Source organism: Spea bombifrons, chromosome 13, assembly GCF_027358695.1.
Source record: "Spea bombifrons isolate aSpeBom1 chromosome 13, aSpeBom1.2.pri, whole genome shotgun sequence".
NCBI classification, from domain to species: domain Eukaryota; kingdom Metazoa; phylum Chordata; class Amphibia; order Anura; family Pelobatidae; genus Spea; species Spea bombifrons.
In genome coordinates, this window is record NC_071099.1 from 21232404 (window position 1) to 21302174 (window position 69771).

At 45.7% G+C, this 69771-nt stretch overlaps 6 protein-coding genes across 8 annotated transcripts in view; 4 read left to right on the forward strand and 2 right to left on the reverse strand.

The window, feature by feature from the left end:
• The first annotated feature begins 5498 nt into the window (after positions 1–5498).
• GSG1L2 (GSG1 like 2) lies at positions 5499–18412 on the forward strand. The gene is made up of 5 exons (XM_053453346.1): positions 5499–5902; positions 11826–11873; positions 16073–16225; positions 16704–16815; positions 18045–18412. Exons 1-5 carry the CDS (start codon positions 5599–5601, stop codon positions 18334–18336), a joined length of 909 nt encoding a protein of 302 aa, XP_053309321.1. The 5' UTR covers positions 5499–5598; the 3' UTR covers positions 18337–18412.
• A 648-nt stretch (positions 18413–19060) lies between these two features.
• On the reverse strand, positions 19061–23628 carry DHRS7C (dehydrogenase/reductase 7C). Of its 2 annotated transcripts, none has more exons than XM_053453552.1 (7): positions 23561–23628; positions 22972–23131; positions 22590–22702; positions 21989–22199; positions 21558–21650; positions 20821–20976; positions 19061–19320 (listed from the first exon to the last, which is right to left on the reverse strand). In XM_053453552.1, the coding sequence occupies exons 2-7, from the start codon at positions 23123–23125 to the stop codon at positions 19112–19114; spliced, it is 936 nt and encodes a 311-aa protein (XP_053309527.1). In that variant the 5' UTR covers positions 23126–23131; positions 23561–23628; the 3' UTR covers positions 19061–19111. The 2 variants fall into 2 exon arrangements, with proteins under 2 accessions (XP_053309527.1, XP_053309526.1); XM_053453551.1 differs by having other exon boundaries at positions 22972–23128; positions 23561–23616.
• A 4511-nt stretch (positions 23629–28139) lies between these two features.
• LOC128471317 (serine/threonine-protein kinase SBK1-like) lies at positions 28140–30460 on the forward strand. The gene is made up of 3 exons (XM_053453232.1): positions 28140–28314; positions 28812–29014; positions 29239–30460. Exons 1-3 carry the CDS (start codon positions 28143–28145, stop codon positions 29992–29994), a joined length of 1131 nt encoding a protein of 376 aa, XP_053309207.1. The 5' UTR covers positions 28140–28142; the 3' UTR covers positions 29995–30460.
• A 4658-nt stretch (positions 30461–35118) lies between these two features.
• On the forward strand, positions 35119–55673 carry ABCC3 (ATP binding cassette subfamily C member 3). The gene is made up of 31 exons (XM_053453507.1): positions 35119–35478; positions 40293–40469; positions 40776–40901; positions 41556–41693; positions 41918–42043; positions 42201–42262; positions 42594–42722; positions 43580–43798; positions 43978–44155; positions 44597–44758; positions 44897–44989; positions 45107–45310; positions 45713–45859; positions 46070–46157; positions 46449–46515; positions 47158–47284; positions 47360–47536; positions 47857–48024; positions 48911–49094; positions 49201–49303; positions 49566–49716; positions 49884–50091; positions 50341–50651; positions 51091–51290; positions 51982–52108; positions 52486–52587; positions 52957–53103; positions 53810–53968; positions 54200–54366; positions 54857–55051; positions 55343–55673. Exons 1-31 carry the CDS (start codon positions 35425–35427, stop codon positions 55449–55451), a joined length of 4605 nt encoding a protein of 1534 aa, XP_053309482.1. The 5' UTR covers positions 35119–35424; the 3' UTR covers positions 55452–55673.
• A 1904-nt stretch (positions 55674–57577) lies between these two features.
• WFIKKN2 (WAP, follistatin/kazal, immunoglobulin, kunitz and netrin domain containing 2) lies at positions 57578–68539 on the reverse strand. The gene is made up of 13 exons (XM_053452797.1): positions 68375–68539; positions 67374–67440; positions 67184–67223; positions 66945–67089; positions 66736–66810; positions 66468–66572; positions 66219–66380; positions 65854–66119; positions 64458–64621; positions 64150–64304; positions 64057–64085; positions 60072–60282; positions 57578–59116 (listed from the first exon to the last, which is right to left on the reverse strand). Exons 1-13 carry the CDS (start codon positions 68471–68473, stop codon positions 57611–57613), a joined length of 3024 nt encoding a protein of 1007 aa, XP_053308772.1. The 5' UTR covers positions 68474–68539; the 3' UTR covers positions 57578–57610.
• Positions 68540–69444: 905 nt separating this feature from the next.
• The window catches only part of ANKRD40 (ankyrin repeat domain 40), a 4154-nt gene continuing 3827 nt past the window's right edge, over positions 69445–69771 (forward strand). The window contains exons 1-2 of one of the 2 annotated variants that reach the window (XM_053453819.1): positions 69449–69532; positions 69750–69771. The exon at positions 69750–69771 is cut by the window's right edge and continues 210 nt beyond it. The gene's annotated coding sequence lies outside the window, so the exon portion shown is untranslated. The other variant, XM_053453818.1, reaches the window with a different exon arrangement.

Genomic DNA, 69771 nt, shown 5'->3' on the forward strand with positions numbered 1-69771 from the left:
AACCCGTTAATCTCCCAAAAAAAGGTTCCCTTTCAGAATAAAATAAATGTAAAAAGTCACAATTACGACGACCTCTGTCGCGTTGACACAAAATGCAGAAACATCTAAGATGAGGGCAGATTAGAATCTTTTGACCCATTTTAATATGAGCTAATCCAGCGCACGTCACAAATACAGATCATCGGATTCTCGCAGCTCGTTCCTTGCGGTCCTCTTTTCTAGTTTTTTATAAATGTCACAGATATTCTAGAAGGGCCTGTTGGCCTGGGACATGGTGTCTGTCGCCCGCTTTGAGGAAGAATGGAATCTGCGCAGTGAAATGGTAACAGACAGATGTTTCCAGCTCTTTATGAGCCAGAAATTGATCTAAACCGGGGATTTATGAGCACACTCTGGCCTTCGCGTACTCCCATGCCTTGCTCTCTTAATTGCTCTCTAAGAATTTGGACGTGTTAACTACCGGCCATAAACTTGTGCATTAAATGGCCTTATTTTGTAAACGTATAATGAATAAAATCCCTGCTCTTTGGAATGGAGCATATATAGATATATATATATATATACGCGAATAAATACGCTCCGTCTTCACGATTATTAGTGATTAGTGGAAACTGACATCGACGCGTAACAAGAATGGGAAGGCTAAGGGCTCTCGGGCATCGTCTTTATTATTGTGGATTGTAAAGGAAATTAGTTAGTGGTAACTGTTTCTTACCCTGAAGAACTACCCTCGGTTTCCCCTGTGAGACCTCTTTCATGACACCAGGCTGGTTCCCAACGTAGACGAAGGTCCGCTTCTATTATCAAACCAAGGACTGGCCATCCCAACCATGTCCTTCTAGAACCTGGTGGAAGATCCGTGGGAACATAAGGGGGGGGGCATAGGCCAGTAACAAAAAAGTGAAATTTCTCCTTGTTGAAGCTACAAGAGGAACCTCACAAATTCTTTTCAGCGTTATCTCCCATGGTGACAAAGACCCTATGAAAGCAGAGAAGAGACGGTCAGTTTCCATCATCATCCTCAAGCTTCCACCAGGCAGAAAGTACACTCCACCATTTTTCACCCTGTTCTACTGAACATCCCTAGGAGGAAGACCTACGTCTCCCAAGAGCTGGTGGACTCCTTCCAAATCTCCGCCACTAAGCATGGAGCCTTCTGCAGGAACCACCTTGTGTCCTTCGCGGTTGGGGTCCCGTTGATGGCGTTTTCTCCCATGTCTGTTAGCTTTTTCGCCAGCAGCCTAGACCCTGTAAACTCTCCTGGTTGGTCATCTCTCAATAACCAAACATCGCTCTGGAAAAACACAATATATCAAAATAAGGCAAGAAATATTGGCACCAACTTTAATTTTAATGAATCTGCCATGAAACTTGTAGTAAATTTTATGGCGTAGGACATTACGTTTAACAGCCGGAGCGTGGATAGATTTGAAATATTTGGCGTTTTATTCAATGTCCGTCCTCTCTTACTCTTCTCTGCGGGGAAGGTGATTGAGCGATGAAGGGCTTGAGCGTTTAGAGCAATGGACTGGACGATCAATATATCTGACTACGCGTCAATACTTAATATAGTCTCTCTCCTTTGGGCGTTTTGGGGTCTGCGCACCATTTAGTGGTCCCGTTGGATTCATTTATCACACATTATAAAGTTGGTTGACCTTCTGCCTTCTCTTTGAATCGAGGAACCCCGTAAGAAGACTCCCATTTCTTGTCATCCCTTCTATTCCTCCACATTCACTTCTTTTTCTGAATAAGTGGAAATCATAATTCTCTCCTTCTTTAGTAAAATGGATTCCTGGAAAACCAAATTTCAGCCCATTCAGGGAAGACACAATCTTGCACGCAACGTTTATATTAAGCAACAAGAACATAAACACATTCTGATTAATTCTAGGAGTGCGCAAAATTGTACTATTCAGAGACTATTTATTTTTCAGTATCTGGAAAGTTTAGGTAGATGCCGCTAAGATAATGTTTTTTCGTGAGACGTGACCGGTTCCTGCTGGGATTCACACGTAAGAAAAAAAAATCTCAGCTCCTCAGGGGTGGAGCCATCGCAGGACTATACCACTGATCGGGGGGCATCCTATGCTCCTTTCCCATATTAATTCTTACAATGAACTGAAAGATTGTCTGCAGTTTTATTGTGTTTGTCAGGGACATGCAGATCTTTAATAGGATGACATTTCGGTGATACTTCTTATGCCGTGCCCTGACTTTCACCTCTCTTCGGGGACATCATCACCTATTGTCGTTTATTTCATTGTTTGTCCGTTTTCTGTACTGTCAGCAACTGGAAAAAAACTATTTTTGATTAGGGAAATAAAGAGTTGCTGCTGACAAAGGATGTTTGAAACGTGAATATTAAATCCTCCGTTTCTCAGCATGAATACGGAGTCGAGGGGGAGTCGCGGCTCTGCGCTATTATTAATCCAGCGTATTTTTATTGGCTAAAATAAAGTATTTTATTGGCTTTAATGAAACTTTATGGCAGCTGTAGTCAGACAGATAAAAAAAAGTGTTATTACAGAGTAATTGGTTGAGATTAATAGAGTTCCTTATTTCAGTTTAATTACTATTTTGCGGCATTTTGTATTTTTTTTCTGGTAACGGTCTTCTAAATGTCTTGGTGGGCTTCGGGGGCTCAGCCCGGGCAGCGTGGAAACCCTCTGTCGGAAAACATTTGTTGGGGCCGTTCTTCCGGTCACCTGTTTAACACCGAAATACTGATATTTCGTTAGAAGCGTTAAACCTGGATACCTGCCCTTCCTGCCGTATTCCAGCCACGCGCGAGACGCTGCCCTTGTATATCACGTGTGGATTCCGTGTACGGTACCATGTTGTTAATTTGTCCGCGTCTTGTCTGGGATAAACGATCAATAGTCCTGATACAGCGGAAAGAGGGGGCTCGCGATCTCACCACCCAACGCGCCGTGAGGAATACGACGTAATCAGAAAAGGAGACCGCTTCGCTTTTAGCGGTAACGCGGACCTCGTTCCTTCATAATCATGGAAATTCTCGCATATTCAGATTTACGGAGTCATTAAAGGTCTTCGTTACTGAAACGTAACAATGTAACAATCTCTCATACCTCCTTTCCTCTAACCTTTTATTTGTCTCCGTGACGAACGGTTCCCTGAGAGCTCTTTATATTCATCTGAAACTTTTACATTATAAACCACGGCCCCCATCACCGGCGGTCGCTGTCACCGGCAGTCGCTGTTATCGGCGGTCGCTGTCACCGGCGGTCGGGGGGGGGGCGTTGTGTTTTTGGACGCGCTGGAATAGCATTCATCGATAGAAATGAAGTGTGACGAATGACGTGAATAAATACACCAGCGCAACAGACCCCAACGGGGGCAATTGATGTATTCATTAAACCCATGACCTGTGGTTCGCTCGCCCGCCTGTCTCGGAGGAAGCGTCTCCAATTACTTGTCCTCCGGCATCCGAGCCGCCTGTCTCTTTATTAACTGTCGGTGGGTCGCGAGCGGCCGGCAGTCTCGATTTATTAAAGTTGTACGAGCGGATTTCTGACTCAATCACCTCTCTGCGGACAAACAGGATTAAACGGGAGCGGATTAGGGGGTCGAATAGATTGAATAAAGCGGGGGGGTCGCACCGAATCTGCAGAGACTACCTGGGAAAACGTAGCCGTCTCTTCCGGAGAGCCGGTCGGCTGTTTGGAGAGCGGGAACTGGGAGCGTTATTGGACGCGATGTCTCCAAGTTGTCCCCAAATAAGCCGGCTCTTCTCCTCCAAACTGTCCCAAGCAGCACGTTCCCTGATCCTCCACGCAGTCTACAAACTCTCCGCGTCTCTTCTCCGAGAGGACGAGCGAGTGCTAAGAGAGCAGCAATCAACAGGAACGTTTCAAAGGGCAAATTGGGATAATCCGGGCTGATTGGCAAACGCCTCCGAGAAACGCGCCGTCCGCTAAAACATTCTGATTTCCAACAACTCGACAAACAAGCGACAAACAATCACCGGGGTTCTGGGCGAAAACAAGATGGTGGATTGGAGCAATCAGCAGAACTTTGCGTTGGTTGAGTGGCCCAGATTACATACAAACACAGACTCTTCCGGCGGATCGGCCCCCATTCGGCCCCCGTCTAGTCTTTCTGTTCTTCCTTCTGTAAAGACTCAAACCTTAATCAGTCGTTGGTCTCGTCTTAGATTCAGGAGCCGTATGTCTATCACATGCATGTTTAATACCCTCACTGTATTACCCGCTACCACTTCTGCTGGGAGGCTGCTCCACTTATCTACCACCCTCTCAGCAAAGTAAAACTTCCTTCCATTCCATCTCAGCCTCTGACCCCCCGTTCTAAATTATAGTCTTTTGTTAAAAATGTCTCTTCTTTTCTGATAAACGTCTTTACGCCCCTTTTGTGGGTCTCGGGCGGCTGCGCTTAGTGAATAGGAATCAAGCTGCGATTTCTTGACTATCTCTCATATCTTCCATCTTTCTGTCGCTCGGGGTTAATACGGAAATACTTTAATTATTTAGGGCTGAAGGAGGGCTCGTGGCCCCTGCATGGTGGTGATAAAAATAATGCCGCCCCCTCCGGCTGAGAGTAGTGCGGGCACCAGGCTCGTGGGGCTAATTGGGGGATTAGCGGATCCTCGGCGAGGGATTTGCATCATAAAGTCCCCGCTTCCTTTTTATGTCGTGAATGGAGGTCGGAGTCTGAATTTTAAACAATGAAACATCTGGCCTAATAGACATGATTGGCGGGCGCAGCGCGTCCCCCTAATGCTCGCTCGTGCCGGGACGTGTTACGGTGACGGGACGCAGCCCACATGTGACGGTTATGCCTATATGGTAATAAATGGGCTGGTTTAACTCCTTCCGCCCCCAGCTCGCTGAGCGGAGAGCAGCTGTAAAGACCTGCCTTTAAATCACTTTTTATATATATATATTTTTTTTTTTTACCAATTTTGTGTCTTTTTAAAGCACGTCTTTAATATCCGGTTTCATTTCTTGCTCAGGGGCTGTTATAGTGGTCCTACCACCTCAACTGGGAGGTTTCTTCATGCATCATTTTATTTGTTGGGGGGGGAATCTTCCCTTTCTTTTAATTTTTGAAAGCAGAAAAGGGCAAAACGTTAAAAAAAATAAAAAAAAAAATATGTGTATAAATTATTGTGCATTGGGTGTTTAAAAAAAAATAAAAGTGAGATTTAGGATATTTGAAGGAAAATCCATTTTTTCTTGCGTTGTAAATGTTTGGAAATATTCAGTATGTTGAATTAAGTGGATAATTATCCCGTTTCTCTGCCGCCCCGATCCATCAGCCTCCCCCTCCGGTGAGATCCTGTGATATTTGGATGCGGTAATTGCCCCTCTCGCCCCCCCCTCCGCCGTCCCTGAATGAATGGGAGCTTCTCCTTCCATCGTGACATTTCAGCAGACGCGTCCTTCCAGTCTCCCGGCCGTTATCTCTTTGACAGCTTTTTGCTCATTGGCGCTGTTCAGCACGGACTTCCCATTGGGTGCCGGGAAATGAAGGGTCCCTGAAGGAGAGGGGAGGCAGGTGCCGGGGGTATTTGCGTCCCGTTCTAAAGCTCCGGCAGATCGTATCGGAGCCGGGGGAATGGACAGACGGCGGAGAGCGACGGTGGCTCTCACACTCAATTTCCTCTCCCTCCTCTTCTCCATCACCGCCTTTAGCAGCAGCTACTGGTGCGAGGGAATCCGAAAAGTTCCCAAACCCTTCTGCACGGGGAAAGCCGGAGAGAAGCCGGCGTTCTGCATCCGCTTCAACAACACCGGCTCCAACGGCAGCAGCAGCAGCAACGCCGTCCAGTATACGTGGGAAACGGGCGACGATAAATTCATCGAGCGGCATTTTCACGCCGGAATCTGGTACTCGTGCGAGGAGAACATCAGCGGAGACGGTGAGTGGGAATCGGATGCGTCGGGGGGGTTGGGGGGGAATAAAGACCCTTTTCTGGTCCCCTTCTGCATCGTTTCTTAGAAGCCCACGAATGCCGGTCTGAGACCCGAAGCGTTGGTTATTGATACATAATATCTGTCCAATTCTAATCATCGGAATGATTTATCTGCTCTCGATGACACCGATATTTTTATTTTATTTATTATTATTTTATTTATTATTATTATTTTATTTTATTTGAATTTGTTTTCCCGTTTTCTGTGTGTTTATAAGTTTAGGCGCCCTGCGGGCTCCAGGTAGAGCTATTATACGGTTAAAGGGTCCGTTCGGAGACATCCAGACAAGCGTCGCCACCAACAGAAAAACGTACTCGTCATAGAGGAGAGTGAATGGGAAATCGGGTTTCTTACTGGTCACAGGTGGACGGGGACTGGAAATTTTCAGCCACGACGCAGGGACTTGGTTGCCGATGAATGGCCGTAAAACTGAGACTTTTGGTGCAAAAATAAAGCACCAAAAAATAAACGAGGAGAAAATGTAATTCTGTACGAAGCGGGCATTGTTTTAATGATACTCTGAGCCTTTAACCCTTTGGTGCAACACATTAAATCGGCGTCGGACTGGTAGAAACGGTATGCTTTTTTTAACCCATGGAGTGCTGATTCCCGCGGATCAGTTTTGTCCCTGGCGTTAATCTCAGCAAACTGAGCGTGAAAGTGGATTTGCTGAGAGCGAGCGTTTTACGCTCTCTAATTCCATTAAAGCGACGCGTTGAGACCCGAGTGCTTTCCTGGGATTAAGCTGAGTTAGTTAATATTTTGAAAATGACGCTGGGCTTTGGCATGCCTGGCGACCGGAGGGTTAACTCAACTCTTGGCGCTTTGGTGCCATCCCACTGATCCAGTTGGCATATACATATCTATTTAATGTTGTGCCAGCACTTATGGTGGCCGGATGGATAGAAAGGAAAGGAATTGGAAACCATAAGTTATTAAAATTCCCGTCGCCCCTGGGGGGGGGTCGTTACACAGCCCCTTCATTAAATATGTCACTGTTACATTGTATGTTATGATTAGGTGCCCACATATTCCATAGTGCTGTACAACGGCCGCAGATATATACATGATAAATCACCACCATGTTTACACTCAGTCAATACTTTATGATAATAAAATGCGTTCCGAAAACATGAAATAATCAGACGTTTGGAGATCTTCAGGTTTCTTTTAAAAAGAGGAAAATGCCTGTTGAATAAATGATGCGAAAGCCGAGTCTGAGCTCCTCGCGTGTTTTCGTTAAGTAGCTGATAATAGTTGGAGGGGCTCTCACAGGCAGGACCGCCCGGGGGGTTTAAAAGAATCCGCATCATCCGATGAGGACAGCCAGACCGAGCCCGCTGGTCTTCTGTAGAACCCGTGGGCCACCAAATTCTGAAAGTTGAACTTAAAGTAACTTGGTTAATGTGATATTATCCCCGCGGGTACTCGATCACATTGTGGGGTTGGGTGTCTCGGGTTCCCATGGTGCAGCGCATGGTAGGACAGGTATCTTCTAACCATTGACGGCTCCTCTGTCTGTGTTGTTCCACCTTGGCTGTGGTTGAGTTGTTATAAGATCGTCAGACTGTTACTATAGGGGTTACTTTGTTTCTTTGGCCGGGAGTGGGGGGCTGGAGCTGGACCCCCCACCATAAGGCTGTAGAGTTGGACGATACGATGTTACGCGTTTCTCCGTCTTCAAGTTCTTACTGAAAGGCCTCAGGGAAATTAATAAGTTGGCGCTTTTCATTTTCTGATCGTTTTTCCTGCTTAAACATGGGAATAATGGAGCTTTTATGTGCCTTTGCGTCTCGGTTTCATAGAATTCATAGCGCGGGCCGTCGGAGCGTCCCACCGTCTAGCAAAGGATGATAGACTTCGCTCTTGAAGAATTAGGGCACTTGGGAAATTCACCGGAAACCCCTGGAGCTGGTCATTGTATTCTTGTCTTTTAGGTTCTGTTTAGTGAGAAGACGCAGCATGATCCCTCACTGAAATCTACCTTTTCCAAAGGAGGAAAATCTATATATTGTTTGTTCGCCACGAAGCAGAACGATGGAATTGGGTCCAGCAGAATAATGTAATTAAGCGCGGCGTAGCTCTCGTCTGATGCGTAGTGGCCGCAGCACAGAATATTAAAGCCACAGAACAGTGAAATAAGAAAAAAGTATTGATTTTTTTTAGAGTAATAAAAGAAAAATGCAATAAAAAGCACTTTTCCATAAACTCATGGATTTTGTCACTTTTTCAGTTGCTCATAAATCTGTCTGCGACGGACTCCGCCATGGTGTTAACCGTTCAGCAGCTCCGGGGGTAGAGAAGGTACCTGATCAGGAATGGAGTTGGTGAAGTAGGTCCATCCACCCTTCCTCCCGCTCACCTTCTTCCTGTTCCTTGGGTTTAGGACTTGAGTTTTGGATTCTATAACCAAGTGTCTGCTCGGTCCTCACCCGGTCAGACATCTGAATGGACTTGTTAAAGGCGACAGCTTTAGTTTTCTCCTGTTCCTGAACCCCATGTGCTGGTGTCATCGGTCGGTCTTATAGCGCATGTTTAATGTCCCTGCCTGTTGAGGTCACATGGAAGGGGCTGACCTCGCATTGTCTTCTGTTTTATGGAAAATGATCTCGTTACATCGTGTTCCTTCTAGTGACAAGCAATGAATCTCACAGCAAAGTTTTAGCGTTTTATGGGATGTCAAATAAAGTGACACGGAACGGATATTCTGTCCTATAAAATGCGGGAAATCACCTTGTCGTTTTCTTCATTCAGTTTGTCAAACGTATCAACCTCTTTATCGTAATCACAGGAACTATAATGAACTGCCACGGATGACGTGTTTACCAAAAATGAATCATTCATGCGCCTAAAGTATCGAGTTACGGCACAGAAAACAATCGAGTTCTGCGCTCTGTGAAAATGGTATTTATTTCGCCAAACGTTTCGATCCTACTGGGATCTTTAGTAAAGCATCGAGTTATGGCTTCCAGGATATAAAGCCCTGACCTCGCCGTAATACCAATAAAACATGTGTTGTATGTATAAGCTGTGAAAGTTACAGCTCTACCCGGAAGAACAAATGGATCGTAATCCTAGAGCGTGAGGTTTGTAGAGTGATTTTGTATTCCTTATCCTTAACAGAGTCTCCGCAAGCAGTTTATGGGCTTCGTTAGTGCTGACAAACCTTTAAAAGTGGAAACCCATTTGGCTAATCTATAGAATCATTGGACTTCTTTTGTGGGCTTCTAGATGAACAGTGATTTAGACTGAATCGGGTGTTATAATTTCTTGTAAAGAAGATATTGATACGTTCCCCGTTATGATGATGTGGCCTGCGTCCGTTCGATATGTGAGTGAGTAATGGCAGCCTGGATGGGCCACTCATTGAGGTGCACTAAGGGGGGGGCAGCTTCAGGGTGTTTGGGGTGGACCCAGGCATCCAAAATACAACGTTCTTAAATGTGACCTTAAGTTTACAGATAACCCTGACACACCGAGCTCCTTGAGTAACAAACATCGGGAAGAAAGAGAGGACATTATTTTTTCCCCTACCTTCATGCTCTGTTGTGTTTGTTTGTCAGTTGCTTAGACAAGGTACCTCTAATTGTAAATTAAATAGATTAGACATAATTATGGCTGCGGTGTAGATCTCTCCAGCTTGGTAATTAAAATAATTAAACTCAGACATCCCTCCTTGTCTCCACTCATTATTTCTCCCTCCTTCCGCTCCTTGTGGGTCTCATTAACCGGATCTTGATTGAAGCTCCTTTGGAGCAGGAATCTTGTTTTCCGGTTTTATTCGTATATATATTGTTATATATATTGTTATATTCATATATTTTTATATATTCTGTTGGAAGGGCGATGGCTCTGGACCCACCGTGTGATCTGATCTTAGTTAAAGGAGAGAGCGAGGAGCGGACCGGCGGGGTTAATGCACCTGTAGGCTTCGTGTGAACTTCATGGTTGGGAAGACCGGTTTTGATGCAAATTGCTTCTTTGTCTATAAATTTCTGCTCAAAATGCAAATTGGGGATGTAGATGAGAAGAAGCCTCGCGTGCGTTTCAGAAAGCTATGAACGTGCGCATCCTTGAAACGGCCATAAATATGACTAAAATAAACAGGGAGAGAGAGAGAGGGAGAGGGAGAGAGAGAGAGGGAGAGAGAGAGAGAGAAGGGGGGGGAGAGAGAGAGGGAGAGAGAAGGGGGAGAGAGAGAGGGAGAGAGAAGGGGGGGAGAGAGAGAGAGAGGGAGAGAGGTCGGTCGGTTGGGTAAAGCACAGGTTTCTGGAGCAGATGGTGGCACGCGGTGAAACCACAGGAGATACGGCGTGTCGGAAACACCGCTCGCTGCGCCTTCTGCTCTTTGTAAATTAAATAAAGTGAGTCAGGCTCAGCGTATTCGTGCACGGAAGGGGTCGCTGTTTAGGATGAGCGCTTGCCTTGACCTGGACTAGCCCCGCATGGCCATCTTTTGACATCAGCACAGTTAGCACTTTACAGCTGCTGTAAAACGCCCTGCCATACGCAGCCCCCATACGGCCTCTGCCAGTCCTGCCGTAAAGCGGAGCTCCCAGTCCAGTCATTAGGGTTGTCAGGATCTCCTCGCATGAGCGCGGCTGATGTTTTTGAATCTGATCAGCACCTTCGTATGGAGACGCTCTAATGTGTGCCTGAAAAATCACAGGGTGTCACAAACATGGCTGCCGGGTCGTCTGCGTTTCACAATCCACTCCGGTATGTCATAGAATTCATACACGCCATTGGCACATACAGTGTTGTAGGGCTGGGTGTGTGCGCATGAATGTAACGCCCAGCGAGCCATATTGGGAATCCATAGGATCCCATTGTACAACGCTGTGGAATATGATGGAGCAATATCAAACAATAATAATAATCTGGCACCGGCAATATTCAGGTAACTATAACTTTCCATCACAATGTGTGCATGCATGCGTGTGTGTGTACATGTATGTGTGTGTGTGTGTGTACGTGTATGTACATGTATGTGTGTGTGTGTACATGTATGTGTGTGTGTGTATATGTACATGTATGTGTGTGTGTATGTATGTGTGTGTGTACATGTATGTGTGTGTGTGTGTGTACATGTATGCGTGTATCATATATATATATCACACTTTCTTCAGGGTGACGAGTTCCTCATTCTTTTTAAATATTCATTCATCTACATTCATAGAAGCGGAGTAACGAGGGGCCCCGGGCCCCGGCTCTCTGTTACTTTATGTCAATTGCGCATCAAGTAGCAAGTGCATCTCCTGAGGGTACCTCGCTATCCCTGACCGAGGGCCCCCCGTTATGATGTCATCAATTACCTCAAATTCCAAATAATAATTTGCTTAAAAAATATAATCCACTGAAAGCACAAATAATTTTATGAGATGAATCTATGTGTAACAGCGCAGTTTAGGTAAAAGTGCTGCCGGCCGGCGGTACAGCAGTATATATATATCTATATATATGGTAAAATAAATACAAGTTTCATTAAAAATAGTGTTTTTTTGCGTATGCATGACCATGCGCCGTGTTTGCTGATGAGATCTGCAATATCCTCCTGAGAATGAAGCGACCTTTGGAAATCGTGCCCCGGAGGGTCTATTTGCCCAGAGAATCGTGGGACTGGCAGTAATATCAGGGGAATTGTTATATGAAACGCGGGGCTTTGTTAAATAAAGACTGTAAAGGGCTTCATTACAGGGGGGGGTATTTAATGCAAAGTATTTGCTATTCTATCGGGAAAAAGGCTTGCGGGCGCGCGGCGTTATCCTTGTGTGCAGATACCATGCCACCCAAATTTATATTTTATTGTAATGCATATTTTATACAAAAAGATCGTTTCTGCATTTCTAACGTAATTGTGTTTTTCAGGCGAAAAGTGTCGGAGTTTTATCGCGCTGACGCCCCCCGCGGATCGAGGTAAATCATTCTGTTTTGAATTTTATCGCTGGATACGGTTTGGGGTGAAATTCATTGTATTTCTTAGTTATATTTGCTTCCTGCTTGTGTAACCCTTAAGCTGCTGAATGGAAATATTTGCTGATAACTGGCTTTTTAGATAAACTTGGGTTTATTCGGTGGTTGTTTACAAAGTCCAGGTTTTAGTATTAAGCTCATAAAAAATGATCTGGATCTGGCTTGAGTTTAGCTCGGTATTTTCTCTGGATTCCGTCCCAGCTGACTTTATTAAAAGGAGTCAACCCGAGAAGTTCTACCAAACACGGCCCAGGGGCCGTTAGTACTGGTTACATTACCCACCAACCAGCTTGAAGTGGCTGGTGTTCCCACCCACGAAAAGAGTGAGCAATGGTCAGGTTTTTACCCTAAAATGATCCCACCTCGTGACATCTCCATGTTTTGGATGCCGACATGTAAAGATAAAGCCACGTTTACCGCTTTGCGGAGCCGGGTCACCGCTCGTTTCACGCCCTCGCTGGTGGTTTTGGCAAAGGCTTCACAAAAACAAAGTTAGAATCAAAATCCAGGTCTATTACAAGGTGAATTTATCCCCGTACAATAATTTATTAAACAAATCCCGTACAATAATTTATTAAACAAATCCCCGTACAATAATATAATAAACAAATCTCCGTACAATAATATATTAAACAAATCCCGTACAATAATTTATTAAACAAATCCCCGTATAATAATATATTAAACAAATCCCCGTACAATAATATAATAAAAAAATCTCCGTACAATAATATATTAAACAAATAAGGAGGAGCCGGGTGCCCCCCCCCCGGGATTCATAGACCAACCAAGCCTTCTCCCGGATCCAGCGCAGAGCGGTAGCTGAAACATTCTATCCGAAGATACAAAATTTGATGAAAGAATTAAAAATGTGGGAATCTCATGGTTAATTTCAATCTCCAACAAGGAATAAATGCGTTTATGAGAGCCGCCTTGCCTGTCGGGCGCTGCGTGTGCACGCGGGCTGCTGAAACGCGTTCCGTGTAAATGATTTATCCTTTTATTATTGGCGGTTTACGTTCGCCGAGCTCCAGCTGAAATACCATACAGGGATGAGTCAAGCTCCCGGGATATGTCTGTTTAATAGAAAGGATTAAGGAGACATAGCTTAGCGGGGTAACATATCATTTCAGTACCATGGTACAGATTCGCTCATCACAGCAGCCTGGATCTCATCAGCGGCCAAAATTAGGGCCAATCGGTGGGGTGTTTTTATTATTGAGAAAGAGGACGGTTACTGTAGGTTTCTTTGTAACATTTTGTATCTGGGATGCACTAACAGCCAAATCAATACCCCCCCTGCCCCCCCCCGGTGCAGTAAGATTTCTGTACGGGTTTTCTCTCTGTAAATAAAACCAAGCGGGAGTGGAAAATTTCCATCGCGGGGAGATCGACCCTCCGCGAATACTCAGACTGCAAGGAACGGAAAGAGGATAAAAGGCACACAAAGGGTTAAATGGAAATGTAGCCCTATATTGATAGACAGCAAATAGCATAATCACGGCTCGTAGGTCTCTCGCTGGAACATCCATCTTTCTGTGTATTAGTTTTTGCCGGCCTTGGGAGCGCGACGAGCCCTCGGAGGTAACGGAAAGCGCCCGTGTGATTCGTCTTCATTGACAGATCGCGCGGCCATTTCTATCGCGGATCCATCCAACTATTCATCTTATTCTGGAAATAAATAAGGCGCCTTATGAGCCTCCACCTCGGCTAAAACCAGATACTTTCATACAATGCTTCCAGAAGAGAACTCCTCGGTCTCCTTGACAGTCGTCTCTGATGACCTTCAACCTCAAAACCTCAATGTTTGGAGACCTCGCTCGTCGCTCGTCACACAAGGTTGGCCGGTTTGCGAGGGAAGTGTGGAGCTTTAGCCGCTACTTTATGGTGGGTCATGAAACACGGCTCGGTTGGCCTGGGGGGGTCCCATGTCTCCTCTATGTAGTGTATAGATTGTGAAACGTTGACTTATTTGGCCTGTGTTCTAATTCCAACTTTTCACCAAGAGTTTGATTTGGACCTTGATTAAGATTGACCTCAAACGTTGGTCCTGGAAGAGCTCCTGACCCCGACGTCAGACCGACGCTTACCTTTATTTTTTATGCATTTTAACAATCAATGGATAATCCTTCTGATTATGCCAAGTTTGGTAAAGAGCTGTCCGGCACAGTTGGTTATTCTGATTTTTGATGGTGACCAAAAAAAAAAAGACCCAGGGAAAAAAATGAATTCCTTCTTCTTGCCGCTGCACAAAATCCCCGAATTATCTTTGAAACAAGGGAAGGAAGGCGAGAATGGCTGCGCAGAGCCCATGTAGAATAACCCGTTCACCTGACAGGCCTGTAAGCGATGACGGGCAGATCGATAAGAGGTAAAAGGTCTGATCGATGCCTTCCCTTTCCATAATCGCATGGAGATTGGCCCTCGCCGCCGGATCAGCGATGGAATGAATGCCATTAGAGCTCGCTCGGCTACGATTAACGTTCCAGAACGTCTGGACGTTCTAGATCACGGCGAACAATCTAATGTTCAAACTATAGAGCGGCGCTCAGCAACGCCAAGCTTATCCTGAATCTCATCTGGTATTTCGGGGTTTAAACCCAAGGGCAGTTATTTTATTACCTGCTACTGGGATTTTACCCCATCGTAAAACCTAAACTCTGAAACTCTCACCAAGGTTACAATGTAACGTCAACTCAATTCTCCCGAGCGTTCCTTATTCCCTAAACCCGATGGAGACGTTTATTGTGGGTTACGGCTTAACGGCACTAACCTCGGAGCCCGATTTACGTCATACATGCCCCGATTATTTACACATTTTTTATTAATAAAAGGCTTTATAGAGATCAAAAAAATGAAGTCTGGGAAGATGTTGTTGAGAAGGACAACCGAGGGCAGGACCGGCCTGGAATATTGCGGTATCTCAAGATATATTGAGGAACACAAACGTTCTGCCAGACTCCGAGCCAAGCTCAATTCTTTATTTTTAAAAAAAAATCAGCTAATTTATCCAATGTATTTTCTCCGAGCCGGAGCCCCATATTTAATATATCTTCCATAAATGAAAATAAGAGCGTTGGAAATGATAAATGAACAGATCAGCGCCTTGGCACGCGGGGCGCCCGGACTGATAAAACGATACTCTGTTACTATTAATAAATGTGTCGGGTTGGTTCGCCACCTAATGGCTGTAAAAAAAAAAAAAAAAAAAAAAATCCATTATTGCATCGCTATTATAGGCAAAAAACTATTTGTCCAACTAGCCCCAGAATCACTTTTTATATTATAACCCTGATAGCCTTAAACAGCGGTGGATTTGGGTTGTAGACCTTTGGCGGTTTGGGAAGCTCCATGCTCTACAGGGTTATCAGAACCGTATTGTCTGGGGCATGGAATACCCCGTGTTCATTGGCTGTTTCAGGCTGGGTTGCCGTGGGGATGTCTTTTACCAAGCGTGTTCTTGGTGTGGTGGCTGGTTGCAGTTGTTTAGTTTATTTTGTATCCATTAGCATCGGGAAGCAGGGGTGGACAGTTTCATGGCTCTTCGTGTCTCACTCTTAACACTTTATTACATGGAAACGCTGAGAGCGTTCTATTTCCAATAAATGAATTAGTAATCCCATCTAGCTTCCCACGTTGCGCAAGAATCACAGAAATTTATGGGAAAAAAGCCTGGAGAAAAACGATCCGGTGCAAACCGTCCTCATGTATGTCGGAGAGCCAGGATTCTGGGGGGGCGACGGCATTGATTGCTCTGAGAGGCCTTTTTCTAAATGACGAATGCATTGTGATTGAATGTGCACCTTGGCTATTCACTAAAATGGAATTGGTGGCCCCTCAGGCATCCATGTTGAGTAACAGAAAGCCATTTAGAACCACACAACATTAGCGGAACCGTCCAAGAACCTGATCGTAATAACTTCTTGTGCCCGGCCTTTTACCCAACTTGGGTCAGCTTGATGGCGCCGTGGCAGGTGGGATTTAGCGCAGCAGTAGACCGGCTTTGGCGCACAAAGGGTTTGCAGATAATGGCTTCCGAGATCCCATCCAGCCAAATCAGATTTTCATGTCATGATATTGATGAATCCCTGATCCGCTCGTATAAATCATATCCCACTTTGTAGAGCCGTCTGTCTCCGCAGGTGTCCTATGGCTGTCTATCGTAGCCGAGGTGCTGTATATCACTTTGTTGCTGACCGGCGTAAGCCTCATGTCGGTGGAAGTCTGCTACTACACATCGGTCATTGATGGGTTAAAGCTGAATGCGTTTGCAGCTATTTTCACCGTGTTATCAGGTAAAGCATTCCGTTCCTATACATGATACCGCGTCAATGTACGTAAACGGGTAAAACTGCTAAAAACATGTCCTGGTTTAGGTTCTTTAATCATCTTGAGCTAAATGGAACCGATTATCCAACCCGGGCGTGGGAGAGACAGATCCCTTTCTCTGCATATCATATATCATATAATGCATGTAATCTACATCAGAGGGCATCGGTCACGCAACCACTGTATATAGAGGCATGCCCAGCCTCAGCTGGTGAAGGGTTAACCCGTAAGTCATGCCGTTTCTTGTCCTGGTAACAGTGCTGCCACCTCCAGGTCACAGAGGGAATGACACCGTACTATTGTATGATTATTGTGTGATTATTGTATGATTATTGTGTGATTATTGTGTGATTATTGTATGATTATTGTATAATTATTGTGTGATTACTGTGAACACGTGAATAATGCGTGTTAAGCATGTCCCTGTGCTTTACCTTGGGACAGGTCTGCTTGGCATGGTCGCACACATGATGTACACCACCGTATTCCAAATGACGGTCAATCTCGGTCCGGAAGACTGGAGACCTCAGAACTGGGACTACGGCTGGTCTTACTGGTAGGTGTTCCTGCATGTTCTAAGCCAACGCGTGAAGGTGCCGTTCCACTGACAGCAATAACTGCACTCTATTAGGTTTAGCAAGTACATTTCCACATTTCCACACATGTCTTTAGAATAGCCTATCAGAGCCTACATTTGTGTCACATGACCATTAAAGTGTTCCCAGTAAAAATAAATGGATACTAAGAATTATTTTTAAGAATGGTTTGGGGATTCAGCTGAACTCCGTACGATATTCCTAATGCTGCGTTTAGTCTGAAAAGGGCTACATTTAGCAGAGTAACCAATAGTTGACGGGAGGCAGCTTTGCTTCTCACATGACGTTGTCTCACATGAAGGGTCTCGGTTATTGGTTAGTAGCCTGAGAAGGGGCACAATGTTTGTGGCCGGCGGGTGGCTTATACACAAAATCTGTGGCAAGTAATTGTTTGGTTTAAAGGAAAGGTCATGTGAGTTTTACACGAAATATCAGCTGTAGCTGAGCAGAAAACGTTACCTGAGAAAGAACCGGATGATGGAAGTCACCGGAACGTCAACGGTAGAAGCAGGTTTCTAATTTCAGAAAGCCATCACCCATGCCTACTTGCCCCAATACCCAGCTCGGCATGGCTTAGTTGCCACCTAATATTCTGTTTGCCCGCCCCGGTGGATCATTCAATCATTCCCAACATTCAGGTAACATTAACAATGCTGTATCGAGAAGACGGATAACCCGCTTTCCTGCCCCAGAATGGGAATGAGGATCTTCCTGGCGGTTGTAACGTTTGCAGCACAGTCCGTGAAATCCTTCATCGGCAAACACAAGAGGGGAGCTTTTTTCCCATAAGAAGTCTTTTGAACCCGCAGAGCGACGGAGATGAAAACATCGGCTTCCGACTCATCAGAAAACCCAGCAAGTGCCCGACGTTCGGCGATAACCCGCGCTCGGCGCTCTTTATAGCTACCCCACCGTACAGCGCTACAGAATACGATAGCGCTATATAAAGCCATAAAGAATAATAACCTGGTTATCATCATTGAGTGAATTTCAAAACAAGCGTGGAATTCCTACCAAGCTCGCTGGACCCCGGTAGGTCGCGGTAGCCTAAATACTTAACCCCCGGTGGGAATTTGGTTTAAATGTAGATGATTTTAGGATCAAACTCAGACGCTTCACGAATATTTTTGTCTCCTTTTAGATCCTATTCCTTTTTTTATGTGTTTTATGTATCATCTCCTCCCCGCAGCCTGGCGTGGGGCTCGTTCACCTGCTGCATGGCCGCGTCGGTGACCACGATCAACAGATACACCAAGACCATTTTAGAATTCAAGCAAAGGAAACGGAACCTGGAGAGAAGTTTACAGAACAAACAAAAAGTTTCCGATCAAGACGTTTCGCAGCCGGTGTGGGACGTTTATATCAACGCCGTTCAGAGTAACCGAGAAGGCTTCGTGGATTTAGCCGTCACCGGACAAACGCCATCGCCGTACGGCAACGCCAACAGCTTTCCATACACGCAGCGCGACGAATACTGCTAGGGTCTTTCATTTATATGATTTTATTCTGCGAATTATATACATTTTTTAAATAAATTCTGATAAAAGGCATTGCTGTGCAGCTTGTGTTCTTTCCAACATTCGGCAAACCCTATAAAAAGATACAACACGGTGCTTCGTACAGCAGGGAGACCTCTAACCGCGGGCAGTCAGCCGGTTACATCAACTGCAACTCCCAGGATCCCGGATAATGGGGATTGCAGTTCATCGTTCTACGCCTTGTTTCAGTACTGAGAACGCTTTGTTACGATGTAACGATGACAATAACAGATTAACTGAACGTTACTTTGTTTCCATAACTTATATATTTACTGAATCCACAGGCGGACGGACTGTACCACTGTGAAAACTGTGACCCCCCCCGCATGCACCTAATTACCACCAGCACCCCTATCATCCCAGCACCGCACGCAGTCACCTGATTGGACTATATAGTGGGGCCGGCACTGCACATTGGGTTGGATTATATATATATATATTATAAAAATCTATATATGTAGAGACTATATAAATATATATATATATGATACAAATTGTTTAGGGGTTTACTGTTTGGGAAATGGGCGTTATAATTCAGATTCAGCATACAGCGGGTGTGAGATATAAAGAGGGTTCGTTTTTAGATTTTTCTAGTATATTTTTATGAATTATAGTATATATATATATATATTTTTATTATTAAGGGCCGGTGTTATCTCCCGTCTATATATATATTCTATTTCTTTCTATTTAAACATATATATAGTGAGCTGGCCATTCACTTCTCCTCCTCCACAAAGTGTCTTTCTTTCACTCCGGTGGCGACCACCGCGAAAAACAGCTCGGGGAGGAAGGTCCGGACGTAAAGGGCCGCCTTGGCGATGGGATTTGCCATGAAGACCTCCTGCTTCCTCCTGCTCACCGTGCGCAGGACCTCCTCGGCCACCTCCACCGGGTGCACGCCGTACGACAGCTTTCTGAAAAAGACTTTGAAAGAGAGAGAGAATTATTACGTTTCCTTTCACATCCAGATCTTCAGTACACGTCCGACTTTAACATAGAAACAAAGGATTTCAGACCCGGCGGCCCCCGTCTAGTCGCCCGTTACTCCCGCTGTAAAGACAGGAGAAAGTCAAGGAAAAGTTGGAATTGGCGGTCAGGATGTGCGCAGTCACCATGATGTCATAGGCGGTCACATGACCTGACTGTCGCAAATAAAGACTAGAAATATTTGCAGGAAATATATTTTTTTCTCATGCTACTTTCTCCAGTTTCTGAGATCCCCGCGGCTTTCCGCATTTCCCGTGCCGCTGATCGGTCTTAACAATAAAGCTCAGAGCTTGGAATTGGGAAGGTCTCAGCAGGACCTCCGAAGTCTCCCAAGCCTTTCTGATTTCGTCCACGCCGGCCCCTAAGCGCATCCTCAATGCAAGAAGCGTGAACGGCGAGCCGGTAATCGGATAACAGACCAAAGCATTACGCAAAAATACCTTCCTTTCCAAACAAGCTCGGCGCTCTGCCGCCTCGTTAATCAGGGCACCGGTGCCAGGGACCGGCCACAAACACCGGCCAGGACCGTGCGTCACGAGCCTCTGTGCCCACGAGATCCGCCGACAGCTCGGCCGACGCAAAGCTTTGTTCTGGGGTCGGAGAACGTCTCGTCCGTTTACGCATTCCCTTCAGATCTCACCATTCCTGCGGCTTTACTCAGCTCGGCTCGCGTAGAAAGCAAGCGCGTCTCGGAAGATTTAGAGCCCGACTCTGCCACGCGGGTTAATGAAACGTCTGGAACGGCGGAGGCCGCGGGTGACGTACGAGCCGAGTCCAGCCATAATATACAAAGTAAATACAGAGCGCCCGACGTCAGCCGGCGGCTTCTATTCTGGGTTTATGGCACTCAGGACCGGCTCTGCTCTTATTTTACTGGTTACAGTTACTCCATCGCTAAATGGGGGCTTAGTCTGGACCATGAACCCCCCATACTTCGAACAGACGCATATATAAAACAATAAATAATAATAATAAACGTCAATCCAAGCGCAGCCGAGTCCTTCTAGCTGAGTGGACAGATATGAGTAAAGGATGATGAGAGTTGTAGTGTAACTTCTGACGGAAAGAAAGATACGTAACACCAGTTTAGAACGGATAATATGCAGACTTCAAAGCCACGGGACAAAAAAATATTCATGACTGGATAAGCTGATTGTGAAGAACCCTAATCATAGAAACATAGAATCTGCCCCATCCGGCCCCCGTCTAGTCGCCGACTAAAGATTCAAACCTTAACCAGTCGTCTGTCTCGTCTTAGATTCAGGAGCCGTATGTCTAATACCCTCACTGTATTACCCTCTACCACCTCTGCTGGGAGGCTGTTCCACTCATCTACCACCCTCTCTGTGAGGTAAAAACTTCCTTACATTCCATCTAAACCATATCTCCAGCCAGACGCAGAGAAGAGGTTCTGGACTCGTGACGGAGAAGACTTACATTTCCAGATGGAGGCCTCCCAGTTTCCAGGCTGGGGTTGGTCGTGGTAGGAGCGGATAAACGTGGGACTCACGGTGCTCACAAAAACATCAAACTCCTCCACTTCCGCGCGGAGACAGTCGAAAAAGCCCTGGATGGCGTGTTTAGAAGCTGCATCTAGCGAGAGAAGCAGACAGATACAATGTTACAAAGGGGGGGCACAGGAAAGGATCATAGCGGACCCTTCATTGATGATTCAAAGCCTTTAATAAATGGTGCTAGATGACGATCACCCCCCCCCCCCCGATTCTGGCCTCCTGCCCCGCCAGACGGCGCTTTATTAATTCCTATACATAACGGACCCACCTTCATTCATAACACCGCCAGACCCCGCTGCATGTTGAGTGGAGTTTCCTTTACGGTAATTTCACGGCGGATTAGACGGCGGATTAGACGGCGGGTTAGACGGCGGGGCATAACATCTCCGCCTGGGTATTTATTCAAGCAAAGCATCTCCTAGAAACAATGTATCCTTTGGAAGAGGCGTGGGGAGCCGTGGGCTAATTCAGAAATATCCACTAGGTGGCAGCATTGGACAGCATCAGTCCTTCTCACGACATCCAGTAAGAAGGGTTAATTTAGGGCCGTTTAAATACCACAAATTAACCCGATAAAAGGAAACATTTCGTTTTGCTTGAGTTCTATGCTCCATATTGTTACATTGTTAGAAGGAAATTCCCAAAACCGCTGTTACTCACATGCAGCGCGAAACGGGACGCCCAGCTTCCCCTGGATGGTGTTCACCAGAACAATCTGACCGGTTCTCCGGGAAACCATGTGGGGCAAAATCGCTGCGAAAAGAATTCTGAATTCAGAGTCAAGTTTACAAATCCCATCACTGCACGACCGAGACGGACAACAAAATGTGCAGGACTCTAACTCCCAGTATCCATGAACATACATAAGAGAGACACTACGCAGCTATTTTTAGTGAAGCAGTAATCCCACCCAATCCTCTTTCCCGCCCCCGAGGTTCTCAGTTTGACCCTGGTGCTGCTGAAAGAAAAGTACTTCATGGAAGGCCTGGGCTTCAGCAAACGTATCTGTCACGGCGTCCCAAAAATCCTCATTTAGGGGCAGCGAAACCTAAATTCTGTGGCAGTTATTTATAAAACGGAATGCCGAATACCTTTTATTAAGGTTATAGGACCAAAATAATTTGCGTCCATGATCCTCTTGTCCAGTTCCAACGTGACGCTGTGAGCCGGCCCTTTAATTTTCATGCTGGCGTTGTTGATGAGCACATCCACGCATCCGTAACAATCCAGAATCTCCTTCCCTACGGCCTGAATGTTGCTCATGTCACCAATATCCAGAAACACAAGTTTGGGTGTAAACGTCTAGAAAAGAGAAAAGATCAGTCTACAAAATTATACATCCAAACCGAAAACTCAGTGGGAAGTGAACCTTATTTTATTGTTCTATGCAGGTGAGCAGCGATGAATATTCCGCACACTTCATATAAATGTACGTTCATTTATTAGTGGAATATCATTTCTCGGGGGGGCCGGGTTGATTTTCTCATCTTATATTTAATTTAGGGACCCTGGCATTTGCATGTGGTCACTTCCTAGGACTGTAGGATTCCCTGGCTTCTCTGCTCCTCTGGGGTGGGGCTAAATGCTGTTGTGGGGCATGGCTAGTATTAAGACACACCCACTTGCTGTTCAGCACCTCTATATAACTGTTACTTTAGACACTTTCATACAGAAGCATAAACGTGTACTTACCACGCTGGGGTCTGCCACACTGATTAAAGCGTCGTGTAAAGCTTCCAGCTTCTCCCAGGTCCTGCCGCACAGAACCAGCCGGGCCCCAGCCGCATGGAACACCCGGGAGCACTCTGAGGAGACGAGGCGCATGCGCTAATCAGATGGCTGCATTCAAACCGAGCCAGCAGAGGGAGCCAGACTCCAGATTTTCTAGGACGATAATGATCCCCGCTCCCTGCCAATTGGTTTATATAGCTCCATCATATTCAGTGGCGCTGTACAACTGCATTGCAATAAGTAGTGGAATATCTGGATCTTAATACCCCAGCAGCATATACAATCTAAAGGATTTACTGTAAAGCAGGGGGGGCACAGAGGGCTCTGGGGTAGGAGATTTTACCTTTTCCAAGTCCTGAAACCGCGTCCGTGATCACGACCACTTTATTCTTCACGGCCGATCGGGACATCAGCCTCACCACTTCCCGGTAAATGAATACGATGCCGCTGATTCCCAGGATCAGCAGGGGGAAGAGCAGGAACGTTAGGAACCCCATGGCCTCCTCGCTAAGAAAGAACAAAAACGGGCGTAAAAGCAGAGGAATTGGTAAAATGTCTCCAATCTCCCTTCCCAACTGTTTCGTGGGGCATGAGGGGCAAAGGGTCACGTAACGTCCCGACAATCGCTCAAACCTCTCAAATATATAAACATGGCGTTTCCGTTCTTCAGTTGAAACAAACAGTTTTTTTTTTTGAGTCATTATGTAAAAGGGAGCGTTGAGGTTTTACGTTTTTATAACGGCCGATCTCAGAGTTTCCAACCAAAGCCCCGTTTCTTTCTACATCTTCTCTGCCTCCATTACTGACCCCCCCCCAGCAGATTACGGCGCACACGGCTGGCAGGGAAGAGGTTAAACACGCAAGATTTTTGCACGGTATTTAAACCCAGAGAGAGCGTCCCGTGGATCACAAGCCAATAAAGCGCGACTTACTTTGCGGAGATCTCGGTGATCTGCGGCGAGCGGAGAGTCCTTGAGGGTCTCCTCGGAAGCCGCCAGCTCTGCCCGCTTAGGTCAGGAGGGATATAAATAGAGCTCAGCTGTGTGGGGTAAATATAGATCCCCCCCCCCGGAGGATCCGGACACCTGACCCGCCGCGCGATCCACTTTCACACAGCAACTTTCTGTGGTCTTTGTCTGTCCCAAACCCCACTGGGGAGAGGCGTCCGCGCATGGACAGCGCGTTTATCTATTATAACCGGCGCGACCGGCTGGAAATTAAATGATTTTATGGAACCAGGACCGGGGTTACGTTTCGGAATCTTCTAGACAACCCACCAAACATACGTAATATTTAAGGACTTGAACGAGCCACGTGGGGCCTGCGACGCGTCCCCGGCCTTAAATTCTGGGTTTTCAACGCATTTTATTAAAATTCTCATGCGCAAGCACGCACACACACACACACAAACACACATGCACACACAAACACACACACACACACACACAAACACACATGCACACACAAACACACACACACAAACACACACACACACAAACACGCACACACACACACACAAACACGCTTACTATAACCCAGCGGTATAAATGCAGGGGTGCAAGGGTCTAGTCTAGGGCACTCCAAGTATGACATCATTTTATGACATCAAACATGGAAGTTTTACAAACTAAACATCGGCACAAAAAAAAGGGCATTATCAGAAACCGTAATAATTCACTTTTGCATTCGGAGATCCGAAAGGTCCTTAAACTGACATAGAAACCCAGACCGGCAAATGCCCCCCCAACACCCCCCCAGTCCCCCCCCCCTCTAGTCTGCCCATTTTTTCTGTTGTAAAGACTCAAACCTTCATTACCCGGCGCATGAACCCCCCCCCCCCCCGTGTCGGTGACAGATCGGCAGCCGCCAGGCGTCCAGCGAACGAATCATTTCCGATTCATTTCCGATTCATTTCTGATTCATTTCTGATTCTGATCGGCCTGAAGCGGAAACGCGTTTTATGGAAAATGACACATTTTGGGGGGGGGCTCATACAGCAGGTTTTTGCTGATGAACTCGGAGCGTTCGGCACAAAACGCCCACTCGGCACAAAAATAGCCGCGCGAGGAACGCCTGCGCTCTGAACAAACCGTACCCCGCGCCGCGTGCATTCACATCCGGAAACAACAGCCCCGGCCTCCGATATTTCATAGAAAAACACCCAAAATACAAAAAAGAACGTTTGACGACGTTTGATGTCAGGAAGGTTACAATTACAGGAAAGAGAACAGAATGAAGACAAAAACTGCGTCCATCCCATCGGAGCCCCCAATAGTCAGAGTGAAAGAATTATTCAATTTAAAAGTAACAGTAATACATTGTAAGAGGTAGATAAGTGGAACAGCCTCCCAGCAGAGGTGGTAGAGGGTAATACAGTGAGGGTATTAAACATGCATGGGATAGACATACGGCTCCTGAACCTAAGACGAGACCAACGACTGATTAAGGTTTGAGTCTTTACAGCAGGAGAAACGGGCGACTAGACGGGGGCCGCCGGGGGCCGATCTGCCGGCAGGGTCTGGGTTTCTATTTTTCTGGTGAGGCAGATTTACGAGTTGTGCCCCGGACCCAACGCCATTATTTCTGCAGCTCCACGCAATTAACGAAACCACATTATGTTGTCAGCACTGATTGCGGGGTTGTTATGGAAACCGGCGGTCTGCGGCTCGTGCCGGCAGCGATGAGTCCTGAGATACAGAGACAGACAAAGAAAAGGAGAGAGACAGAGAGACAGCGAGAGGATTATATACACGTGTGTATCCGTGTAAGTGTATGTGTGCGTGTGTGTGTATGGATGCATGTATGTATGGATGTATGCGTGTAAGTGTATGTGTGTGTGTATGTGTGTGTGTGTGCGTGTACGTATGTATGTATGTATGTGTGTGTGCATCAGGCATAGCCATGGTATATTATAGCCATACGTAATACATACGATACATATGTTGGTTTTATAAAGGGTTGGGGGGGGGATATCATTGATTATCACGTAACATATAATTTATATATCTATCACTGAGCAGAGCGCCGGGGGGGGCGGGGGTATCCCGGATTCCTGCCGTGGCCCTCGCGGACCGCTGTGTCCGACACCCCTGCATTACAGCGCACGGCGCATACAATGTATCTCTCCGTATGTTCTGCACACAGCACGGCGCTCCCACCGGCTGCTGCCGTCACGTCAGGGGGGGGGAGGACCGATCGCTGCCGAGCCCCGACTCCCCGTCACATCTGCTGCAGACACTGCGGGACGACAACACAATGTCACTGGCAGCCGGCCGGGGCGGACAAAGGCAGCGCAGGCATCCTTAACCCTCCCCGCCTCTCCTTATCACAGACGCAGGACCCGGGCGATCGCTCCCCGGCGTGAAGGTAAGCGGAGCGCTGCGAAATATATACATTTTACAGAAATATAGAAACCGCTGCCGGGGGGGGGATTAATCCGGGAACGCACAATTTCCAATAATTCCATCATCTGCTCTCCCAAATAATTATCATTCAAATGCGGGCGACGTTCTGCGCGGAACGCCCTCCGCTGCCCAATTCCCGGCATTTAAATGTTTTATTCCGGATGAGAAATGAATGAGAAACGGGAATTTCTGGATTGCTTTTTGTTTATTTTATTTATTATATTTTTTTGTATATTTTTCTTACGTTGCGATATTTCTAAAAACAGCAAAAAGAAAAAAAAAGGGCAGAAGGTTTTTTTTGCCAAAATGTTAAATGATGGAAAGATGGCGAGAAGATGGAAGGAAATTGTAGAAAGTGCCGGATAGAGGATAAAGTCGCCTGCGTGGGGTACGGGGGGGGCTCCGGAGCAGAAGCTGCAGCGTTTCAGGTTTTTACTGCAGATTTTTATTAAATAGTTTTTTTAGATGCCGAGTGTTTGTGCCCCGCAGCCTTAAACTGCCGTTTATTTATAAATATTCCACGCCGGGGGTCCTCGCAGCCGGGGGGCTGATACACAGCAGATAAAGGCCTCTTTGCCCCCTCTGTGCCGCGCAGGAATGCACCATGCGATAAAAGATTCAGATCCCCGGCGCATGCCGGTCCTGCCGTATACCACCTCGGGGGGGAAGCCGCTTAATATACAATCCTTCATGCTTATTAAATACGGCGGATTCTACCCGCGCTGGAGGGGTTCATTTTTATTAAAAATAGAGGCTGAGATGGAATGGAAGGATTATTTACTTTACTGAGAGGGTAGTAGATAAGTGGCGCAGCCTCCCAGCAGAGGTGGTAGAGGGTAATACAGTGTGGGGATTAAACATGCGTGGGATAGACATACGGCTCCTGAATCTAAGACGAGACCAACGACTGATTAAGGTTTGAGTCGTTACAGCAGGAGAGGCGGGTGACTATCCGGGGGCCGCCGGGGGCCGATCTGCCGGCAGCTTCTGTGTTTGTAAATGGCTTTATGTTCCTTCGAGAGACGAGATCTCAGTCGTCGGCTGTGACAGCGGGGTCCTGGGGTCTGGGAATTACCCCCCAGCTGCACCGATGCAGAGTCAAGAACAGAAAAAAACAATTTGATCAGAATCATAAGATGGGTTTTTGGTGTAAATTTGAATTTCTGGAATTTAAAAATAACAGCAAAGCCGTCTGGCTGCAGCCCGGAAACGTCTGATTTCCACCCAAAACACCCGAGTACAAGAAACGCCAAGGAGTTCTGGGTGCGATAATTCCTGTAAAATGATAAAAATACCATATTTATCCCTTTAAATGATAAAATATTATATTTATTCCTACAAATGATATATTTATTAATAAAAGCATGATAAGAATAAAGCCGTTATGGAGACGATTATTTCCATATTTATTCATATAATTATTTAATGATAAAATACTAAAATTACTCAAATAAATATAAAAAAAGCAGTTTTGGTTAGAAAATCATTATTTCTATAATTTCTAATTAACTGCTTCGCAATAAATCTCTTTTACGGCGGAATCTCCCCAGATCTCCAAGTCCAGAACTGGGGTGAAATAAATGGATATTATTACAAAAATAAACAAAAACAAAGCCACATTGTCCAATAAATCCTAGTGCGGGGTTTCCCTTTGGTGAGGGTCGGGGGTCGGCGATGATCTCTCCCTAATTATCTCGGGGGGGGTTATACGGCAGACGGCAGGGATTTAATGAGCCAGACGCTCGCTCATTAACGCGCATTCAGTGCGTCCGACGTCTGATTACGATCTTTGTTCGGATCAATTCCAACCGACGCATGTTTTTTGTGGCGGTTAAACACAAGGGGGGGGTTGTAGCGAGCCAATGAAATCAAAAACGTTTGTCCTCAAAACCAACGGTAACCAATGAAACGCAGAGTTTGGGAGATGGTTCTGGACGCAGCCAATCGGATTATTAGAAGAGGATTTAGGCTCCGCAGAACGTTCCCGATACAACGTTATTGACAAATTAACCGTTTTTTCTTTCTTTTTGTCCCTCATCGGGTTCCAGAAGATCAAATGAACTAGAAGGACCCCCCCGAGCCGGAGGTTCCGCTGATAAGAGACGCCCCGATGAGTTTCTCGCCCGTCCTCTCCAGAGGCGCCATGGAAATTCTGGAAGAGCTCCAGGTGCTGACAGCAAAAACAATGGAGAAGGTCGAGGTTTCCAAACATTACGAGGTCATCAGGGAGCTGGGCAAAGGGACGTACGGGAGAGTGGACCTCGCCATCCACAAAACCAAAGGTAACCTTCAACCCAGCGCTCTAGAACCCGGTTATCTGCTCTGCAGTGCGGACAGGACCTTGCTTTCCTCAAGGTGTCGACTGGACCGTACGCGGAAACCGCCATCTTGCTGCCCCATCACATGGTTTAAATCGGCCTCTCGCAGGGAGAGAACAGGAAGTGGATTACAACTTCCTGCTTGGGCTGACAGGAGGATTCCGCCAACGTTATGTTCATGGACTCTTATCACAGAGGAGCCTCTGCTTTAGGCGAGAACATGTTATTAAAGTTCTCAGAATACCCTATTAACAAAAAAAAAGAAAAGGCCCAAAACCAGGTTTCAGGTTATTCAGCCTCTACTGCCGCCCCCAAAAACCCCACATTCATAGCGAGGTAAATCTTGAGGAACGAGGAGGCCGCACGAATTCGAAGAGGCCGAAAGCAGTGTGTGGGGGGGTATAATTATTATATTTAATGCATTTCAAATAATATATATTTTTTTATTTTTTTCCTTTTAGGCACAAAAATGGCTCTTAAGTTTCTACGCAAGAAAACGACCAAACAGAAGAGCTTTCTCCAGGAGTTCTGCATCTCCCGCTACCTGTCCTCCTGCCCGTACATCATCGGCGTCTACGACATCGCCTTCGAAACCGGCGAATATTACGTCTTCGCGCAGGAATACGCGCTGGCCGGGGATCTGTTCGATATCATTCCGCCGCAGGTACGCGAGGGCCACACAAATCCCGTGAAATCCCAGGAAATATGCAGTTTCCCTTTAAAAAAAAAATTATAATTTCTAATGCCAATTTCCAGACACCATTAAAAAAAATGGAAAAAAAAAAAACTGAAAAAAACCTTTTCCGCTCTTTTTCTGAGAGTAAAATGTCCGTAGGCGGCGTCGTTCTGTCTCAGTGGTGGGTTAAGGACGCGTTTCGTGTCTTTCAGGTTGGCCTTTCGGAGCACACCACCAAACGCTGCATATACCAGGTGGCGTTGGCCTTGGATTACCTCCACCACCGGAACCTCGTCCACCGCGACATCAAACCCGAAAACATCCTCATCTTCGACAAAGAGTGCCGGAAGATTAAACTCTCGGATTTCGGCATGACCAGAATCGCCGGGACGACGGAGAAGCGCGTGAGCGGCACCATTCCCTACACGGCGCCGGAGCTGTGCGAGATGTCCAAGCACGGCAGCTTCCTGGTGGAGTCCAGCATCGACGTGTGGGCCTTCGGCGTCTTGCTCTTTTGCATGATGACCGGAAACTTCCCGTGGGAAAAAGCGCTCCATTTGGACTCGTTCTACTACGAATTCCTGCAGTGGCAAAAATACAAGAAGGCCGCCATCCCCTCGCAGTGGCGCAAGTTCACCCCCCACGCGCTCAAAATGTTCAGCAAGCTGCTGTCCATCGAGCCGGAGAAGAGATGCGCCATTAAGGACGTTTTGTGGTACTTCGGCAAGATGTGGTTAATTAGCAAGGAGGAATCGCTCGGCGCCGACCCAAAGGCCAATGGAGACGGCTCGGCGCACATCAAGCAGCAAGGCCTTCCCGTCGCCGGCGGCAACGAGGTCCTGAACAGCAATAAAAGCGACACGAGCCCGAGTCTATCCTTTTCTTCCTGCAGCAGCTACGAGGACGCAGCCAAAGACAGCAACGCCAACTCCATATTGGTGTCGACGGCCATCGAAATATGCGTATAAAACAAAATGGACGACGCGGGCGCGAAAAACCATCGCGGCCGCAAGCCAAGGACTTCCAATCCGTGCCGAAACGACTGTGAGCGCAATAAAGCAGTCCCGGCACCTAAAACATAACCCAACGGCAATCATTTGGGGGGAAACATCCAACCAATCAGAAAGAGGCCTGATGCATGCTGGGGAATTGTGTTTTAAGCACAAGTGACAAACATTGATGCTGCAAACGCGTCATTAACATATCGATAAGCTTACGCTGAATTCGAATGGGAAATTGGAACGCGATATTGGCAATTTTTATGCTTTTTTTTGGAATTATTTATTTTTTGCCCCATTTTAAATGCAGCGAATTTCAGTTTTGTGTCGTTTGTGTCATTTTCATACCCAGGGAGCCACCCTTTGGCCTCTTGTCCTCATCATTGAGTTTCATCCACTTTTTCCACGTCCGGCAAATAAATATTTAATCTTGGAATTTCATGTATTTTTAAATTAAAAAACAGGCGACGCGGCGCGGCTTGGACTACAAAAAAACAAACAAAAATAAAATAAAAACAGATATTGTCGGAGCCGTAATAGAAAAATGATTAACGGCTACTGATCTGATATTAATCGCGATTATTATTGGAATTATTTATTATTATCTGCTCCATAATGAAAAACCAGCTTAACGGCGCCCTCTGCTGGCGATGTAAATAAAAACATTTCAGTTCATTTATTTTTAAAGGACATCTAAATACAGCATAAATTATAAAAAAAAAACAAAAAACTTGTATAAACATTGTATAAAAATAATTTAGTTACAGATAATTCCTGCCCCGTTGAGGCCACATGACGTGTTGGTAAGTAACTATTGTATCAGTCTGACATATTCCCTGCACACTGCAACATTGTATCAATGCAAATGTTTCTGAATTGACATGCCACCTCTACCTAAAGGATTTTCCATGCATCCACTACCCTTACTGCACAGTAAGAATGTATATTGGCCGGTTTTTCTTTTCCTTTCCCGGGGCCGGCGAGGGGGGGGTCGTTTTTGCGGTTTGGGTTGGTAATCCTGAATGTGCGAGCAGCGGAAGCTGGGGTGATAAGACGGGCGATAAGCATTTGCTTTCCACGCCCAGGTCATGCGGGGCCAGCGCTGGTGCTAGGAGCCCTGCGTTCCCAGCAAACAGACGTTACCAGACGCCCGCGCTTTTTAGATTATATGGGGGGGGGGTATTAGGAGGGGATTCTGAATCTAGGACAATACCCCCCCACACACCCTTAATACCTGCCCCACGATTTATTAAAATGATGTCACAAGGGTGTCAGGGCTGAATTTACAAGAAAAATCCAGAATTCCTTTCAAATCAAAAAAATGTTTGGGGAAGTGAAGCAGACACTGCGCCCTCTGTGTTAAAACAAACCAAAAAAACACATTATTCAGCCCAAAAAACATGTTATTCCGCCGTTCCCCGGGAGACCGAGTGGAATGAAATAATAAATGGCTGATTAAAGCGCAGGGAACGCTCTACAAGAAAACCATAGGAAGGGAATCGGAGAAGACGCCCCTCGAGGAACCCGCAGCGATGTATCAGAGCGTACGGATTCACGGCATTACCGAGGCGTTACTGAGGCGTTACCGAGGGGTATCCCGACACTCGGCTGAAAGGGGTCTAAGATTACAACAGCCAGGACTTCTATGAAGACGCACGACGACGACGATATACTCGGTGCCAGGAATGTAGCAGAGCGAGCAACAGCGGATTCCAGACAAGGCCCTGGGCCAAGGGCTAAATTACCACCAACATGGTTTGCACTTCATCTAGAGCAGGTGGTGGCCGCATTGGAGGACCTGCACTGCCCCTTATCACCGCGGCCCCCGACGGAGCAGAGTTATGGAGTAACACGGAGGGGGTTTGGCTCAGATGATCAGAAGAAGCCATTCCAAGACCCGATAGACCTCCGGATGCTGCAGCTCTGAAGACCCTGCGGTGGGACGACGGGAATATAAAGCCCCGCTGAATTTTACGCATTCCTGGGTAGGAGCGACAATCATTCAATCATTAATTCAGTTATTGCAATTTTTCAAACATTAATATCAAATTCTCCATCGTTAAGCAACCCCCCCCCCCCGCACCTCGCAGGATCCAGAAACTTCTTTTGAAACAGGTTGATTTAATACAATCATATAATCATTAAACATAAATTTACACGCAGAAAGAATTCCTGAGCCCGGCGCTCCCACGCTATTCCTCCCCGGCCCTCATTTCATCAGATATTGGGTAAAATTCCAACGATTAGGAAAGTTTGGATATATCTTCGGGTTTTTATCTGCCCGGGAATGAAGGTTTCGCTGCCTCCTCTGCGATTCATCATCATCATCTCGCCCCAAAACGCAGAGCTGTTCTGTAAGCGTGTCCTTTATCTCCACGCCGGAGGCCAAGGGAGTGACGCCCGGAACCGGAATAATTTATTACTCCGTCACAATGTATGTTTTATAGAACGCGGAATCATTTCTCTTTTTTGTTACATTATCGCAGCAGTTGATCGAATTGATATATTTTTCCTGTTTCTCGCTTCATTCTTACACTTTTTTGTGGCTCGGAGCGAGAGTTTTAAACCAGGAAGGCCCCGTATCGGGTCGATGAAAAATGTATACTGAATTTGGTTCATTTTGCTTTTTTAAAAAAGGTTTGGGGGAATTGCGGATTCTCCGAATGGTTGTGAAACGTTCTAAAAACACGTTTACGAAGCTGCGGATTGACAGCAGCCAGGAGATATTTAGCGGATAATAATACCTCGGCCTCCGCTTTGGGCTTCCTTAGGAAACGGTTTCAAGTCGTTCACCGCGGAGGATTGTTCTTTGACAAAACCCGCATTATTCTACACGCCAAATCTGACATTTTCCAGAAGTATTTCGCGGGGGGTGGGGGGCATACATCGAACCTCCTGCAACTCCATCCATGTACGTTCCGAGCCAAAATAACCATCGGGGCTGCGAGTAACGAAAGCCAAAGCAAATACATTAACCGAAAAAGGGATATCGTCAACGTATCCCGGACTAGAAAGTGCGAGGGTGGGAATGACGCCGCCGGTTACATTCACAACCTTCAGCAAAGTGTAGAAGTGATTATTGGGTGTTAAAGAGCTTACAATCAAATTACCCAACTGATTCACACCATAAAAAATTAATGTGTTTATTGGTCCTATATTGAAAGAATATTTATCGTTTAAAATGTATTTAATATTCTTAAAATATTTTTAATGATTATTTTATATTTAAAGAATAAAAATCTTATATTCAAAGTTTAAAAATATATATTTTTTTAAATCGTATATTTACAGATTGTTTTATATCTAAAGAATATTTAATAATCTCCGAAAGTTTGTTTAAGAATCATTAAAAATATTTAATCATTTTATAAAAATAATATTTGTAATATAAAACTTTAAAAACCCGGGAGAAAAGGGAAAAAGACAGAGTCGGGCTAATGTCACTGGGGAGGACACCTAGATTAAGTAGCCCCCCCCTTGATCATTTATTAAAAAATTCATTAAAAGAATCCTGTTTTTACAAAATACTAAAAGCCTTTGTAACTGAACGCGTTACAAAGTCTCCGGCCCCGAGCAACGACCAATTCCTCCACAGCAGCCAATCACAGAACCCGACTTCAACATAGAAAGAGCTAGAACCTGCCGGCAGATCGGCCCCTGGCGGCCCCCGTCTAGTCACCCGTTTCTCCTGCTGTGAAGACTCAGTCGCTGGTCTCGTCTTAGATTCAGGAGCCGGATGAAATTTCATAAAGCGAAGTGAAATGTGGACTCTTCGACATCCTGAAGCAAAAACTGTTGACTGAAATTGTCAAATTTGAACCCAAAAGGATGTTGGAAGACAACCGTATTCCCGAATCGGCAGCGATTTCCGGTGCCTTCCCCGATAATGCCCCGAAGTGCGTTCCCAGCGGCGTTTAGCATTCCAGGCGAGACTTGTGAGGTTCATTTGTTTTGGACACGCGTTTCTAGGCCTTTTTTATTAAATAAATAAAATAAAAAAATAGGTGATTTCCGCCTCGCAGGGAAATGAAAGGTTTTTTTTTGTTTTTTTTTTAATTCCTGAAGACCCCGATACCAGTCTCTGGAAATCCTGAATCTCTCGCTTCCAATCCCAGGCAGGAGAGAATGAGAAACGACGACGACGATGACGACGATGACGATGATGACGATGATGACGACGATGACATAATTCCTATTCCCGTCTCCTTCCCCAGAATCCAGAAGAAAAATAAAACGATGTATATTTCACAGAATGTTGGACGTTTCTCGCGTATTTGCGTTTTGCTGTGAAACGGATCATCCGGCGTTTACTCTAAACCGTCACGGTTAAGGCCGAGTGAGTTGTGTTTGTGTATAAAACAGTGAATTTTAACCCTATAGTGGCCGGCAGACACTCAGCGGCGGGCCTGGCAAATGTAGAGAATGACATTTTTTTTCCGGAGAATGGATTTTTTTCGGCGTGAAAGGAATTTCTCGTAACGTTGGTCTGGATTATGGGGAATCCGAGGACTCAGAAACCCAAATCGGTTCTATAATTTATACAAAATGTATCAATTTATACAAAATATACGAAAGCCGCTCTGGAGTCAGGGGGGGGGTAGATTGTAACTCGTGCAGCCGTCGCGATGGAAAATAAAGATAAAAGGAAATTCCCCGATGACACAATCAGAAACATCGAAGCAATGTCGCATCGGCGTCCGGCGCGTTTCGCCGTCCCCACCATTCCCGCGGCCGGAGGGGCTTGGAATTTAGCGCAGGAGTGGAAAACGCGAAAATTCTCTTATTGAACCCGATAAACTCTCGTGACTTTTTCTCTTTAATTTCCGGGTGATGGGGGGGGGGGTTGCAGAGACCCCCCTCATCCCGCGAGCCTCTTGATAGGCTGCAGGACTGTTTGGAATAATGATGTCATCAGTAAGACCATACGCTGCACCCCACGAGTCACAGAAGCACCTGCCGAGGCGACGGAGGTTTATTTTTTTTTGTTTACGACCCCCGTCAGAGGCTGAAAACCCCGGCGATTTCCGCAGAGGAAGCGATCCGGTCGCAGGGCGCTTCCTCTTCTTCGCTTCTGCAGATGGGACTGCGGTCACGGGATGCCGGATCCGTGATATCATAACAGGAGGAGCCCGGCTCATTTCTCGCTTTGGGGGGGGAGGTTTTCATACAAACCAGGAAATGCTAAAACACACGAGAGCCTCCACCCGTTAAAAGAAAGCAGTCGGGAGGAGACCAAGGGGAGCGCAAACGGTCATGACCAAGAAAAAAACACACCCACGGCACAAGCCCGTGTAACACGCTGCGAGAAGCCTTTCATTAGTGCCGAGTGTCTGAGGCAGCGAGACTGGCCGCTGGCGGGGAGGGGGAGCGGAGGATTTAAAAGATATTGCCCCAGGAGCTATGAGCAGCATGGAGGCATTTTGCGGATCTGGGAGGCTGGGCTCCAAATTCTGGGTAAGTGACTCGCGAGTCTAGCGTGAGCCGTAGGAGCTGACGCTCGCCGACGAGAAAATTTCATTTAAATCCTTTTTTTTATTATTATTATTATTATTTCTAATATTTCGTTGAGATGTTTCGGGAAGGGAAAGCGAAGAGGGGGCTGAAAAACCACGTATCGCCCATTTGGGGGTAAATAAGAGCAAAACTGCATTGTAAGGCGACATTTACCCCACTGACATTTAAAGGGTTAACTGGCACCAGTAACGCAGAGTAATTTGTCACTTTATGGAACGCCTTTGCCCCAGATTATTATAACCCGCCGCCCGTGATAGGGGCAATCGGCAAAGGAAATACAGAATGTCACTGCGATTACAATGAATCTGGGCCAAAGAGCTTACAGTCAAGCGAGGCGAACATCTTTAAAAAAACGCTGCTCGGCAAAAATGCGCTTTTTTTGCTTTTACAGCAAATTGTGATTGGCGCTGATACGGCGAATATATAAATTAATGGCGTAAATCGAGATATCGCAATAATTGTGGAAGTCAGGGGGAAGTCAGGGGTTAATGAAACGCAGCCTCCCGAAAACGAAGCATTCCCTTCCAAATGTTACATTTGTGGCTTTTTCCTCCTCCTCTGCCCAGAGGCTAAATATAAATATTATTTTCTGCCAGAAAAACATGACTTTGCTGTTTCTGTAACTTTTCTCCGCTCCTCGCAGACGAGGGTTTTTTTTTGTTTTGTTTTTTTACATCATTTTTTTTATCATTATATTTTTTTTAATATTCAGTCATTTTGTTTAAAGAGCAGACAGTAAATTAGGACGTGTTTTGCGTAAATGAAGCGTCAGAATCCGGCACTCAAAGGGTGCATTTTGTTCTCCCCCCCCCCGCCTCACTTTTCCAGGTAATCACTTATTTTGTGATGTTTGACGAGGAGCCGTACTTGGATTCCCCCCCCCAAAAAAAAAGCATTAAAAAAAATATATATATTTATAATCGTTAATTGGCATTACAAATATTAAAGAGCAAATCGGGTTTTTAGTTGTCATTTTCCTCTTATATTATCGAAAATCTCATTCATAATAATATCTATTTATTAAAGTGTTAAATAGAATAAATCTCCATAAATTTGCAGGTCGGTTTGTTTTGTGATTTTAGAGACTGGGCAGAGAACGCGCTGAGAAGCTCGGTGGGATTGGGTCTTAATTGTCTGCGGTCATTCATAGATAGGGTGGTGGTCACGTGGAACAGCCTCCCAGCAGAGGTGGTAGAGGGTAATACAGTGAGGGTATTAAACATGCATGGGATAGACATACGGCTCCTGAATCTAAGACGAGACCAACGACTGATTAAGGTTTGAGTCTTTACAGCAGGAGAGACGGGAGACAAGACGGGGGCCGGATGGGGCCGATCTGCCGGCAGGTTCTGGGTTTTTAAAGAACAAACTCACTAATAAAGTCTCCGTATAACTGATGTGGAGATAAGAGAGGAACCTTCTCAGGCGTCTTAACACAAAAGGCTCCTGTTTGAAAGAACAATTATTACCGCATTCACACACGCTACACACACACGCTACACACACACACGCTACACTGTATCTACACACACGCTACACTGTACCTACACACACGCTACACTGTACCTACACACACACTACACTGTACCTACACACACGCTACACTGTACCAACGCACACACACACGCTACACTGTACCTACACACACGCTACACTGTACCAACGCACACACACACGCTACACTGTACCCCCCCACACACACACACGCTACACTGTACCTACACACACGCTACACTGTACCAACGCACACACGCTACACTGTACCCCCCCACACACACACACGCTACACTGTACCTACACACACGCTACACTGTACCTACACACACGCTACACTGTACCTAAACACACGCTACACTGTACCAACGCACACACACGCTACACTGTACCTACACACACGCTACACTGTACCAATGCACACACGCTACACTGTACCCCCCCCACACACACACGCTACACTGTACCAACGCACACACGCTACACTGTACCCCCCCACACACACACACGCTACACTGTACCTACACACACGCTACACTGTACCTAAACACACGCTACACTGTACCAACGCACACACACGCTACACTGTACCTACACACACGCTACACTGTACCAATGCACACACGCTACACTGTACCCCCCCCACACACACACGCTACACTGTACCCACACACACACACAAGACACACACACGCTACACTGCACCAACGCACGCACACACACACACACATATATATGTGAACACACACTGTATACCAAGTTCAGTTTCTTTAATGACGTCCCCTGAAAAGAGACCAACTTGGGGAATCCTGGGGGCCGACCAATGAGAAGAGAATCTCCCCTAAAATGAGATTTCTAAGATAATCGGGTGAGAGAGCGCGGAGCTCGAGGTCTCGTCTGCAGCGGTCACGGAGGTGCGGCTGGGCTCCGGCAGGGAAAGGGTGCGATTGCGTGTTCTGTGTAAACACGGCTCGGATTCCTTTCCCCTCCAGTAGTAGAGCCTGCGATGAACTCTCGCTGATGTCACATTAAACGTCACGTTACACCCCGGCTTCTTCACGCGCATTCTACCGCGGCTACCGCTTAAAGGGACCGTACATTCCCATCCCATGCATGTTTCAATTCCCTCTACCACCTCTGCTGGAAGGCTGTCCCACTTATCTACCACCCACTCGGGTCTCTGACTTCCCTCCTGTCCCCCTCTCTGTCTCTCTCTTCCCTCCTGTCCCCCTCTCTGTCTCTCTCGCTTCCCTCCTGCCCCCCTCTCTGTCTCTCTCGTCCCTTCTGCCCCCCTCTCTGTCTCTCTCTTCCCTCCTGTCTCCCTCTCTGTCTCTCTCTTCCCTCCTGCCCCCTCTCTGTCTCTCTCGTCCCTCCTGTCCCCGCTCTGTCTCTCTCGTCCCTCCTGCCCCCTCTCTGTCTCTCTCGTGCCTCCTGCCCCCCTCTCTGTCTCTCTCTTCCCTCCTGCCCCCCTCTCTGTCTCTCTCTTCCCTCCTCTCCCCCTCTCTGTCTCTCTCTTCCCTCCTGTCCCCCTCTCTGTCTCTCTCTTCCCTCCTGTCCCCCTCTCTGTCTCTCTCTTCCCTCCTGTCCCCCTCTCTGTCTCTCTCGGCCCTCCTGTCCCCCTCTCTGTCTCTCTCGTCCCTCCTGCCCCCCTCTCTGTCTCTAAAAAATAAATACATTTTTTTGCAATGTAGCGAATGACAATAATGGGATTTAAAAAAATGAGTTTTTCTAAAAATAAATAAAATAGAGAGATTTTTCTGCAGCACGGCGCTGAAGGCAGAGCACAGAGGGTAACGAGGGATCTTTTATCGCCCGCCGAGCCCCCGCGCGATGACTTTATTACAGAACGCAGACAGAAATGTCATCCTCGGTGTAATTAACCCCGCCCCCCCCCTCGGGGGCCGCGCCGGACGGGCAGATGTTACTCCAAGCTATTGTCTCGGTAACTGGGGATAAACACCGAACAAGCTGTTCCCCTCCCCCGCTATTATGGCTAAACAAAGCCTGGGATTAGCCGGCGGTTGCGGCTGAGGCGGTCACTACGCGGTTAAATTAACCCTCCGCGCTCCACAGGGCGGCTTCGCCCGCCAAACGTAAACACAGAGGGTGAGGTCAGAGCCCCGCGGGGCGGCGGAGCCGCGTGTTCCCTCACAGCGTCCACGTGTTCCGCGGACTGTAATTAAATCGCACCCAGCGCGCCTCGGCGTGTTTGATAAACGCAGAGCTCGGGGCCCCATGTGGTCGGTGCCCTCTTTTTTACGGAGATAAAATATCTCCATGGCGACCGCGGATATATCGACAGGCAGTACTGATCCATCCAATGGATTTCGTCGCTCCCCACGCGGGTGACTCTCCTCGAGGCGTCGCGGTTCTGCTTGTTTAGACAGGGGTCTCCTAAATCAATCACTCATTAGGGTGGTGGATACATGGAAGAGCCTCCCAGCAGCAATGGTAGAGGGTAATACAGCGAGGGGATGTATGGGATAGACATACGGCTCTATTCTGGAAATGGGTTTTCCCCAATCATGGAGCGTGACGGGGCAGATCACAACTAGGAGTGGGGCGATAAGAAAATATTACTTTACCGAAGGGGTAGTGGATGCATGGAATACCATTCCAGCGGAGGTGGTAGAGGTTAGTATTTGTGAAGGAGTTGAAGCATGCATGGGATATACGATAACGGCGAGAAAAGCTTCCAGAATCCGGGCGGCCGACGCGTTCTTCTCTGCCGACGCGTTCTACAAGCATCCCAACCACCGGGAAACATAAAGAAGCCCCGAGGACGCTCTAACGCTGGGGGGACGCCGGGGGGCACTGGGGGGACACCGGGGGGGCGCGGGGACCCCGTCTCAGGCTGCGATAGAAGACTCCCTGCGAATGATTAACGAATCCCTAACGGCTGCGGGACTTTCTCCCCGATCACTGGACAGATGGCACCGAAACGACACACAATTGTAAAAGAAACCGACGCGCGGTAACTCATTAACCCCTCGTCTCACGCGCGCCCATATTCTACCCCGCATCGGGTCGCGTTAACCCCGTCGACCCACATAGAACGCGTGTAATAAATGCATATAATGCTTACACAGAACGCAGAATCGTGATACAAAGTGATAAAAGTGAAGCAGTTACCAGGACCATTCCATTGGTTGCTATGGTAACTGCATCACTTTGCACCAGAACCATGCCAACATATCCCGACCATACCTCGCTGCTAAGAATAAACATGTTTTACATTAACCCTTTGCTCTGATTCGCAGGACGCCAACCTGACTCTGTACACAAATAACCCCGACCTGACGCCCTGCTTCCAGAACACCGTGGTGGCCTGGATCCCTTGTGTCTACCTCTGGACGGTGCTGCCCTTTTATATCATTTATTTAAAATATAACCGGAGGGGATACATCGTGCTGTCTATGCTAAACAAGGTCAAAACGGTAAGAGTTAAACCGCCGCTTCCCCGAAATCCCACACGTTACGGACTCTGAACGAAATAAACCTTATTAATGGAGGAGCTCCCTGTTCCCAGGATCTGCATGGTTATTCCTCCCCATTATCTCTCTCTACATTGCTGAATGTGGGTGAATTGGAGGGATGGTTTAGCGAGCAGCCATCGCAGTTTAATGTTGATAAATGTAATATAACGCACTTGGGACACCTGAATCCAGACAGAATTTAGTACTGCTGGGTTCCGAGCTGCCGGATGTTAATCTAGAACGTAACACTTGTGTTTTGTTCCGCAGCTGCTCGGGTTCGTACTGTGGATCACATGCTGGTCGGACATGTTTTTCTCCTTCCATGAGCTTGCCCAGAATGATAGTCCGCCTCCGGTATACTTTGTAACACCGCTGATACTTGGTATCACTATGGTAAGTCCCAACGGTCTGTTCCTAGAACCTGAGAAGTTACAGAAAACCTCGGGGGGGGGGGGGGGGGTAAATGCCCTCATTACACCCCACCTGCTCCATACCTTGTCCGGTTTACCCGTTATCCACCCCCCTCCCACCTGCTCCATACCGTGTCCGGTTTACCCGTTATCCACCCCCCTCCCACCTGCTCCATACTGTGTCCGGTTTACCCGTTATCCACCCCCCTCCCACCTGCTCCATACCGTGTCTGGTTTACCCGTTATCCACCCCCCTCCCACCTGCTCCATACCGTGTCCGGTTTACCCGTTATCCACCCCCCTCCCACCTGGTCCATACCGTGTCCGGTTTACCCGTTATCCACCCCCCTCCCACCTGGTCCATACTGTGTCCGGTTTACCCGTTATCCACCCCCCTCCCACCTGCTCCATACCGTGTCTGGGTTACCCGTTATCCACCCCCCTCCCACCTGCTCCATACCGTGTCTGGGTTACCCGTTATCCACCCCCTCCCACCTGGTCCATACCGTGTCCGGTTTACCTGCTATCCACCCCCCTCCTACCTGCTCCATACCGTGTCCGGTTTACCTGCTATCCACCCCCCTCCTACCTGCTCCATACCGTGTTTTTCTTATATCCTGTATTTTTTCCCTTCCAGATTTTAGCAACCCTCCTAATTCAGTACGAAAGGCTAAGAGGAGTCCAGTCGTCGGGGGTCCTCATCATCTTCTGGTTCCTGTCCACGCTGTGCGCCATAATCCCCTTCCGCTCCAGGATAATGGTTACCGTAAGAGAGGTAAAAAAATAAAGAAAAGGGTCGCATCTCGGTTTACGATGAGATGTTAGACCTTCTGGAGATGTCCTGGTGACGTTTCTGCTCCAAATGACCCAAAATTAAGGAGAAGTTGGTAAATCTGTTTTAGCTGTGGGGTTGGATAAGGCAGGAGAATGTCTGTAAATAGATGTCAGAGCCGTCCACGATATTCCTCGGCCCCTCTCTAAACACCCGTTTCTTCCCAGGGCTACATCAAGGATAAGTTCAGGTTCACCACGTTCTATATTTACTTCTCACTGGTCGTCGTGGAATTCCTTCTCTCGTGTTTTAAAGACGCTCGGCCGTTCTTCTCCCCGGTCAGCGCTGAGTCGGTAAGTCTAGAATTCAAGAAGAGGTTCCAGCCCTCAAAATATCCATTTTAACAAAAAAAAATGGAAATGTTAACAAAAGCTAAGATGAAGTTTATGAAATCGGCTTTCACCGTTTTGACTAAAGGCGGCTGGTTTTATTTTTTGGTTTTACCTGCAGAATCCGTGCCCGGAAATGGAAGCTGGTTTTCTATCGAGATTGACGTTTTGGTGGTTTACCAAGTAAGCGAGCGAATGAGTATAATATCATGAATTAGTCAATAGCTGCCTGGGACTTATGCAGAATCCTTTAGAGATGTAAGTCATTGATAATGGGGTCTTCTGAGCAGAAAGGCGGTGGTCCCACAGCCTTAAAGTTAAAGGGTTAGCAGATTATGGAGTTTTCTGAAAGCGACGGAATGAAGGGGCTTCCTGAGCCACCAAGGGGGCGATGACCAGTGAGTGAGTTCTGGTTGTCCACCAATTCGCTTTATGAGTTTGAGGCTCACAAGAACTTACCCAACCTGTAAGAGACCTTTCTCTTTTCACACTTTTTGGGGGATTTTCCTTCTAGGATGGCGTCACTGGGCTACAAACGACCTCTTGAAGATAAAGATCTTTGGGCGCTTAAAGAACAAGACACGTCCAAAGTAGTTGTGTCCAAACTCATTAAAGAATGGGAGAAAGAGAAGAACAGGATCAGGTATCTTTTGGGATGGATCCCCATGTTACTGAGTTTTGTTACATTGTATCCTCGATCCCGATTTATAAAGCTGTGTATGGAGCCTTTTAGACAGACATGGCCTAATCCATCTATTGTCTCCGAAGGTCCGACGTCCGATGGGGGTAAATGTACAGCATTCTATCATCTTAATTACTGAGTATGGAAAGCCACGGGAATTCTGACAACTTTCTATTGACTTTCTGGTTCCATGAACAACAGCTTTCATTCCATGACGATCACTACTTTAATAATTACCGGTAGAGATAAGATAACTATGTTTATTGCCCAACGGCGTATTGTACTCATTCCTTTACATCTGTTCTTACATTGGGGTCAATAACGATGGAAATACGTGATTTGCATTTTATTAAATGTCTTTTAACTGAAAAGGAGAAGTAGATGTTACAGAGTACTGTTTTCCGTTTAAGAGGACTAAGTAACCTTGTTCTCGTGCGAGAAATAAATGGCACCCATTAAACAGTCGTTGCTAGATGGCAATTATTGAGTTAAAAAAGGTGGGGGGGCACAAATGAATAGCATGTATGTGTGTGTGAATATGAGATGTAAAGGAATGAGTTACATTCAGCTACAAGGTGAGAGCAGATAATGACCAAAGTCCACCAAGTCCATGAATTCTGGCCTTTTTATTAATCCTGAAGAAGATGCAGCAAAAGCACCCTGATGCCATTGGGCTCATTCTTCAAACCGTGGGACCAATGACCCCCTGACCATTGACCGTGGGACCAATGACCCCTCCTGATCATTGGCCAGTTGGGATGATAAAGTCTCCATCGAAGGGGGTTTTTGTGATAAGTGTTATTTATCTTGTATTTCAGGAACATGCCTGTGAAATACAGCAAGAATCAGGAAGCCACCGTTAACCACGCGGACGAAAAAGCGAATGAATCAGATGTCCTGATTGTCAACAACACGAAGCAGAAAGAGCCGTCCTTCATAAAAGTGCTGCTTATAGCATTCGGGCCGTTCTTTCTAATCGGTTCTCTGTTCAAACTTTTCCAGGATCTGCTTTCTTTTGTGAACCCACAATTATTGAGGTAAATTATGTTCTAGGCTTCCCTACAGACTAAGAACACCAATACCCGCCAGAGAATGCTCAATGGCTACCTATCAGCTCATAAATAAACGGTGGGAAACACTAATCATTTTAGAAAGTGGAAGATGTTAAAAAATGGTTGCTGTATCAATGAATTATTTCCCTTTCCTATTTTTTTAGCGTCCTCATCACGTTCATAAAGGACAAAAACGCGCCGGTGTGGTGGGGATTCTGTATCGCTGCTCTGATGTTCCTCTCGTCTCTGACCCAAACGCTAATTCTCCACCAGCATTTCCAGTACTGCTTTGTGACGGGCATGAGGCTGAGAAGCGCTATAACCGGCATCATCTACAGAAAGGTAGCCCTGCGGGAATTCCTGGTCTAGAACATTAATCGGGAATAAATCCAACCGGCAGAAACCATTTGCAAACAGTGGCTGAGAAACAATGTATCATTGGATTCTGTCGGATTAAATCCAATGGTAGACATGCAAAGAGATCTAGGAAGTAGTTACTCAGGGTAAGGTCCAGTACGAGGTGGCACGGTGGTGGCTTCTCCTAGACATCAGCCTCTAGTTGTTGAAGGTTTGTAGGACCCAGTCTGTATTGATACATTATTTTTTAGTCTTTTATTGCCCTTAATTACAGAGAATAAATGTTCAATGGGCCCAAAGCATGAATGCCATACGTAGCATTTGATGCGTTACGTGCGGGACCTGTACGTTGCTGGAGTGGATGACTTCACGAGTCTCGGCACATATCACAGTTTAGCTTATTTTTTGCTCTTTCTCATTTTTTAGTCCTTGGTCATCACGAACGCAGCAAAAAGATCCTCTACCGTTGGGGAAATAGTGAACCTGATGTCTGTGGACGCCCAGCGCTTCCAGGATCTGACCACCTTCCTAAATATGTTGTGGTCGGCGCCGCTGCAGATATGCCTGGCTCTGTACTTCCTATGGCAGGTAACAGCTCGGGGAACCTTTGATCCCTAAGAATTGTCTCCGTATAGAGAGATTCGACCTCTCGGATGGTGGGTTTGGAGGCTCTACTTTTGTAGATTATGGCAAACGCATCACATGTTGTTTAATTGTTTTCCGCAGGCTCTGGGTCCCTCCGTTCTTGCTGGGGTCGCGGTAATGGTCCTGCTCATTCCCATCAATGCCTTTATAGCCATGAAGACGCGGGCATTTCAAGTAAGAGGGGGCAGTAACATAGTAACAAAGGCTGGAAGTAGATCTTCCGCAGCCATATTGGGGTCTGTAAGCCCCCCGCTTTCCTGGGGTTCACCTACTTTTTGTCGATATTTGTAGGTCGAGCAAATGCAATATAAGGACTCCAGAATCAAACTGATGAACGAGATCCTAAATGGCATTAAGGTGCTGAAGCTGTATGCCTGGGAACCTTCGTTTGAGCAAAAAGTTCTGGAAATTAGAAGCAAAGAACTGAACGTTTTAAAGAAGTCGGCGTATCTCAACGCGTTGTCCACCTTCGCATGGACCAGCGCACCGTTCTTGGTAAGTTCTTCACGCGTTTAGTCTTTAAATGAAAATAAATGAAAAAAAAATTATGAAATAAAATATTTGTTCCACTAAATCCTTCTTGAAAGGTACTGGCAAAGGTCGGTGGATTCTACACCTTAACCGCTCTTACTGCCAAGAATAATTTCATATTAACCTAAATATCAACTGTTAGTAACAGAAATAACCAACACTGTTGGGTTTTTATCTTTTCTAAATATTTAATTTTGTGAAAAAAACATGATGCGTTAAAATATAACTGATACATTGTAACACCAACCAGAAAAGATGAAACATGATGTCTCCCAACGAACACCTTTCCGTTCTTGTTTTCAATCTATATGTTATCCGTTCCTGTGAAATATTTCTAACGTATTTTATTCATTTAAACCATTTTAGGTGGCGTTGACGACGTTTGCTGTTTACGTGACAGTTGATGAAAACAATATCCTTGATGCCGAGAAAGCCTTCGTGTCGCTGTCTCTGTTTAATATTCTAAGGTTCCCGTTGAACATGCTACCCCAAGTCATCAGCAATCTCGCGCAGGTAAGGAAATAGGAATTTTTATATAATTACTAATATTTTTTTCTTAAATAACCTAAAACTTTTAAATCTGAATGGATCAAGCTTTAAAATGCATAAAGTATTTTTGTATTTTTTGTATTTTTGACCATATTTACCTTTAATTTTAAATGGTAATGTCTGGTTTATTTATGCATTTAAATGGTTTTTTTATATATTTTTAATTGTTTTTAGGCAAGCGTGTCTGTAAAAAGAATCCAGAACTTTCTCGCTAACGATGAACTGGACCGGAATTCAGTCAATAAAGAAAAAACAATACCTGGTACTTTAACAAAAATCCTTAAAACTACAGACGCGTTTCACGGCTTTGACTGATGACGCTAATTAATGAATGAATTGATGAATGAAACGAGATTGAATGAACTAAATTCAATTCGTTAAACTTAATGCATTAAATAATTGAATAATTTAGTATTGAGGCCGGCGGAGCTTCGCACTTCTCCGCTATTAATTATTTTTGGTAATATTAGATTTTCTTGACAATTAATAATGAATCCTCTGATAATTACGTATAGAAGAATAACTTATTTTCTAATCAAAATGCCTTTGACAGGAAACGCTATCACGATACGGAACGGCACGTTTAGCTGGGCCAAAAATAACGAAGCCATCCTGCACGAGTAAGATACCGCCTATACCCCTCGATGTGTGTGCGTCTTATTACCCCCTGTTATTACCCCCGCTCTCTTTTTTCTTGTGTATTTCTGGTTCTCTGGGTTAATTTGCCCTCGGGTTGGTAGGACTGACATTCTGGTCCATATTCCCAATAGCCCCATTCTCTCTTTTCCTTCCTACGTCCCATCTCATTACCCCCTCCCATTACACCGTTTATTTGCCCCAAGTATCCAAGTATTGTGATGGACAGGCATTTCCATATCTTCAGTCTTCAGTTCATCACAAACGAGATGCTCTTCACCCCCCTACCAATTCACAGGAGCTTTATAAAAACCACATATACCAATAATCAGGTTCCCTGCGAGATACTACGTTCCCAGGGTACTAATGCGGGCGTTTAGCGAGCATGGCGGGATGGGTCTATAGAATCCCGGCCTGTCACGGGGAATGAATGCTAGGTGTAGAGTCCATATGGAAGGTTCTTTTTTAGAATGTTCACCAGACATAAAATAAAGTGTGAAACATAGACTGCAGCACCCCGTGACCCCATCCACGGCTCCTGAGACAGGCCTATCGGTTAGGAAATAGTCTGGATTCAGATATCTGGGTTAGGAATCTACTCTAAAACCTCTTTGTTTAATCCTTAGTATCAATTTGATCGTCCCGACTGGATCTCTGGTTGCCATCGTTGGCCACGTCGGATGCGGGAAGTCCTCTCTGGTGTCGGCTCTACTTGGAGAGATGGAAAAAATGGAAGGAGATGTCTCCGTGCGGGTTGGTGCGATTCTCCTTTTCTGCAGGAATACGGAATGATTTTCCTGTGACTTTCTAACTTTTATTTGTTTTTAGGGTTCCGTAGCCTACGTGTCCCAGCAAGCTTGGATACAGAATTCTACGTTAAAGGACAATATTCTGTTTGGCCGACCAGCAAATGAGAAGAACTATAAGAAGGTTTTGGAAGCGTGCGCGCTGGTGACCGATTTGGAGGTCCTTCCTGGAGGAGACCAAACTGAGATTGGTGAAAAGGTAGTAGATACTCGGATTTAAGGCAATAGCACATGACGGCCCCGTGTAGATCTTCTGCCGTCCGTAACTCCATGACGTTTGTGGTCAATGGGCTGCCATTAGGACATCGCCATCCATACTCGTTCCAGTTGTTGACTATTATTCCAATGTCGATTATCTTGGAAGACGAGTAAAACAAACGGGTGGGAATTAAACACTGAATTGCAGCACCAGGCAGGAGGACCCCAATGTCCCTACATATGAGCGGCGTAAGAGCCTAATAAAATATTTGGCGCACCCGGTCCGCTCAGTTTGTAGACTTTGCTCTGTTTGTACTTCAGGGAATCAACCTGTCTGGAGGGCAGAAGCAGCGAGTGAGCCTCGCCCGAGCTGTCTTCAGCAACTCCGACGTCTACCTCCTTGACGACCCGCTCTCGGCTGTGGACGCTCATGTGGCCAAACACATTTTTGACAACGTGATTGGACCTGACGGTTTGCTTAGAGGAAAAGTGAGTCACTAAGTGAAGTTTGAAGAAATATTTACCGCCGAAACCACATTCTGGCTCTGTTACCTTCCAATAGTTAGCGTGAGTGATAGGTTTATATGGAACACATGTAATAAGTAAACACAGTTACACAAACAGAACCCCCCCCCCCCCGGGAGCTCTCAGATAAACAGAATGAACTTACAGGCCGAACGAGGACACAAAACTCATTGAATTTGTTTAAGGATTTCACGTAGATCGACGTTAATGGCGGAAAATCAGTAAATGCGGCCGGGGAGGACAACCAGCTCATCGGGTTTTTCTTTATTCGCAAATAGTATTTCTGGTGCAAACTCCTCAGTATGAAGCAATTAGACGGAATGTTCCATGTTTCCATGGTGATTGCTCCACACTGAGAACTTTGACCCACAATTAGGATTTAGAAAACCGGCCTAAAATATTTTAATGACCAATAAAAAGTGTGTATTTTTTCCCTGCTGCTTTCGCTTATTAGCAGAGATAACGACAATCTTTAAATACCACGGTCAGAGTAAACGCTGAAAAGCAACAGGAAGCGGCCATTTTTCGTTTTAGTCACAACGTCATGGGGGCGATCCGGTGAATTTGTGGTGCGAGGAGGTGTAGATCCCTCTTTTCACAACGCCTTAAAAAATAATGTACAATATAATGAAGTGTTACCATGGTTACTAAAATACAAACCATAGTTTAGCTTAGCCATTGTGAAATTAGGCTCCGTGGCTCTGACACCAATTATCCAAATGAAGAGGGGGGCTGTCATTTTGCGTATGAATGTTGGATGAACTTCCTTGCGTTCTAGTGGCCGCCATCTTACGTATGACCCAACGACCATACATGACCATGTATGACGCGTTACATGTTGACTTTGCAGACCAGGGTCCTGGTGACGCACGGTATCAGCTTCCTGCCACAAGTCGATCACATCGTGGTCATCGTGGACGGCAAGGTCTCCGAAACGGGTTCCTATCAGGAGCTGATGAAGCAGAACGGCGCTTTCGCTGAATTTCTTCGGAATTACGCTTTCGAGGATAACGTGGAGGAAGATGACATCACAAGTAATTGGCGGCCTCCGTGGAGTGGTGGGAACTCCCGTGGGATACGTCTATGTGTTTATAATAATAATATATGCGGACGTTGATTATTTACCTTCTCTTTCGGTAGTAGATGAAGAGGAGGTGTTATTGGCAGAAGAAACTCTCAGCAACCACACAGACCTGGTAGATAACGAACCGGTTGCTAACGAAGCCCGCAAGAAGTTCCTCAGGTAAGGATTAGTAGAGTCTACGGGTATAAAATCGATGTGGTTGTGGTTCTTCAAATGTGAGCTACACAGGGTTAGGGTTCCAGAGCAATGTTTATATTAGACCAGAAATTGAATGTTCGATGATGTCATCCTCATTCGATGATGTAATCCTAAAACACACATTTTTGGACCATTGCTCCATGCGTTCATTTAAGGTTATGACCTGTATTCATCCAGAATTTGAATCATTCTAGAAAAAAAGATAACGTTTTCCTTTTTTTAGGCAAATCAGCGTCTTGTCTTCGGAAGGCGAGTCTTTCCACACAACATCAATGAGGAGGAGAATTTGCGAGAGAAAGATGTCGGAGACCATGTCTGCCAAAAAACCTCCCGTGGAAAAACTAATCCAGGCGGAAACAACAGAAACGGGGACGGTAGGTTTACCGAGTACCATGGAAACCAAACCAACTACCCTGCCTGCGGCAAATTGTGTTACCCCCATCCGTTCCTCACGGTTACGTTGAAGTCCAAGTTTAGATTTGTTTGTCACACAATAAAAACATATTTTTGGTACCAAGATAAATCATTTTCTGTATTTTAGGTAAAAATGACGGTATTTTGGCAATACATCAAAGCAGTGGGCCTAGTGGTTTCGTTTTTCATATGTTTCCTATACGCCTGCCAAAACGCGGCAGCCATCGGGGCCAATGTGTGGCTTAGTGCTTGGACCAACGAGCCGGTTATCAATGGAACCCAACAGAACACGCAGATGCGCGTTGGAGTGTACGCGGCGTTGGGATTACTTCAGGGTAAGGTGTCTGGAGATTTATTTTCCATGATCGATCTCTCAACACTCTTTCTACCCTTCTGAGTCTCCTTCCAGTAAAGTCCTTTGGGTAGCCAGCTCTTTAATGGTCCCCACTTGGCAGGTATTTCTCATATCCTTCTGTTTATACCCCAGTGCTTTCCAGGCACTTACTGGCATTGCCCACTACGTCATTTATTTATTTATTTTCACTTATCACCTAACCAAATGCAGTTGTTCTTCTTTCCGTCAGGTCTTCTGGTGATGACATCATCCTTCACGCTCGCGATCGCCGGTATCGGAGCTGCCCGAAAGCTGCACGCAGGCCTGCTGGTCAACAAACTCCACACGCCGCAGTCTTTCTATGACACAACGCCGATCGGTCGCATTATCAACCGGTTTTCCAAAGATATTTACGTGATCGACGAGGTGATCCCGCCAACCTTCTTAATGTTCCTGGCCACCTTTTTTACATCACTGTCGACGACTATTGTGATCGTGTCCAGTACTCCGCTCTTTGCCGTGGTCATTATTCCACTCGCCTTCATCTATTTCTTTGTGCAGGTAAGTCGGTTCGTATCTGAAGACAAAGTCTGGTGGATCTTCCATAGGACTTCGACCAACATCTTCTTCCTCACTGGTATAATTTAACTAGGCTGTGTGATCTCTCCACCGGGCACATTGTGGGTATTGTGATAGTTGTATCCGACCCAAAGAATGTCAAAGAGAGTGAAGCTGTTGTGTTTGTAGCTCCATCCAGTCGCCCAGCTTCTGTATTCACTTCTTCTTCTGTGGACCTTCTTGTTGATATCAGCAAAGTCTACAAAGTCAGGCATTACTGATTTCTGTAGACTTTCTTGACCCTAAAACCATCAAAGAGCCGCGGTTGCCACATTGTGGTGAGCCTCGTGGGTCTGTTATGTTAACTGGTTGAGGAACAGTCTCTGAAGTGCTTCATGGTTTACCGGCCAGTAAATGCCCTCAAATCGTCTACTTGTTCCAGAGATTTTACGTCGCCACCTCACGGCAACTGAAACGCCTGGAGTCGGTCAGCCGATCGCCGATTTATTCCCATTTTTCCGAAACGGTTACGGGCGCGAGTGTTATCCGAGCGTACGGCAGGCAAAGCAGCTTCATCTCATTGAGTGACGGCAAAGTGGATGAAAATCAGAAAAGCTATTACCCTGGGATTGTATCAAACAGGTATGGATTTATGTCACTGAGCCATTGAGGTTGAGTTCTCGTTGATACAGACGTTTTATTGATGAAGAGCCTTTGGGGTGACGTCACGCGGGGCTTGTTCACTAAGCAGGGAGCCGTGGTGGTCCCATAATGTAGGAAGTTTGCTGGTAATTTGGGATTGCACCCCTACGTCGGACACATCAGCGTCTCCTGATTCATTCTTTCTCGCCATTTGCTTCTGATCTCCTCGTTCCCTTTTTCCCCCATTTATGATTTTTTTTGCACAGTAACTTTTTAGGGTTATTTTGCTGACTTCCCCCTCTTGTCTTTCTTAGTTTCTGCTATATTTCTTGCTCTCTGGATTCCAGAAACATTGCATCTCCTGTCTCTCTACAACTCTCCCCTTATCTGTTGGACACATTCTTCCTCTCCCTCGGAGTTTGATTTTTAGACGTTGTTAAAGGTAAATGATGGCCGCGTCTGCTGATTGGTGCAATCCCATTGTGTTAATTACATCAGCTGTGCACTAAATGCCCCAATGTTCTTATTTACCCCAAACAAGATCTATGACTCCGGTCCGGTTTTGCTTCCTTCTTGTGCCTAAAGTTTAAAAGCCAGATGGGGGGGGGGGGAATGGGGGTGACATGGGGGGGGTAGGGGGCAATAAATGTCAGGCGGACAGCGTTAATCTGCTGGCTTCTTCCCGTGACAGGTGGCTGGGAATCCGCGTGGAGTTTGTTGGAAACTGTGTGGTTCTCTTTGCCGCTCTGTTTGCTGTCATCGGCCGGGAATCGCTTAGCCCAGGGGTGGTGGGACTCTCTGTGTCCTATGCATTGCAGGTATTGCCTATGCCTTTTATATATAGCCCCGACCTCTGCTGTATCTCTTTACTTTTACCTTCATGTTCCTTCCCTGACCTTCGCTCTATCTCTTTATATTATACCTTTGTGTTCCTACCCTGACCTCTGCTGTATGTCTTTGTGTTGTCCTTTCTTGTACCTACCCTGACCTCTGTTTTTCTACCTGCCCTGACCTCTGCTGTATCTCTTTGCGTTGTCCTTTCTCGCACCTACCCTGACCTCTGTTGTTTCTCTTTGACTGTGTTCCCCCCTGCCCTGACCTCTGCCTTGTGTTGCCCGCACTGGCCATTGATCTGTGATCTCTGCTACTTTTACAAGCTGCCTCTCCATGACCCCCGAACTGATTTTCTCTACAGGTGACAATGTCCTTAAACTGGATGGTGCGGATGACGTCTGACCTTGAGACCAACATCGTGGCCGTTGAAAGAGTTAAAGAATATTCAGAAACTGAAACAGAGGTTTGTTTTAAACAATAAAAACATTAAAAAAACATTAATTGACAAAAAATCATTAATGTATAAAGAAAACTGTGTGTGAGATACATTAACGTTTCTTAATGATTTTCACTCATGGAGCCCGAATCTGTATAAATTGATTGAGATTCTTTGTTGAAAAAACGTTAATGAACTCTTTTATTCCCCGTTTAATTCCGTAAACGTATTTTACGCTGAAAAGTCACCCAGTTTCCTTTAAAAAAGGTTTATTTTTATTATTATTTTTAGCTTTTTATCTCTTGAAGCCCAAGTAACGGCAGGATATCTCCGCTTACAGTTTCACTCGGCCCCTTTGTTTTGGTTATCGTATGGTTAATGATTTATTTTCCCAAGGCACCCTGGATTATTGAAGATAAGCGACCTCCGAAGGACTGGCCAAGCCAAGGAGAACTGGAACTGATAAATTACTCCGTCCGCTACCGCGCAGGCCTGGCCCTCGTGCTGAAGAACCTGGACCTCAGAGTCAAAGGCGGAGAAAAGGTAAATCGAAATCGCAGGGGGGTCCATTGTATCAAGGTGACGTTGATGTGAAACCCGCCAGTTGGGCAAGGTTGCCGGTTGAGCGAAACACAAGGTCAACATGAGGCTTTTCTTAACATCCTGACGACTTCAAGGACCCAAAGATAAAAAGATCAAAGGATGAAACGCCACGGATGAAACGCATGTTTCTCTTGTACACTAGAACATTATATGACGTTCTCAAGTAAACATGTAAAAGTTTTATGGATGTTTTAAACGAGCCATGTTATTTCCTGCACATCAGCAGCTCAGCAGCACGTTTCTACCATTCATTGCTGCATCAGCTCCACAGGAAGTGCTCCTCAGAGCAAGCGCAAACTTCATTAGGTCCCCCCAATCACCCGGAAACAATTGTTCTCTCAGTGTCTGTGTTTACACATATATTTGTTAGGGGTAGAAAACATATTGTTTTCCCCTATAATTATGGGTGTTTTTGTAGTTTGTCATGTTTTGAGTCTCTCCCCAATATAAACTATTCTCAACTCTGTCCTCTTTCACCTGCATGGATAGCTGCGTTTAAATGGCCAATATTCTTCGTACAAACGGATGGGAAAAATTGAAAAGTAGACATTATGTATTTTGTGTATCTGATAAAATGTAAAATATTCTAAAGATTTTTTTTGTTTAATTCTATCATTGTCACTATTCTGTTCATTTTTTTTTTTAGGTTGGGATTGTCGGAAGGACTGGAGCCGGAAAATCATCGATGACTCTTTGCCTTTTTAGGATTTTGGAAGCCGCCGAAGGAATTATCAAGATAGACGGGGTGAATATTTCGGAAATCGGTCTGCAGGACTTGAGATCCATGCTGACCATAATTCCTCAGGTAAGATTTACAGATTGTTACTGGAAGAAGTTGGTGAGATGGTTGGCCTGTCCGTCAAGCCTGGGTCACGCACCATACAGGAAAAGCATACAGACCTCATCCAGAGTTACTGTCAGTGATCGCTGTCGGTTGCCATCCGTCGACCAATTGGGAATTCTGAATAATCCGGATAGGAGAAGGGAAACAGATTAAAGATACAGAGGAGATCTATTAACCCTCATCTCTCATCAGGACCCAGTGCTCTTTTCTGGAACCTTAAGGATGAATCTCGATCCCTTCGATAAATATTCGGAAGATGAAATCTGGAAAGCCCTCGAGCTCTCAAATTTAAAGAAATTTGTCACCAGCCAACCCAACAAGCTGGAACACGAGTGCGCAGAAGGAGGAGAGAATCTGAGGTACGCTTTATTTAATTGTCACCGGCAAGAACATGAGGTGGATGAGGCCATCGTTGGCCGAGACAGGTGAAGAAGGAAATTTGCCGGATCTAAGATCCTTCTGCATTTTTCCTGGGGGGGGGTGGCAGCAAAAATTGTTGTTCCAAAGAGAAGCGCAATAAAAAAAAAGAGAGAGAAAATAATAAAAAAAATTTAAAAAATATTATATTTCAGAAACAAAACTGTTGTTTTTTAATGTATTTTTCTTTCTTTTTTTATTTAGTTATTTTTTTGCTCAATTAAAGAACAGAAGGAATTTATAGGGTTTTTTATGTATTTTTCTTTTTTTTGCTCAATGAATGAACAGAAGGAATTTATGACATCACAGGCTTTTGTCACCAGTCCAATGTTTATCTAACAGCCAAATTTTGTATGCATTTCTCGATCATGTTTTTAAATTATTATTCATCTTATTCTTTCCTGGAAATTCTCGTTTTGTTTTTTTTTCCAGTGTTGGCCAACGGCAGCTTGTGTGTTTGGCGAGAGCGTTGCTACGCAAAACACGGATACTTATACTAGATGAGGCCACGGCAGCGATCGACCTGGAGACCGACGACCTCATACAGATGACGATAAGAACCCAGTTTGAGGATTGCACGGTGCTGACCATCGCGCACAGACTCAACACAATCATGGACTACACCAGGTAAAGGAACGTCTCCAATCACACCTTGGACGAAAAGGGTCGGATTCGGAATATTCACCCCAAAATAACCTTTAGTATGCAAATCCAAGCTATTTAGGAGAAAAAAAAATTAAATAGAATTTCAAAATTGTGCTAGAAAACCAAAATTGGGCCAAAACATGCAATGTTAATGAGCGAAAATTGTATTAAGTTTTAAACAAAAAAAATTTACGGCAGCATTGTGAGAGTTTTCGCCCATAATTTCCTTAATCTACTTTATTGTGAAATTCATTAAAAATGTTTTATTTCCAGAGTCCTTGTCCTTGACAAAGGGAAAATCGCGGAATTCGACACTCCGGCCAACCTCATCGCCTCAAAAGGAATCTTTTATGGAATGGCAAAAGATGCCGGATTAGCGTAAATCTAAAAAATTTTTTTATTATTGTTGTTTTTTTTTTATGCAGTACAAAATAATGTAAATAATTTTGACAAAACGCGTTTATTTTTTACTCTCCTCGCCTGTAATCTTTTATTTGACGTCTTTTCGTTGCGTTAAAAGGAGAAGCGGTCGTTGCTGTTAAACTTGTTGGTAATGAATGAGTTGGCAGCTCGAGGTCCAATAAATTATATTCCCCTTTGTTAACCTGCGTTGCGTGTTTTATAAAAGGGCCGGTCTGGAGACTACGCCTGAGTATATTTATTTAGGGACCAGGTCATTTTTATTAGTTATGAGCATTAATGTCTGTCTCGGGGGCAGGGGCCACTTTTTCGCTGCCTGAACCATGGCTTTTTCATACCTGTGGTATATCAGTCCGCTACCACTAGGGGCCGCCCTCCGCAGCACTCAGAACTCTATTACTAGGATCAGGTGTGCTTATTACCTGAGTTGAGCCCTAATCAATACATCCAGCGGGGCCTTGTTACCTTCAGTCAGGGCCTTGGTATTGAATTCTGTGGACCTTTCTGCTGTAGCTCTGCACCGCTCCTGGTTACCTGCTTTGTGCCCTTCCAAGCGGGCTCCGTGCCTCTCGTGCCCTTCCAAGCGGGCTCCGTGCCTCTCGTGCCCTTCCAAGCGGGCTCCGTGCCTCTCGTGCCCTTCCAAGCGGGCTCCGTGCCTCTCGTGCCCTTCCAAGTGGGCTCCTTGCCAAGACTTATTACCGGTATTTATTTTGCCATACGTTTCTTGCTTAGACTGTATTACCCTTATTGGCTTGTCCTGTTATATACGTTCAATACGTTGCATTACCTGGATTTCCGCTTGTGGTGGCTTTGTTTGCGTAATCATGCACCGTGGGTTACAGACCGGACCCCGGGTATCCCCTGCGCATGGGCTCCTACCCGACCTGATCACCCGAGTCCTGGCGCTCGGTTAGAACCGGGGGTACTCGGGACGTCGGAATTAAAAGATCGGCCCCAGACCAGAGCCGTAAAAAGATCACGCAAATGATTGCTTCAGAAACACGATAGAAAAAGAAATAATATATATATATATCTGTTTGTATTATTTTATTCCAGGACACATTCTGAACATTTCTACAAAGCTTAGCGCATACTTACATTTCAAAGCAAACTTTATTTAAACACAAACTTATTAACAAAATAGATGGTAACATATAAACATACGATTGGGGGGAAGGGCTTTAGCGTAATGATGATGTAACTTTAATTTTAGCTTTATATTACCTATTGATTGGGATAAGACCGTACTCATTAGTGATCAAGATGCGTATATGTAACCCTTTGTGTCCCAGAATGGTAATATGGTGTCCAAAGGCATGATTTTATGTATTGTTTTAGTTTTATCCACATTTACAGGTGATTTTTGCTACTTCTTATTCTCAGCATTAAGGTTTTGGGTGATTCTGATGAATTTTGACCAGTTTTGTGGATGTGTTATTTTAATCTGTTCCTTGTGTAATTTGCCAATTGCGTAACATTGCATCTGACAACATTTTCATGAAGTTGCTGATACCAGCTTGTTTTTATATAAAGAGTTAATAATATATATTAAATTTTAAAGCAGCATTATGGTAAAAAACAAAAATGATTTGGATCGTGTAGACTGCGACGGCTGACAATCACAAATTAGTATTTGCATTAACGAAATCTGATTTTGTAACATAATATATTTAAAAAATGTGGCACCGCTTTCTCTGGATTTTTATTATTGAAGTTTTATCTATGAAGTGACGCATTTCTCCTGAAAACGGTGTTTTGTACCGCAAACAACCCAAATATCAGGGCAGGAGAGCAAATTATTAGCTTTGGCGGACAGGGCAGCCAGATGGCCCAATAATTGGCACTCGCATGTTACAATGTATCTATTGACACTGGCCATTCTTAACACTCGCTGGCATGGACAACTAAGTAAGCTAACAAAGGATCCAACCAGAGGAGAAATGCTGCCTAGTTGCGTCGCTCTATTGTATATTGGGCGCCGCCAAGTGGCTTGTTGGGGGAACTGCAAGTAAGAGAAATGGCCAAAGCTGTCGAGGCGTACCCAACTTCTTGAAATCAGCATTCTACAAATGATACAATTTCCATGATTGTTTTCACTAGCGTTGTACGCGCGACTCTATCCTACTGCTGTCCTAGGATTTCTTTGAGCAGGTCGCATGTTTTATTATGAATAACTTCCCGGAGCTTCCTGACGCGGCGAACGCTGGAAGCCCCGACAAAGCTATGAGGTTGCAGCACCGCCATTCCGTTGTGCACGTCGCCCATGATGATGAGCTGACTGTTGACCGACGTGATGTTGGGGCAGGGGCAGCTCCAGTCCATGTTGAGCAGGGTGATTTCGATGGGCTCTTTCCCTAGGAATTTAAGTCCCATTTTCTCGTCTTTGAGAATTTCCTCGACGTTGACCAGCGCGTGTCCCGAGTTGTGCTCTTCTGTGAGCTCCGTTATCCGACCCAGTATGGCAAATTCGCTCCTGCAGAAGCTTGTTACCAGCTTCTGCCGGGGTTTGCACACCTTGCACTTTTGGTTCTTGGGGAAAGGACACATGTCCTCGCAAATTTCTTTACTTTCGAAGTTGTTTTCATTCCCGCCGCATCCGCCATAGATGAAGGACTGGCATTGATTGGTCAATTTGTTGTAGGCCCACCTGGGCTCGTACGCTTTGCACGCGCCTTGCAACGCTGGAAAATTACAGATGTTGACGGGGCCATTCATGCACGTCAACATGCACGTTTCGTACGTCTCAAAGTGGTTCAGGTTGCTATTGCAATTCCCGTATATAAATATAAAACAATTGTTTTTCTTGGCGTCGAAGTACCATCTCGTTTGTTCTTCTCCGCAGTCTTCGCTGTCGGGGGGCTTGAGACACTCGTCTGTTGGGAAAAAGGTTTTGTTGTGGCTTTTTTCTTTCATTTGAGGTTCCTTCACAGACAGGGGGAAGTTGACCTTGATCAAGCCCCCTTTATTTCTGGCGGTGCACGTGTATATCCCGGCATCTGGCATTTGGGTGTTGTATATGACTAATTGGGCGATGTTGGTAACCACGATGTTAGCGACGACGTGGTTCGGCCTCATGACGACGTTCTCCTTGCCTTCGACTTGCTTCTCCCAGGTTATTTCGGGTTTGGGTTTCCCGGTTACGTCACAATGAAAGCTCACCGTGTCCCCCACGTTAACCGATTTATGAGTGGGGTTGTTCACCAGCGTAGGGGGGATAAGGTTTGTGACGCTAGTTTCCGGCGCGGCGACGGTTGGGTTGGAAGTCGTCCCCGAAGGAACCGGGCTAGTGTTGGGCCAACTTAGATGATATTTGCAGGTGACAACAGCCAGCGTAATGCCTTTGCTGCAAGCCTCGGCGTCCATGAAGCATTTATTGTAGTAGGTAAGGCCGTCCGACGCACACGTGAAGCTGGGCTCCTTCTCGCACCGGTCTCTGCATTTACAGATGGGCTGCCCGTCCCAGATATCGCACTCGGAGCCCTGCTGCATGCACATGAAGAGGTCACACGTGGCCTCTTTCGGCATGCCAACGGGGCCTTTCTTTCCTTTGACGTCCATGTATCTCGCGGCTACGCAGCTCTTCGTTCCGCAAACGTTAGGGCAGCATTTCTCAAATCCTTCACACTCCTAATAAAATAAATACTTTTTTAATTCATTTGTTCGTAATCATCGGAGGACAATTAAGTGCAATAAATATCCAGCGTGTTCGAAGACACAACGTTCCCTGTGTATTTATACAGAATTTCTAAAAACATTTATTCCCCTTGACCTAAAGGGCATTGAGATTCTGCAAAAAGCTTATTTTGCGAAACAAATCTCTGAAAACATTAATTTTCAGGATTATTTATTTTTTGATTATCACGCTGAGTCGTAAGACGCCACAGATCGGATCGCTAGATTTTTGATCCGTTATTATTTCTAATGATCAGATCTAGGTGCAAAAGTCAGGCTTTTGGGGAGATGCAGGCAGAACATTAAATAAACTACGCTGTATCTAAAATCGCACCTCCTCTATACAGGTGGCTTCCATTTGTCTTATATCGCTGGAAAATGACCAAAATTACTCAAAAAATGAACTTTTCTTTTCTCTCTTGTGTTAATTTGACCTTTACTGACATTTGCATTATTTTTGTAATTTCCGGGTACAATTTCATGGATGCTCCTAGTAACATTCTATTCTAAATTCTACAACTACTAAAGCCGTAGAACTAACATAGATAAATATTAATATATATAATGTATATAATATGAATATATTTTATATTCTATATATTATATACATATTACATATAATACATATAAATTTGAATTTTTGGCCAACTCCAGGTCACAGAAGACTAAGTATTTTTCTTTGGTTATGAAATTAAGTCACGGTTACATTTATCTCATATTTAATAGTTTTTGATTAAATCGACATGGAAGGAATCCATTTATTTTTTTGTAGGATCCATGGTCTCGTTCTTCAACAAGAAACCCCGCTCTTTGTAATGCCCTGACACTAAGCAGTTATAGAAGTTCAGACGCACTCTTATCCCGCTCGCTAAGTTCTAGATCCATGATAAATACCCACATTTTTACTCACCTGGTCGGCTTCACACTCCCTCTTGCAGGTACTCTGCGCGTCCACCCACAGGTTTGGGTTCATGTCGTTGGGGCAGATACCGGCGTGCGAATAGCGCATCTGGGGTAACGTATCGATTTGTAACGGAGCGTTAAAAAAAATAAGCACGGCCATCTTCCTGGCCAACATCCACACCCACATATGGAAGAATGCCCACAACATTTCCCAATTTCTTGTAAAAAAGGAAATTAAAAATAATAAATAAGTCCTTATATTTCAACTTTTCAAAAAAATCCGGCACCCTTGGCTCCTGAAACCTCTGAAGTCTCTCATCGGTTACACGGTCTGCTCAAAACTGCAACTGGACTTATTAAAAAAAAAAATAACCCTTTATTTAAGACTGTACTTGGTGTACAAATTATCGCTCCAATCTAATCAAATCAGGAAATCACGATTTCTCTGACAAACGCTTTTTTGTTCAGGGGTTTAGTCCGTGACTTTAGAGGAGGAAAAAAAAAGTTGGAAATAGTTTAATAGGTTCAACGCGCCGCGATTCACCAAAATCCCAGCCCTGCGGCGGTTTTTTAACGGATGACCGCTTTATAAATAATACAAAGTAGCATTATCAGATAGACGGTAATTCGGGTCAAACGGCCAATTATTTAAAATAGCTCAACGTATAGGTTGTTTTTTTTTTTAATTATTTATATAAAATGCCTGTTTTACGAATTCCTCGTTAATAAAATGAGTTATAAAAAAAAAAATGAAATCCAGAAAAGATTAGTAAATTCCTGAACGATGTTATATAAACGCAACTATTGTTCTTTGTTGAAGTGTATCGGTGTATTTCGGGGCGGAAAACCCTCCAGAATCAGCTGTATTTAGACAAAAGTATTATCACCGTCTGAGCTGATTTGTACAAATACAGACCTAAAAACTCGAAATGACACAGAAAAAAAAAAAGTATATAAAATAAAAAAAAACACCCAAAACCACGGTCAGTTTTATATATTATCTTTACGACTCCAGACGCTGGAGATTAATAAACGGATGCTTTGTTTCTGGAGCTCTTGGAAACGCCTAAAAACTACATTACGAGATTGAAACTTAGAAGCCGCCGGCAGATCGGCCCCATCCGGCCCCCGTCTAGTCGCCCCTTCCTTCTGCTGTAAAGACTCAAGCCTTAATCAGTCGTTGGTCTCGTCTTAGGCTCAGGAGCCGTATGTCTATACGATGCATGTTTAATACCCTCACTGTATTACCCTCTACCACCTCCGCTGGGAGGCTTACCTATCCATATTCCCATCCCACATGTTTAAATTCTCTCATTGGGTTAAGAAAGTATAGTTTTGGGGTGAACCGCACATGAATTCAGCTGAAACAGACTTTAATCCGACGCATTCTGTGAATGACTTTTCTAGACCTGGAACGACAGCTTTAATTCCAACATTAATTGGATGAACGCCCTACAGGTCCTAGAAACGGTGACCCCGTCCTGTTCGTTCCTCCAAGCCGGGGCCACATTCTCAGATTCACTGCCTCCTTCCCGTGGATTCATTCCATCCACCCCACCGATCCCCGATCGCTTCGCTTCCCCATTTTTATATCGATGAAGCCTCGGACATTACTTTTTTGTCACGCGTCGCTACAAATAGCCGACGTTTCAATAGCACATTGTTCCTGTCGGCCATTCTCAGCTTCTTAAAATTAATATCTTTTTAGAGCTTATCCGATTTCAGCCCCAACCGGTCTAATCCGTTCCACGACAACTAATCGGAGTCACAAGGCTTCATACTAAATAAATTAACACCGCAAAACATTTGTTCGGGCCGGGAAGCAGTGGAATTCTAGGCAGCTGTCACCAGCGAAGACTCCAACTGGTTTTCCCCACCTGTTCAAGCAACTTGTAGGCTCCCTCTACTTTGGAGATGGACCCTGAGCCACATCAACCCGAAAAATGGTACTTAAGCCGAGAAGCCCAAACTAATATTCTTCCCCCAGCAGGGTGCGAGCCAGTCTCTCCATGTGTTACCCTCACAGCCGCCCCATTTCGGGTGCTTCTCCACCCCGAGGAAGCCATTTTTTTTACCGTAGCATAAAGAGGCAAATGACCTATTTGGACAGAAGTTTGTTGTCCCCACGTTGGTCACTCGCGTCTCGCGTACTAATCCAAAAGGCATTTTTTTCACTGAATAAGCGTCTTATTTGAGGCCACTTTATAAGGACTACTTAACATCTGGGGCAGAAACGGCATCGCTTTTTATCCAGTCATCTCTTCTCACTTTCATAGAGGAAGAAAATCATCCAAAAAAGGGTAAAAATGTTAAGGAGGGGGGGAATAAATCTTCAAACAGGAAGTTAAGATGGCTGCCCCCACGCTACACGCATCGTGTGTGTCTAACATGTATAAGTCCCATGATGTGGGTTCATTTAACGTAAACCGTAGGATTCGGGAAGCTCTAGAGAGTAAGAACGCTATTAACGTGCCACAAGTTTATTTGAAAAAAGCATTTAATATCCGCAAAATGACAACAATGTACATTTACAACAAAATCAACGCTTTTATTTATATTAGGTAACCTAGGCCTACTGGTAAAAAAAAATATATATATAAACGTGGTTCAAAACACATAATTTTGTGTTTCCGAGTCCAGAAAAGCTGGTATTTAATCAGTGTGCACGCCAGGGCTCTGTAATGCTGCTTTACGGACAGCCCTGGAATCCAGGGCTCGCATTTCACCATGGCAACTGCACGGCCATCTTTATAGATTATTTTACACCAGTTCTTATATTAATTGTGTAAAAAAACAAAACAAAAATCCTAACTGAGCTTTAATTTTCATTACGGGTTTCTGTCACCTCATTTAAAGCAGTTCTTCAATTAAGACGTTGTGGGAATCTCTCGAGTCTTGAAAACGCAGCTCTGCAAAGCAAGACGTGAAGAAAGGACAAAATTACCGTCTAGGACATCGCTAAATCTTCAGAATCAACAAATATCCTGCGATTTCACCCCATTCTAAGACTTCCATGCAGCAGAGGGCAAACTACACTTGTTTCGGTTTAAACGCATGACATTTCTAAACATCTCCCCAGTCTGCGCCGTCTCTTAGCATCGCCTCTTATCTGCTCCTAGGAAGGACGCTCTCTTACTTAGTAGACAAACCTCTGAAGTGTCTGCACTGAGTGTAAAGATGGCGTTTATTTGGTGAAATTCGCTTTAAATGATATTTAACCCTGCATCCCTAAACACAGTTGAAATAACAGTTCAAACCTTTAAACCAATCCTACCCTTAAAGAAAAACCAAGCTAGCGGTGCTGCTTTGTTTAGTAGACAAGACACAGAATACACAATCTTATACTATTACAGGAAACATCATTCAAACATGGATTTTGGTAGAGAAAGGAGTACCTGGCATGAGTACCTGATTAGTTTGACTGAATCCTTGATTTTTAATTTGGACTTTTCATGGGCCGCTTACAACACCAACGCTGAGTGAGGTATGGCAGACAGCTGCAATTATTCATAAACCCTACACTTCCATGAATCCAATGCTACTGGATCTCCAGTTACAGAACAAACTGCATTAGAATGTAAGGCAATGAAGCAACAGACTCCAAACGTTCTTCACAAACGAAACAGCGGTTGTTTGATTAAAGAAAATCATAATTAAGAAGGTTTCTTTAATGTTTAAAGGGGCTCAGAGCGGGCCTCAGCGCACTTTGTAAATGGATGGGTACTGCCGATGGACCAGGACGGACTTCGTGGTACGATACGGCTTGGCGTTCACAGAGTATGGCAAAAAGCATCAAGCAAATTAAAATAGGGTATCTGACGGGTCTCTTTAATAAGCGGCTTATGCTTCGAGGTGGGGGGGAGAAGAGGCCGGATGAACGTGCTAACCGCGTAAATAACTAGAAAACGGAATACCTCCACAAATCTGGATTCATTGGAAGCAGTCCTGTCTTCTAAAGCACTTTTGCTCAGTCTTCATCTGTGCATACTTACTCTGAACCGATACTAGCTATCAAAAAGACCTACCAAAGGGAGAAAGCGTACACTTACCTCTGGCTGATCAGAGGTCAAATCAGATCAGTTTTAATTGGACTGAGTGTCACCTTCAGATTTACTGCCTTCACTGGCCCCATTGACCTCGACTGGTGGTGCCATTTCCTTAGATTCGGTTTTGCGGGATTCATTCTGCCTTTCCCGACTTCTCGATTTCCTGCTCTTCTTGTCGTCCGAGCTGCGCTTTTCTACGGTTAAAAGAGATTCCGTCAGCAACGAACAGGGGGCACCGACCCCAAAACCAGACACTTCACGCGAAACAAAGACTTATAGGTGTCATTTCTTTTCATTCTTATTGTACCGCAGGAAGCACGGATGAGGTCAGACATCCAAACACGCACCCTTTTCCCTGGACTTCCTGTCCCGCTCTCTCTCTTTGCTTTTATGTTTATAGGATCTGCGTTCTCTGCTCTTCGATCTCCTCTTCTCCCGGCTGCGGGATCTATGTTTGCGTTCTGAACGCTCTGTTCTGTTGCGACTTCTGCTCCTTTGGCGGTCTCTACTTCTGCTAAAGAGACAAAATGAGGTTAAGTAAAGATTTACGTAGATCTCCTGTAACCCCAATAACCATTGATTTTTACTGACTGCATACACAAATCTACTTATTTTTCCTCCTGAAGAAGCCAGCGAACTACTGGCAAAACGCGTAGAGAATATCGATCTTCACCAGTGGACTTGGGTTTACATTGCGTTTTTGCACACTATTTGCATATAGTTGTGCCCTGCTTAACTGTAAGTGTCTCCAGACCTCCCTCTTCCCTGAATTGTGAAGATACTGCACCATTTGTGGTCTTTGTTCTTATAGATTTTAGAAGATATTAAAAATTCTGCATTATCCTACTGAACCTTGACGAGCCTTTTCTGTTCAACAAGTTTGTGAGTGGATCTTACACCCCTTTTTTATTTTTTTTGTTTACATATTGCACTATTAGTGTTTTTTGTTTCTTCCCATGTATATGCGCTCCATGGTTGTCGTACCCCAATAATCTTTTTTTTTAAAGTGATTATACACCCTCTGAACCGTAATCGGCACCTGGGCGGCTTTAACACACCTGTCCTGTGCAGATCCCCGTGCCGAAGCAAAGAAAGTCTTGCTGTAAAGCTCCCCGAGGCTCATTAACAAAGTACTCCGTACAGAGCCACCCCAGATGTGTGGCGGAATTAAGTTTCCCAATGTGGGCAAAAATTTAATGAAATTTTCGTTTCACTTCCCCCTCAACCACCGACTATACTGTGAACGCGCAGGAGCAGAGCCCTCGTCTCCTTCTGTACCAGCTCGTTATTGTGCGATTTTAAACTATTCCTCGGGCTGTAAGATCTGCTGGCGCTACATAAATAAGTGTTTTTCAACATCTGTAATAGAACTGGTTGCCGATCCAATAGAGGGTCTTTATAGACAGATTTGCAGTTGAAAGAGGAACGGGGTCTTATTCTGAAACCCTAAACCAGTTAAGTTACCATTTTAAGTGATCAATAAAACAAGTTGGCCTCGTTCCAGCTGGTCTGGCTGCGCGCCGGGCACATCGCGCGGGTAACTGAGGGTTACCAGAAGGTGGCAGCACATCACAGCTCATAGAGGAGAGCGCGGCTATTGCCACCTGCTTAACCCCCCCCCCATTTAATGAAGCGCGGACGTGTCACAGCCGCTATCACATCAGCGTAGCTGCGTTATCGTACCCATAACCCTGAATCAGCCAGGGCCTCCGCAGCGAAGAGGCCACGTGAAGCGTGATTTACCTGCTTCGTTTTCGGTCTCTGCTTCTTGATCTCTTGTGGTCCCGCGAGCGGCTGCCCCTCCTGTCTGATGTTCGGCTCCGCGATCGACTCCTTTTGCGCTTATCTCTCTCTCTGTGCCTCTCCTTTTCTCGCTCTTCTTCCTCTCGCCGGCGTTTCTTCTCTTTTTCCTCTCGCTCGCGCTCTCTCTCTTTTTCACGGTCCTTCTCATCCTTTTCTTTCTTTAGCCTTTCCTCTCTATCGGGGTCGTCTTTTTTACTCAGTTTCTCCTTCAGAAAACATCACATCCAGTTAGGGACAGAAATTTATATACACACATATACATTATATTCGGTTTTCAGAAACAAACAAAACCCCAAAACACATACCTTTAACTCTTCGACGGTGCTCTTTATCTTGGCGTAACCCATGTGCTGCTTCCCCATAAGATGGTCATCGACTCTGGACTGGGCATCGCCAACAATTAAAAAGGCACCACAGACTTCGCACACCTCCATCTGCTTCTCCTGGGCTGCAAAGCTCTCGATGGTCTGAAAATACACAATATGACATCAGGATTAAGGTAAAGAGTCAGGCCGCCCTGTCATACAGCCACCAATCGAGAAGTCCCTCCGTACCGATGTTGTAGACTTCAGCATCTCTCGTTCTTCTTTTAGCTGTTCCACGAGTTTCATCATCCCCTGGGCTTCTTCGACCTTCCCTTCAGAACCGAGCTCCTCAATCTGTCCAGACATATGCATCATGTAAACGTTATACAAAATATCTCCTCGTATCCCCGTCTATACCCGATGATAAAGCCTTTCTATAGTGCCCCCAAAAAGCCCTCCTGCCCCGAACCCTCCGATAACCCTGAGACTGGTCTCAGAAGCTCGATCATTTACCCACCTGCTGTAACAGAACGTCGATTTTATCGGTCAGCACTTGGACTTTCTCCTCGTTCTTCCCGCTCGGTCCGACGGACTGTTTATTAAAACACAGAGTACCGTAAGTGCTACGTAGTGACACAAGCAACACGGGCATGATGGGAAATTTGACGTCATTTTCCGCCAAGTGTTTTTCCAGCACGTATTAATATTAAACAGAATAACTCTTACGCCAGACGCCTGCTGATTCTGCGACAGCGCGAGCCGCGCATGGCCTCGTCTGATCCTCCGCTCCACCTCCGCCAGCAGGCTTTGTAAATAGCGCAGGAAGTCTCTTTCGTAGCCGACCTTCAAGTAGCGAGAACTTTTCTCATACCTTAAAAAAAGAAAACAGCCCAGTGAGAGATTCGGCAAATAGAGAGGAAAACAAGATGGAGAGCGACGCGAAGGAGAGAGAGATCGGAACTTACTGCTTGCGAAGGTTTTCATCGTGGATTTTTTCACAAGGCCCTGGAGAGAGAGGAACAGAGAACGTTTACAGCCAGACCGTTCGCAGACCCAGCGATGCCCTAAGAATTATGGGGGGCTCAATGGCGCCCGCTGCCCACCATCACGTCTCAGACACACGAACAGAGAAGAGCCTGGAGCGGCGTCACTTACCGAGATCGGAGCGCGTGTTGGTGAATAACTCCGCAGGACAGAACTCACACAGGTAGTATTTGCACACCTGGACAAAACAAGAACGAGAAACAGCGGTTACCACGTGAGCCGGCGACTCGGGATCGGTACCTGCGCGACGCTATAGGAGGGCCTACACAATATAGTCCCGCCACGAAGCTCTTAATACTTAAACAGACCCATAAGGTCCTGTCTGTCACCGGCGTGTAACGGCATGCGCAGCCCACAGCCCGGACTCCTACCTGAAGCACCCGGCTGTGACGGATGGATCGGCTTCCATGGTTACTGTAAACAGACCTCGGGGTACATAAAACCACCACAGACAGGGCAACGGCTGCCGTATCCACATGCCATGCCGCGGAGAGGCCTTCTCCGTCTACTTAATGCCGTGCGGATTAACCCCTCACTGCCAGCGGGAGTCGCACAGTACAGATTAACCCTTCACGGCCAGTGGGAGTTGCATTGTGCAGATTAACCCCTCACTGCCAGCGGGAGTCACACTGTACAGATTAACCCTTCACAGCCAGCTAGTTGCAGGGTACAGACTAACCCATTTCTGCCCGCCGGACCCACGCTGTCCAGACTAACCAGGTCTGCAGGTAGACTTCGAACCTATGAATTAACCCTTTATAACTCTGGTATATTAACTCTTGCCTGACAAGACTATAACTCCACACTCATTAACCACGGGAGAGGCCCTAACTCATACATTAACCGTTGCTGTACCAGTTGTTCCCGTGAGTAGGCCTTCACGGCGACAGAGACTTAGAGATTGAAGATTCTCCTCACAGAGGGTCACGGTGGGGTTTACAGCATCCACTAACAGTGAGAACGTTATTAACCCTGTCCTCTCTGGTTACTGAGGCCGTGCGTTAACCCCCTTCTTTAGCTCTTTACCCGCCATGTCCCGCACCCCCTCCCACCGTGATGGTTCGCGGGGCCTGTTCTCGCAGGCGATACAGCCCGCAGTAATTCTCGCTCACCGACTCGTCATCCCAGCGCACGTTACACCGCTTTTCGTCCGGGGCCAGGTTCCTGTCCCTTCCCATCAACTCATCAAGTAGCTGCGCCGCCGACAACATGGTGCTCCCGGGACACAGCTCCGCCACAAGGCTTCGGCAAAAAAACAAAATGGCGCCCCAACACGCTCCCACAATGCAAGGCTGCCTACCCGTCACCCGATCCCGCCCACCGCACGGGAGAAAACGGCTCACACATGGCCTGACTCCTCCCACTCGCTGCCAACTGTCTCCGCCTACCCCCTGGCAAATTCTGCAGCCCACCTGCTGCCCAGTTTTGGATTCTAACTCCCATCAGTCTCAGCATGGAGGGGGTACCTGGGACAGACAGTCCGTTAATGGCCCATATTCCAATAGGCCTGAGAGGGGCAATTGTATCTGTGTAACTGAGTGGGGCATTTAGAAGAAGAATAATGGGGTATTTACCCCTACTTAATTTATAAGGACATTTCCTGTTGTTTCTATACACATTATCGGGGCTTTTAGGGCTGTGGAACCCCGTGATACCCTCATACCCAGCAAACATTCTGGCCTCCTAGAAAAGAGGGGGCATGGGGGGCACAAAGAAGGACTGGCCAAACTAGACAGGGATACATGGCATGTATGCAGCCCACAGCAGATGTATGAGCCCGGCTGCCAACCCACCTTCCTCTCCACCCGCTGTAATCTCTCCCCTGGGCCCTGTAGCTGGAGAATCAAACGCCACTGAGGGGGGCACATGTTTCCCTTAATACCCCTACACCCCCCCCCCCGTGGGTAAGGTGGCATAAAATATTCTGAAATATAAATATTACCCCCGATAGGCGGCGCCCGTAAAATACATTATTATGGGAATTTTAAAATAATAAGTTCCTTATACTGCTGGTTACCGGGGAGAAAAGGCTTCCTCCTCTGTGCAGATACAGAAAAAATCTAATTAATCTTTATTTTAAATCGATTTATTGCTAAATTTCCCAGGATGCAACCGAACCACAGCGAGAATGAGGGTTTAAGGGGGAGGGGACTGTTTCTTCCCCGGAACTAATAGTCGCGCGCTGAGTGCCGCACCTAATACTGTCCCCCAGCGAAACTGTCTGGGGACAGGAAGAGAGCATAGAGTGGAGAAAAATCTGCATTTTTATGGTAAATACCCCCAAGACCCGACTTCAGGACCCCACAGAGCTGCTATTTACCTGTCTGTGATCCTCGTTCTGCCGGAAGTACCCTGATAACTCCCATCACTACTAAGGCAGACACCTGATACCCAGGGAGGGGCGGTAGTCTCTGTAGTGGCCCAGGACTGTGTCAGACCATCTCATTAGATTTTCTTGATTGCAGTTTTATTTCTTTGCAATCCCAGGATATCCCTGCGCAGCGCGTGA

Coding starts and splice junctions, on each gene's coding strand:
- GSG1L2 (XM_053453346.1), top strand. CDS start 5,599: ATGGACAGACGGCGGAGAGCGACGGTGGCTCTCACACTCAATTTCCTC. Junction 11,874..16,072: donor GACGCCCCCCGCGGATCGAG/GTAAATCATTCT, acceptor CTGTCTCCGCAG/GTGTCCTATGGCTGTCTATC. Junction 16,816..18,044: donor GACTACGGCTGGTCTTACTG/GTAGGTGTTCCT, acceptor TCCTCCCCGCAG/CCTGGCGTGGGGCTCGTTCA.
- DHRS7C (XM_053453552.1), bottom strand. CDS start 23,125: ATGGGGTTCCTAACGTTCCTGCTCTTCCCCCTGCTGATCCTGGGAATC. Junction 22,703..22,971: donor GGTTTCAGGACTTGGAAAAG/GTAAAATCTCCT, acceptor TCGTCTCCTCAG/AGTGCTCCCGGGTGTTCCAT. Junction 19,321..20,820: donor GGAGGCCTCCATCTGGAAAT/GTAAGTCTTCTC, acceptor TCTCTTTCAAAG/TCTTTTTCAGAAAGCTGTCG.
- LOC128471317 (XM_053453232.1), top strand. CDS start 28,143: ATGAGTTTCTCGCCCGTCCTCTCCAGAGGCGCCATGGAAATTCTGGAA. Junction 28,315..28,811: donor CGCCATCCACAAAACCAAAG/GTAACCTTCAAC, acceptor TTTTCCTTTTAG/GCACAAAAATGGCTCTTAAG. Junction 29,015..29,238: donor TCGATATCATTCCGCCGCAG/GTACGCGAGGGC, acceptor CGTGTCTTTCAG/GTTGGCCTTTCGGAGCACAC.
- ABCC3 (XM_053453507.1), top strand. CDS start 35,425: ATGAGCAGCATGGAGGCATTTTGCGGATCTGGGAGGCTGGGCTCCAAA. Junction 41,694..41,917: donor TAATGGTTACCGTAAGAGAG/GTAAAAAAATAA, acceptor GTTTCTTCCCAG/GGCTACATCAAGGATAAGTT. Junction 49,717..49,883: donor AAACAACAGAAACGGGGACG/GTAGGTTTACCG, acceptor TCTGTATTTTAG/GTAAAAATGACGGTATTTTG.
- WFIKKN2 (XM_053452797.1), bottom strand. CDS start 68,473: ATGTTGTCGGCGGCGCAGCTACTTGATGAGTTGATGGGAAGGGACAGG. Junction 66,811..66,944: donor AGAATCAGCAGGCGTCTGGC/GTAAGAGTTATT, acceptor TTTAATAAACAG/TCCGTCGGACCGAGCGGGAA. Junction 66,573..66,735: donor TCGACGTTCTGTTACAGCAG/GTGGGTAAATGA, acceptor ATGTCTGGACAG/ATTGAGGAGCTCGGTTCTGA.